We start from the raw sequence: 71,541 nt of genomic DNA, 5'->3' as shown, positions 1-71,541 counted from the left end.
CAGTAGTGCTCAGGAGTTACTCTGAGCTTAAAATTTGCTTCTGGCAGGCTCAGGAGACCATATGAGATGCCGGGAATCAGTCCCATGTCTGTTTCCAGTCAGCCATGTGCAAGACAAGTGCCCTAACACTTTGCTATCCCTCCACCCCCCATTTGATATTTTCTTTTTTTTTATTTTATTTAAACACCTTGATTACATACATGATTGTGTTTGGGTTTCAGTCATGTAAAGAACACCACCCATCACCAGTGCAACATTCCCATCACCAATGTCCCAAGTCTCCCTCCTCCCCACCCGACCCCCGCCTGTACTCTAAAAAGGCTCTCCATTTCCCTCATACATTCTCATTATTAGGACAGTTCAAAATGTAGTTATTTCTCTGACTAAATTCATCACTCTTTGTGGTGAGCTTCCTGAGGTAAGCTGGAAATTCCAGCTCTTTTCTCTTTTGTGTCTGAAAATTATTATTGCAAGAATGTCTTTTATTTTTCTTAAAACCCATAGATGAGTGAGACCATTCTGCGTTTTTCTCTCTCTCTCTGACTTATTTCACTCAGCATAATAGATTCCGTGTACATCCATGTATAGGAAAATTTCATGACTTCATCTTTCCTGACAGCTGCATAATATTCCATTGTGTATGTGTACCACAGTTTCTTTAGCCATTCGTCTGTTGAAGGGCATCTTGGTTGTTTCCATAGTCTTGCTATGGTAAATAGTGCTGCAATGAATATAGGTGTAAGGAAGGGGTTTTTGTATTGTATTTTTGTGTTCCTAGGGTATATTCCTAGGAGTGGTATAGCTGGATCGTATGGGAGCTCGATTTCCAGTTTTTGGAGGAATCTCCATATCGCTTTTCATAAAGGTTGAACTAGACAGCATTCCCTCCAGCAGTGGATAAGAGTTCCTTTCTCTCCACATCCCCGCCAACACTGTTTATTCTCATTCTTTGTGATGTGTGCCATTCTCTGTGCTGTGAGGTGGTATCTCATCGTTGTGTTGATTTGCATCTCCCTGATGACTAGTGATGTGGAGCATTTTTTCATGTGTCTTTTGGCCATTTGTATGTCTTCTTTGTCAAAGTGTCTGTCCATTTCTTCTCCCCATTTTTTGATGGGATTAGATGTTTTTTTCTTGTAAAGTTCTGTCAGTGCCTTGTATATGTTGGAGATTAGCCCTTATCTGATGGGTATTGGGTGAATAGTCTCTCCCACTCAGTGGGTGGCTCTTGTATCCTGGGCACTATTTTCTTTGAGGTGCAGAAGCTTCTCAGCTTAATATATTCCCATCTGTTAATCTCTGCTTTCACTTGCTTGGAGAGTACAGTTTCCTCCTTGAAGATGCCTGTAGTCTCAATGTCCTGGAGTGTTTTGCCTATGTGTTGTTCTATATATCTTATGGTTTTGGGTCTGATATCGAGGTCTTTAATCCATTTGGATTTTACCTTCGTACATGATTTTAGCTGGGGGTCTAAGTTCAATTTTTTGCAAGTGGCTATCCAGTTGTGCCAACACCACTTGTTTAAGTGGCTTTCCCTGCTCCATTTAGGATTTACTGCTCCTTTATCGAAAATTAGGTGATTGTATGTCTGGGGAACATTTTCTGAGTATTCAAGCCTATTCCACTGATCTGAGGGCCTGTCCTTATTCCAATAACATGCTGCTTTGATAACTATTGCTTTGTAGTAAATTTTAAAGTTGGGGAAAGTAATTCCTCCAATATTCTTTTTCCCAATGATTGCTTTAGCTATTCTAGGGTGTTTAATGTTCCAAATAAATTTCAAAAGTGCCTGATCCACTCCTTTGAAGAATGTCATGGGTATCTTTAGAGGGATAGCATTAAAGCTGTATAATGCCTTGGGGAGTATTGCCCATTCTGATTATTTAATCCTGCCAATCCATGAGCAGGGTATGTGTTTCCATTTCCACATGTCCTCTCTTATTTCTTGGAGCAGAGTTTTATAGTTTTCTTTGTATAGGTCATTCACATTGTTATTCAAGTTGATTCCAAGATATTTGAGTTTGTGTGGCACTATTGTGAATGGGGTTGTTTTCTTATGTCCATTTCTTCCTTATTACTATTGGTGTATAGAAAGGCCATTGATTTTTGTGTGTTAATTTTGTAGCCTGCCACCTTGCTATGAGTTTATTGTTTCTAGAAGCTTTTTGGTAGAGTCTTTAGGGTTTTCTAAATAGAATATCATGTCATCTGCAAACAGTGAGAGCTTGACTTCTTACTTTCCTATCTGGATTCCCTTGATATCTTTTCTTTGCCTAATCGCTATAGCAAGTACTTCCAGTGCTATGTTAAATAGGAGTGGTGAGAGAGGACAGCCTTGTCTTGTGCCAGAATTTAGAGGGAAGGCTTTTAGTTTTTCTCCATTGAGGATAATATTTGCCACTGGCTTGTGGTAGATGGCCTTAACTATATTGGGAAAGGTTCCTTCCATTCCCATCTTGCTGGAGTTTTGATCAAGAATGGGTGTTGGACCTTATCAAATGCTTTCTCTGCATCTATTGATATGATCATGTGGTTTTTGTTTTTCTTGTTGTTGATGTTGTGTATTATGTTGATAGATTTATGGATGTTAAACCATCCTTGCATTCCTGGGATGAAACCTACTTGGTCACAGTGGATGATCTTAATGAGGCATTGAATCCTATTTGCCAGGATTTTGTTGAGGATCTTTGCATCTGCATTCATCAGCGATATTGGTCTGTATTTTTTTTTTTGTAGCATCTCTGTCTGGTTTAGGTATCAAGGTGATGTTGGCTTCATAAAAGCTATTTGGAAGTGTTTCCGTTTGTTCAATTTCATGAAAGAATCTTGCCAGGATTGGTAGTAGTTCCTCTTGGAAAGTTTGAAAAAATTCATTAGTGAATCCATCTGGGACTGGGCTTTTGTTTTTGGGCAGACATTTGATTACCCTTTTAATTTCATCAATGGTGATAGGGGTGTTTAGATATACTACATCCTCTTCCTTAAATCATGGAAGATTATAAGAGTCTAAGAATGTATCCATTTCTTCCAGGTTCTCATTTTTAGTGGCGTAGAGTTTCTCAAAGTAGTTTCTGATTACCCTTTGAATCTCTGTCATATCAGTAGTGATCTCTCCTTTTTCATGCCTAATATGAGTTATCAAGTTTCTCTCTCTCTCTTTCTTTGTTAGGTTTGCCAGTGGTCTATCAATCTTGTAATCCAACTGCTTTCGTTGATCTTTCGGATTGTTTTTTGGGTTTCCACTTCATTGATGTCTGCTCTCAGCTTTGTTATTTCCTTCTGTCTCCCTATTTTTGGGTCCTTTTGTTGAGCACTTTCTAGTTCTATTAGCTGTCTCATTAATCTACTCAGGTAAGCTCCTTCTTCCTTCCTGCTGTGTACTTGCAAAGCTATAAATTTTCCTCTCAGTACTGCTTTTGCTGTGTCCCATAAGTTCTGAGAGTTTGTGTCTTTATTGTCATTTGTTTCCAGGAACCTTTTGATTTCCTCCTTGATTTCATCTCGGACCCACTAGTTATTGAGTATGAGGCTGTTTAACTTCCAGGTGTTAAAAGTTTTTCTTCTGAGTCACTTTGGAATTCACAAATAATTTCAGAGCCTTGTGGTCAGCGAAGGTAGTCTGCAAAGTTTCTATCCTCTTGATATTTGGAGGTATGTTTTATATTCTAGCATGTAGTCTATCCTAGAGAATGTCCCATGTACATTGGAGAAGAATGTGTATCCAAGTTTCTGGGGATGGAGTGTCCTATATATATCCACTAGGCCTCTTTCTTCCATTTTTCTCCTCAGGTCTAGTTTATTCTTGTTGGGTTTCAGTCTGGTTGACCTATCCAGTGTTGACAAAGCCATGTTGACGTCCCCCACAATTATTGTGTTGTTATTGATATTATTTTTCAGATTTGTCAACAGTTGTATTAAATATTTTGCTGGCCCCTCATTCGGTGCATATATGTTTAGGAGAGTGATTTCTTCCTGCTCTACATACCCCTTGATTAATATAAAATGTCCATCTTTGTCCCTTACAACCTTCCTGAGTATAAAGTTTGCATTATCTGATATTAGTATGGCCATTCCAGCTTTTTTATGGGTGTTGTTTACTTGGATAATTTTTCTCCAGCCTTTTACTTTGAGTCTATGTTTTTTCTGGCTATTCAGGTGCGTTTATTGTAGGCAGCAGAATGTTGGATTGAGTTTTTTGATCCATTTAGCCACTCTGTGTCTCTTAACTGGTGCATTTAATCCATTGACGTTGAGAGAAAGAATTGTCCTAGGATTTAATGCCATCTTTATATCAAAATTTGGTTTGTCTTTTGCTTAGTCTTGTCTTAAATTAGGTCTTTCAGTTTTTCTCTTAAGACTGGTTTTGAGTCTGTAAAGTTTCTGAGCTGTTTTTTGTCTGTGAAACCATGTATTCTTCCGTCTAACCGGAAAGTGAGTTTTGCTGGGTACAGTATTCTAGGTGAAGCATTCATTTCATTCAGTCTTGTCACAATATCCCACCACTGCTTTCTGGCATTGAGTGTTTCTGGTGACAGATCTGCTGTAAATCTCAAGGATGCTTGCTTGAACGTAATTTCCCCTTTTGATCTTGCTGTTTTCAGAATTCTGTCTCTATCTGTGGGATTTGTCATTGTGACTAGGATGTGTCTTGGGGTGGTTTTTCTGGGGTCTCTTTTGGATGGTACTCTTCAAGAATGCAGGATTTGATCACATATATTCTTTAGCTCTGGAAGTTTCTCTTTAATGAAGTTCTTGACTGTTGATTCTTCCTGGAAATTTTCTTCCTGGGTCTCTGGGACTCCAATGATTCTTAAGTTGTTTCTGTTGAACTTATCATAGACTTCTATTTTCATCTGTTCCCATTCTTTGACTAATTTTTCCATTGTCTGTTCATTTGCTTTAAGTTTTTTGTCCAATGTCTCCTGCTGTATGGAATTGTTATGTATCTCATCTTCCACAGCACCAAGTCTATTCTCAGCTTCTGATACCCTGTCCCAGAGCTTATCCATTTTGTCATTCACTTAGTTTACTGACTTTTTCAGGCCTGTTAGTTGACATGTTATTTCAGTTTGGAGTTTTGTGATTTCTGTCTTCATATTTTCTTGGTTCTTACTAGTGTTCTGTTCAACTCAATCCGTAGTTTCTTTGAGTTCGTTGAGTATCTTCCATATTGCTAGTCTAAAGTCCTTATCTGAGAGGTTGATTAGTTGATTGGTCATTATCTGGCCATCAGAATTGTCATCCTCATTCTCTGTGTCTGATGCTGGCCTGCATTGTTTCCCCATTGTCACACTTGTATTGTGGGTTTTTCTACGTGTTGTGGTGGTATTCCCTGGCTAAATGATGCAGGCAGCACACTCCTCTGGCTCCACCCTTTCTGGATGGGCCGACTTACCTCTAAGGGAAGGGAGTCCTCCATGAATGAAGCCTCATACAGGGTCAAATCTTAGGCCCAAGCACGCAGCAGTGAAGACAGTCCAGAGAGAAATGCTTGCTCCTCTGATCCAGCACAGTTCTTAGTGTGATTTTTTCTTCTTGTTGTGATGGTGTTCTTTTAGCAAACTGGAGCCAAAGTGCTCTGCTGGAGCCTCTTTTCGGCCCACTCCCAAGAGGTTCACGCAGCAGGATAGTAGACAGACACACACAGCTAGCACTCACAGTTTTTCACAGTCGGGCCCCACTGGGCAGGAGTAGTTTCGTGGATTTTCCCAGCGTAACATTACAAACAGGGGACCCGACAGCATTATTTAAACTAGCCAAGAAATGGAAACAACTCAAGTACCTAGTTAAAGCTGAGTGAATAAAGAAAATGTGCTGTATTAGTAAAGTAGCTGCAAAGGGCCAGAAGTAATACAACCAGAGAACTAATCCTACACAATTTAGTTGGCAGGGGGTGAGGAGGCTTTCCGAGGGAGAGACAGTATGCATAAAGGCATCATTAACAGTATTATAAATCACAGCACCTCAATCAAGAAAACATATTTTAAATAAGAAAAAATTGTGGTGTATACACACATGCATGCACACACATAATGAAATATTACTTAGCTATGAGAAAGGGTAGAATCCTGCTGTTCACAGCAAATTGGATGGATTAGGAGGTAACCATACTAAATAATGTGAGTCAGAAAGAAAATGCTAAATGCCAGATGATTTCATCCATTTGTGGAGCAGAAAGAAAGGGATTGGGCCCAGAGAAATAGGATTTATATGTAGGGCTCTTGCCTTGCACTTGGCTAACCCTGGTTTAATCTTGGAATGCCATCAGGTCCTCCAACCCCATTGGGCATAATCTTTGGGCTGCAGAGCCACGTATAAGCACTGAGCACAAGTGGGTATGATCAAAAGAGAGAGGGAAAAAGAGATAGAGAGAAGAAGAAAAGAACTAGACTATTCCCAGTAGAAATAACCTTGAGAAACAGTCAATAGGACTCTGAGAGCACTGGGCAAAAACGTGGGAACAGAGGAGATATTATATTAGCATTATGGCACTTTGATACATGTAGTAGCACTGGATGGAGCTGGAGAGATAGCTCATTGGGAAAGGTGCTTATGTTGTATGTGACTGGCCATGGTTTGAATCCCCAGCACCACATATGGTCCCTTGGGCCTCAACAGGATTGAACCCTTGGTACAGAGTAAGCCCTGAAGATGATTCAAAAAGTAAAATCAAGCTACTTTTAAAGACAATTAAGAAGGGCTAAGAGAACAGCTTGAAGGACTGGAGCATAAGATTAGCATGGAGGAGGCCCAGGTTCAATCTCCTATACCATATGGTCTACCAAAGTTGCACTAGAAGCAAACTCAAATACTGAGCTGGGAGTACCCCCTGGAAGTTCCCCATCACCGCCAAAACAAATAACAACACAACAAAGAATGTATAGTAAAGTGTAGGATGTCCCCCTTCGCTTTCTTTATATTTTTTTCTCCTGTTCCTCCCCTGCATTGTTGTTGCTGATATTGTTACTGAAGTAACCACACAAGCCTGGTGGTAATGTTTGCACATATTCTTCTAATTATAGTCCTCACTGAATACATCACTGTGGCTGCCTGCACACTTAGCTTCAGGGTTCACAATACTTGCAGCCCCAGAGCTTTGTCTCTTGCAGGCCAGCCAGGCAGTCTTGGTGTTCTTACTTGAGGCACACTCCCTTAATGTTAAAAAAAAAAAAAAAGCAAACAAACAGACAAGAACATTTATTAGTACTAGATAAGGGTCACTGTGAGTGACACAGTGTCACATTTCCTGGTCATGGTTTTCCATATCCTTTCAGTTGCTGACTGAAAGGGGTCACACCCCTTCCAGTGCGAGTTTCATACACCTGCCTGTGGTATACATACAGAGCTCACACCCTGATTTACCCAAAACAGAGATTTTTGCCCTAGTTTCCTTTTTCCTTCAACACCCTTTTTGAGATGTAAAAGACACATCTAGGCATGACTGGCATGAGATAGTTACTTTGGTCTGTTCAGTATGTAGGCCCTTCTCCCAAAAGTGCAATGAGTTTGTATGATAAAGATTGCAGGGGAAGAACAGTTGTCACTTTTTTGTTTTGTTGGGGCTACATCCGGTTACTCCTGGCTATGCATTCAGAAATTGCTCCTGGCTTGGGGAACCATATGGGACCCCTGGGGATCAAACCACTGTTTGTCCTAGGCTAGCACCAGCAAGGCAGACACCTTACCACTCCGTGCCACCACTCTGGGCCCTGTCTTGTTTTCTTAATACTTTCAGTACCCTTGCTTCAGACCCACTCACCCAGGGTTAGATTACAGCAAGTGGAGCCCTTACAGACACTGATCTGCCATGGCAGGGATAGTAAACAATAAGATCACCAGGCCTGGATGGCAGAACTGCAAGCTTGTGGCCACATAATCCCACATACCTCTAAGAACCTGCATCATTTTTCTGGTACCTACTACATTACTAGGCCCATATTCTATAAGTGCTACACTCAGGATTTGCTTTACTTTATCAGATAGATACAGAGCAAATATACTAATATCTAGTGATGATACGACTTGAAGAAAAATCTGATGCAAATTTCTGTGGTTGGATTTAAACATTGAGAATACATATTTCAAATTTTGTTTTGATTTGTTTTTGAGCCACACCTGGCAATGCTCAGGGGTTACTCCTGGCTATAGACTCAGAAATTATGCCTTACCGCTTACAGTGTTCAGGGGAATAATATGATTTGAACCCAGGTCTGCCTCATGCAAAGTAAGTGCCCTATCAGCTGTACCATCTCACCAGCTCCATATTTCAAAATTTTAAAAGAATTCTCAAATGAATTTATATAATTAAATAGCTACTACGTGTCAGCCATTGTGCTGAAGAACAAAACCCAACTTGTAAGATGTTTATAGTGTGATGAGAAAGATACTAAACAAACACATGCCTATGCACCAAACATGAAAATGTAAATAGACTTACCTAAAATAATATTAGGACTGGGATGTTGAGTGCAAAAAAAAATAGTCTGAGTAGAGACATTGAAGTTAAGAACCCCAAAATGACAAGAGTTGTAGAAAGACCATCGAAGAAAATAATAGGAAGACACAACAGACTGGAGTATTAATTGGTCTCTTTCCTCCACTCTCCTCTCCTCCCTTCCTCTTCCCTTCTCTCCTCTTCTTTCCCCTTCACTGCTCTTTTCTCCTCTCCCCTGCTCTCCTGCCTTCCCTTTCTTTTCTTTTCCTTTCCTTCTCTTCTCTTCTTCTCTTCTCTTCTCTTCTCTTCTCTTCTCTTCTCTTCTCTTCTCTTCTCTTCTCTTCTCTTCTCTTCTCTCCTCTCCTCTCCTCTCCTCTCCTCTCCTCTCCTCTCCTCTTCTCTCCTCTCCTCTCCTCTCCTCTCCTCTCCTCTCCTCTCCTCTTCTTTCCTCACCCTCCCCTCTTCGACTCTTTCATTTGTTTTTTCTTTTTATTATTTTTTATTTTTGGGGTCACTCACAGCTGTGCTCAAAACTTACTCTTTGTTCTTCATTCAGCAGTGCTCAAAGTACCATATGGAGTATTGGGGATTGAGCCAGATCAAGTGTTCACGTTAAGCACCCTACCCTTGGTACTATTGCTCCAGCCCCAACTAGTCTCTTCTTAAGAGAGTGTTTGCAAAACTGGATAGTCAAGTCACAGAAAAGAATGAAGACTATCTCTTACTCCATATACTAGGATATACTTGGTCTGTTAAAGACCTAGATGTGAGATTCCAATGAATATGCTTTATAGACAATAGCATAGGTGAAGCACTGCACTCCATGATATTAGCATTAGAAAAGCTTAAAGGCTCAACCACAACTACAAGGGAAGTATCAGAGTTATAGTAAAATGGATTAGATTGTTTATCTTACACAAAGGTTTGATTTCTGACAACTTATAAGGACATTCAGTAATTCCTGACTACAGAGCCAGAAGGAAGCCCTGAGCACTGCCAAGTATGACTACAAACTGAAAAAGAAAAAAAATAAGGGAAATAGAGGCAAAACTATTGAAATGATATTAAATTGGTAATTTTTGTATGGTAAAAAATAATATAAACAGTAGAACGGGAGCCAAAAAGATGGCACAATGAGAGGAGAGCTTGTCTTACATGTGGTGACATAGGTTTGATCCCTAGCAATTGGCATGGCATGGTCTCCCTAGCTCACAAGGAGTAAGCCCTGAACACTGCCAGGTGTGGCTCAAAAACCAAAACCAAAAGAGACTATTAAAAAATAGACAAAAAATCAGTACTGGTTAGAAGTATTTGTATATCAAGCTTTTGCTAAGGGACTTGGAATGATACATGAAGAACTCATACAACTTAACAACAAAATAGGACAGAAAAACACAGATATCAGATAGGCATATAAAAAAAAAAGAAATGCTCAGCATTACCCATCATTAGAGAATGCAAATTAAGATACAATGAGATACCACCTCACACAGGTGAGAATGTTTATATCAAAAGCAACAATAAGCACAAATGTCGGGAAGGGTGTGGAGGAAAAGGAATCCTAGAGCCCTATTAGTGGGAATGCAAAATAGTCCCATCATTTTGGAAAATGCTTCCTTAAGAAGCTAAAGATATAGGGGTTGTAGCTAAAGCACAGAGGATAGGGAGCTTGCCTTGCATAGATGATCTGGGTTTGATCTTCGTATTCTATGTCTTCTCCTAAGCACCATTAGAAGTAATCCCTGAACATCTCCAGGTGTGGCCCAGAAAAAAAAAATCCAAAGATATGTGTTGAGAAACTGACTGAAAATGCTAGAGTTCATGTTTTTCATAGGAGATCCCTGGCTTCGATCACCAGCACTGAACTGATCACCAGCACTGATCACCAGCACCTGGCTATAGACACCCCTTTAAAAAAATAAGAAGCTAAAAATAGAGATATCATATGATATAAATGCCAATCTTTAGGCATTTATCAGATATCTAAGAAACTTTTAACACAACACATCATATTTACTCCAATATTTACTGCAGCCGTCTTTATAATGGCCAAAATATAAAAGCAACCAAAATATAAAATCCCTTTGAATAAAGATGTGGTACATTTATACCAGTGCTGCTTCAACTACGAAAAAATGAAAATCAGTCATTTGTAACAAAATAGAGAGAGATGAAGAGAATTGTGTATAACAAAATAAGTCAGAAGGAAAAATACAAGTATTGGATAATTTCACCTCTATGTACAAAATAAGGATTCAAATCTAATAAGCAAATAGAACATATTTAAAAGACTGGGGCTGGAGAGATAGCATGGAGGTAAGGCATTTGCCTTTCATGCAGAAGGTCATTGGTTCGAATCCCGGCATCCCATATGGTCCCTTGAGCCTGCCAGGAGCGATTTCTGAGCCTCAAGCCAGGAGTCACCCCTGAGCGCTGCTGGGTGTGACCCAAAATTCAAAAAAAAAAAAAAAAAGAAAAGAAAAGAAAAGAAAAAGAAAGAGACAAACCAGTCATTATGGATAACGGAATGAAAGTTACCTGGAAAGAAGGGGTTATGGAAGGAAATCTGGGAGAAAATCCCATGTATAGGTTATTGAAGCTGAATGAGAGGTGAGAAGTCTTAAGATGACATTGAAGGTGCTTAAGGGGCAGATCATGGAGGGCCCAGTAGCAGAGTGAGGAGTTTAAGTTTACAGTAACAGGATTTAGAGAGAAATGACATGATTTACATGAGATTTTTTTTCTTTTCTCCTTACATAGAATTTTTTATTCCTCCTTTATCCCCTATTTTTGGTGTGGTTGCAACAACTGGACATTGATTAGTTCAGTTGCAATGATAACACACTTGATTGCAATCTGTCTGGAGATTTTTTTTTTTTTTGTGGTTTTTGGGTCACACCCGGCAGTGCTCAGGGGTTATTCCTGGCTCCAGGCTTAGAAATTGCTCCTGGCAGGCACGGGGGACCATATGGGGCGCCGGGATTCGAACCGATGACCTCCTGCATGAAAGGCAAACGCCTTACCTCCATGCTATCTCTCCGGCCCCCCTGTCTGGAGATTGTACTCCTGCAGAGGAGACAGGAAAAAAAAACAATAGCAGTCAAGTTTCTGGCTAAATTAATTAATATATGAAAGATTATTCAGTAAGAATTGAGATTAGAAGAAGAAAGATTTGAAGGCTAGACTCAAATATAAAGTTTACTTATATTATATACAAAAGAAGACACTGCTATTAATATTATTATGGTTATTATCATTTTGTTGTGGGAGCCACACCTAGCAGTGCTCAGAATTTATTCCTGGTTCTGTGCATTGAGATGACTCCTGGCAGGGTTTGGGGGAAGTTATAGCTATAGGATGTTAGCTTTTGAACCTGGATTGGCAGCATGATAGGCAAGTACCCACCATGCTTCACTGTTGTTCTGACCTCACAAAAGAAGTTAATAGTTAGGAACTTGAATGTATGATTTATTTAAACTCAAGGCCATTCTGGACTGAATGTCCCTCATGTGTATTGAATATAGAATCTCTCCATATTATCCTTAACTTTATCACATTTTTTATTTTCTTTGCTATGTAAAGTAACATGACCAAAGACTCCAGGAATTAAGTGATGGGAGTTTTTGGAAGAGTTGTGCCCTTTTCTGTCTACCACACCAAGCTGTAGGTTGGTTTGAGGCTCCTGGATCCTCAGCAAAGTCAATCCCAGGATTGCAACTAAGCACTTCCCTGCTAGGGCAGCAGCTTCTTGTAGTTGGTTTCTATCACCCAGGCTACACCACCAATAATGATCTCAAACATTTCTCTCTATGTCTAATATAATAACTAAGACCAGATCTCCAGGAAAAGAGGAGCCAGATTCATTCATTACACTAAATATTAATTGCAAATCTGGCACTCTCTTTTTCTGTTTGATGTTTTATCTTATTTTTAAAAATAAATTCTTTATTGAATCACTATGAGATACACAGTTACAAAGTTGCTCATGATTAAGTTTCAGTCAAACAATGTATAACATCCTTCACCAGTGTCCATTTCCTGCAACTAACGTCACTAATGTTCCCATTATTCCTCCTGCCCTCTACTCTGACCATTTTTCTTTTTTCTTTTTTCTTTTTTTTTTTTTTTTTTTTTTTTTTTTTTTTTTTTTTTTTTTTGGCTTTTGGGCCATACCCAGCGTTGCTCAGGGGTTACTCCTGGCTTTCTGCTCAGAAATAGCTCCAGGCAGGCACGGGGGACCATATGAGACACCGGGATTCGAACCAACCACCTTTGGTCCTGAATCGGCTGCTTGCAAGGCAAACACCGCTGTGCTATCTCTCCGGGCCCCTGACCTCTACATCCCCCCTTCTTTTTTATTCTTTTACACACTGTGGATTGCAACATTTATACTGTATATCACTTCATCCCCTTTCAGCACCCAGTTCTTGTCTGTCCAGAGTGATCATTTCCAACTGTCATTGTCATAGTGGTCTCTTCTCTAACTTAACTACCATAACTTCACCCTTTAACTGCACCCCCAACATCTTTGCGGCAAGGTTCCTAAAATGAACTATTCCTCCTGGACCTTGTCTCTAATGTCTATGGATGTTATTTTCATACTATCATTTGTTGTTTACCTTTGAGCCACACCCCATAATGCTCAGGGTCATTCCTGGCTTTGCTCTCAGTGATCATTTCTGGTGGTGCTCATGGAACCATATAGGATGTCGGAAATCAAAATGGGGTTGGCTGCATACAAGGCATGTGCCCTACCCACTCTACTATCACGTCAGCCCCATACAATTTTTTTTTTTTTTTGGTTTTTGTGTCACACCTGGCAGCGCTCAGGGGTTCCTCCTGGCTCTGCACTCAGAAATCGCTACTGGCAGTCTCGGGAGACCATCTGGGATGCTGGGACTTGAATCACCGTCCTTCTGCCTTACCTCCATGCTATCTCTCCGGCCCCCCCATACAATTTTTTTTTATTTCTCACAAATGAGTGCTATCATTCTATGTCTGTCCCTCTCCCTCTGACTCATTTCACTCAGCGACAATGCTCTCCAAATCTATCTATATATAAATGAATTTTATGACATCAGTTTTTTCTTAACAGCTACATAATGTGGATGTACCATAGTTTCTTTATACCCATCTATTATTGGGTCCTTAGGTTGTTTCCAGATTATGGCTATTGTGAATAGTGCTGCCATGAACATAGGTGTACAGAGAGCTTTATTACATTATGTTTCTGAACCCATAGGGTATATTCCTAGGAGTTGTATTTCTGGGTCTTATGGAAGCTCAAATTATTGTTTATTGAGAAATGTTCATGTTATATTTCAAAAAGGCTGGACCATTTGACATTCCCATCAGCAGTAAATGAAAGTTCCTTTCTCCCCACATCAGTACCTGCCACTTTTTCAACGGCACCAGACAATCAGGCAAGGGAGAAAGGAAAGAAGTATGGACAATCAAAGAATGGATGAGATGGACTGGAGTACATACTTTGTATACTGGAGCTTTGGGCTATTCTCCATCACCCCATGGTGTCCTGAGTCCTAAGGGGAATAATTTCTGAGCCCCAAGGTAGATGGAGCTCTTGGGCATTGAATACCTCTGGGTGTACCTCAAAGCCCATTCCAAAACTTCAAAAACAGTTTTAAAAAAAGAATGCTACTTTTTTTTCTGTGTGACTCACCCTATAGTGCTTAAGGATTACTTTTGATTCTATGCTCAGGGATAACTCCTAATGAACCACAAAGGACCACATGTGATACCTGGAAGATCAGCATCATGCCAGGCAAAATCTTTAATCTATATACTATCTTCAACTCTCTAGTTTGGTCATATTTAAAGAATGGTGAGAGGCAAAAGCCCCCAGAATTAGAAATCATTATAGAGGAATTGAATCCTAAGAATTGAGAGGTGATCAGGAAATGGAGGAAAGAGGAACCAGTTTAATCTTTATATAGGAGGACACATCTAAAGAGAAAGCAGGGGTTGGAGAGATAGCACATCGGTAGGGCATTTGCCTTGCATGCGGCCGATCTGGGAGAGACCCAGTTTGATTCCCTCTTTCATTATCTATTACAGAAATGAGGAATAAAAAACAAATTAGATGGCACCAAGGAGCAATTGTCATAGTTTCCAACTTTTTACAGGACAAATGGCAAAGTTTCTTCAGTGACATTTGTATAAAGAGAAGGAGCTATATTAAAAACATAAAATATAAGAGACTAACCAGGTGCAAACTTTTCCTCATAAAATGCATTCCAGGACTAGGAAAGTAATTCAGAAATCAGGAGCTCTCATGCAAGGATCTGAAGTTATCTCTTGGGGTCACCCCCAGGATAATTGATTATAGCTTCTGTGTTCCACAGAAGCCTGCCTTCCAGTGGCTATTTCTGAGTGCACAGCCTGGAGGAACCCCTGAGCACACTGGGTGTGGCCCAAAAACTAACCAATTAATAAATCAAAAGTTTAAAAAATAAAGAGAAAGCAGAGAATCTGTAGAAATAAGATTACCCAATATCATTTGTAAGGAATATTGTTTGCAATGCGAAGGATCAAGCTAGGGTCACATACATATGAGTTGTACACTGAGTCATATCCCAGAATCATAAAGTATTATTTTTGCAGAAGGGATTTGTTGGGCAACACTCAACAGTTCTCAGGAGTCACTCCACTGGTGTCAGGAAATCATGTATTGCTGGGAATCAAAACCTGGCCTCCCAAATGCACTCAGCTCATTGAGTTATCTTTCTGGACTGACTGGCAATGTTTTCTTAAAATTTTAATGTTTTAATATTATAATTTAACAATTCTAGTATTTAATATGGGAATAGTTTTAGCTTTATACATTGTGGAAAGAAAAGTTGTCCTAGGATAGCTCAATAGAAAAATATCTGCCTTGCTGGAAGGAGGTCTTGAGTTTGATTCCTAGAAGCACCCCACATGCACCTAGAGTAAGTCCTGTGGTACTGCCTTTTGGGATGCTTGGTGCCTCACTATAACAAAGTGAGTAATCTCCAGGGAACTGCAGTAAAATGTGGGCAAGCACCGAATCTAAAGTATGCAACCTTCGGTAAAAAGTATAACTAAAATATGTGAACACCCTGGCCAAGTGTGCAACTTCCATGGGGCACTGCAACAAAAAATGTATTGAGCACTGTCACTAAAGAGTGATGTAGTCCTGCAGGTCCAAGATCACTGCTGGAATAGCCCTGGAGGCCTGAACTACTGGGTCTGAGATGCATTACTCACCTGCACTATAAACTGCCTGGGTGGGTTAACTGATTAACACTGAGAATGGTCCCCTAGGCCCCTAAACACTACTGGGAGGTTTCCGAAAAAAAAAGAAAGAAACTTAAAAACAAATGACACTAATAGAAACAACAAAATATCATCAGATATTTGATAGTGAGGGCACTAAACTCACTAATCTGGAAATTGACTTTAAGAGGTAAAGGGTGTACAAAGAATCAACATTTAGTCTGGGTGACCCTATTAATTCAGGATGGTCAAATAACTGCTGTTACTGAAAGTCACTTAAAACAAAGTTTCATGTTTAAAAAAATGGCAAAATGGTGTGTGGGCTGGAGAGATAGTAGATTGGGTAACTTATTCATCTTACATGTGGCTAACCCAGGTTTTTTTTTTTTATATGGTCCTGCAAGCTCCACCAGAAGTAATCCCTGGACATAGATCTAGGAGTAAATCTGAGCACAGTTGAGTGTGACCCAAACACTGTCTCCCAGTGCAGAAAAGAACAAAATAAAAATACTGGCATTTCATAACCTAGGAAGAAATAATAACATTGTTTCCTATGATCTCTGGCTGCTAAAGTCACCACAGGAAAGAATTGCAGGGAACATGACCAGCTCCATCTCTATTCTTATCAAATTCAGTGCAATAACTGTGTATCATTAGTGACTCAAAAGCACAAACCCTGCCTGGAACTGATCCTGAACTCACTCCTCGACCTTGGCTCTCCCTATCTATTACAGAAATGAGGAATAGAAGACAAATTAGACGGCACCAAGAAGGAGCACTTGTCATAGTTTTCATCTTTTTACAGGACAAATGGCATAGTTTCTTCAGTGACTTTTGTATAAAGAGAAGGAGCTATAAAAAATATATATATATATATATAAAAAAATATATATATATAAGAGACTAACCAGGTGCAAACTTTTCCTCATTTCCTCATGGAAAAATAGATCAGAAATCAGGAGCTCCCATGAAAGGATCTGAATTTATCTCTTGGGAGTCACCCCCAGGATAATTGATTATAGCCCTGGTGTTCCACAGAAGCCCTGGATGTAAGCATCACTACATCACTGGGCTCTGGAATTGAACTGGGTGGAGTTTTCCTGGGAGTGAACATGAGATTCTCTGAGCACTTTTTGGGCTATCTCCAACCAACAAAGTCCTACCAACAAATGAAGTCCAAATGAGTGTTAGGTGAGGAGTCAAAGAAATGTGTACAGGTTGTTGTCTGTCTATTTTTCAACATTTTGCTGACGCATAAAAATAGAGTAAATTTTTAAGAGAAATGAACTTTAAACAAAGTTGTTTACATCAACTTTAAACAAAGGCCTAGCATGACCTTTTAAAGTAGTGATGGTAATGAATGAATCAGTAGAGAACATAGCAAGGGGGATTTTCTTTTGCCATTTTGGAGAAGAGGGGGAGGAGTTGGGCCATAACTGCCAGTGCACAGGGGCTATCCCTAGCTAATTCAGTGCTCAGGGATCACTCCTGATGATACTTGGAAGACCATGTAATGCTGGGAATTGAACTCAGTCACATGCAAGGAAAATATCCTAACTCCCGGACTATCTCTCCAGACTCCTTTTTGCCCAGTTTAAGAAAATATAATCTCTTTCTAAATCTTTCAAATCCTTTGAGATGAGACCACATGAAACTAGTAAGAACAAATGTCAGGTATTCACTGACAGTTGTTAAGGACATATGGGATTAAGTAAACAGGATCCAGAAACATATGGAACAGTCTTTGGCTAAGACAGTCTTAGATCATATACTACTAAGGGGCCAGAGAGATAGCACTGTGGTAGGGGATTTGCCTTTCACCCAGTACAGACCTGGGTTTGATCCCGGGCGTCCCATATGGTCCACCAAGCCAGGAGCAATTTATGAGCACATAGCCAGTAGTAACCCCTGTGTGTCACTGGGTGTAGCTTAAAAAAACCAAAAAAAAAAAAAAAAAAGATTATATACTACCTCAATTTTATTTATTTACTTAGTTTTAGTTGGGGGGGGTTGTCATAGTTCATAGTGCTCAGAGATTACTTCTGACTCTTCACTCAGGGATCACACCTAGTTCAAGTGACCATAAGGGAGTGCCAGGGGGCCAAATCTGGCTTGGCCACATGCAAGGCAAGTGACCTAAAAAACAAACATAAAACAGCAACCAACCAAAAAAAAAAAACCAAAACCAGAAAATGTAGAAAAAAATTTTTGGAGAGGTGGGTACAACACATCTTGGTCAAAGCCAATTTACTTAGTCAAATTTATATTACTATTCTGGTAGACCTCCCCTATATTTTCATCATTTCTCTTTTATTTTGTCTTTAGGGGCACACCTGATAATTCTAGGGATTCACTCCTTAGGAGAAACCAAGCCTTCTGCATGCCAAGCATACCCTCAGTCCATTAAGCTATCTTTTAGGTCCCTTCCCTATATTTTCATTAAGAATAATTTGGTGCTCTTTTTACATATTTTATAAACATGTGAACTTTCAAAGTCATTAGTATACTCTTTAACAACACCAGCCGCCTTCACTATCACCATTAAAATATTATGCAAAAGAATATATGGTTGCATATTCTCTACGGCATTCAAGGGTTGTAAATATTGTACTACTATCTTTCCATTTGGCCTGTAATCAGAAAAATAGCTCTGCTGAAAGCAGTAATTATCTTACAGCGTGTTCCAAGATCCTATTATTTTTTTTTTTTTTTTTTTTTTTTTTTTTTTTTTTTTTTTTTTTTTGGTTTTTGGGCCACACCCGTTTGACGCTCAGGGGTTACTCCTGGCTATGTGCTCAGAAATCGCCCCTGGCTTGGGGGGACCATATGGGACGCCGGGGGATCGAACCGCGGTCCTTCCTTGGCTAGCGCTTGCAAGGCAGACACCTTACCTCCAGCGCCACCTACCCGGCCCCCCAAGATCCTATTATTAACTACATTTAGACCATATGAATCGTGAAAGACGTCATTAGAATGCCAGCATGTTATGATCACATCAGTTGTTAATCTTGGTAGAATGAAGAAAAGCAAACACTTTTTTTAAATCTTTATCCTCATTTGCATTTCCTCCTGACAAGCTTTTCATCCCAAATACAGTGTTTGGAAAACTGAGGTATTGAGCCAGAGCCATAGCTTAATGAGTAGGGAATTTGCCTTGCACGTGGCCTACCCAGGTTTGATAGTCAGCATCCCATATAGTGTCCCAAGCCTGCCAGGAGTAGTTTCTCAGTACAGAAACACGAGTAACTACAGAGCACCACTGAGTTGTGACCTGCCCCCCAAAAAACAACAGAGATATTGCTAACATTTAACTACAAGATCTCTGAAAGCTATTACATTCTTTGATTTTTTTCTCAAATAAAATAATTTAGGAAATTAATCTCTTTAGATATTATCAGAGCTCATATAGAATTTTTATATAATATAGTATATAAATATAACAGGCATATACTTTGTGAAAAGGTAGGGTCATTTTAAAAACTTTTTGTTTTTTCGTTTATTTACTTTCTTTCCCAGTCTCTTCCCCAAATACAACATGGTGAAGATCTAGAAGCATTTTCTCCTTACTCCAATATTCTTTTTTGGAGAACCAGGCAGTGTTTAGAACTTACACCTAGTTCTACACTCAGGGATGATTCCTGGCAGTCTCAGAGCACTATATGGGATGCTAGAGCTCGAATTCAGGTAGGCCACATGCAAAAGCGAATGTCTGATGGCCACATGCAAAAATGAATGCCTGGGCCTTGCCATGCCAGAGGCCTTCTTAACCAGGCCTAGGGGGGGTGCGGGACTTGGGTAACCCCAGCACCCCTCTACCGCCTTGCTCCAGATCTCCAGGGCTTCCCCGGGCCACATGCCTGGGCAAGCCGGTGAGTTGGGCCCCTTGGCGGAGCCTGAAGGTACCCTAGGCTTTCCCCCATTATCCATTCGGCTCCTTAGGGAGGGTCTGGGTGGGGCTCTGAACTTCTGGCCTCCCAGCTTCTTGAAGTCACTGGTAATCTCTTTCCAGTCTATATTTTCAAAATCATGCGGGGGGCTAGTGCCCCTGCGCGCACAAGATACATTAATAGTACTCACTATCATTGAATTATGTTTTTATGTATGCAGAATGTCCATTTTGTACTCTGCCCTTTTGCACACCCCTACAAAAGATCATTTTTCTCTTTAACTTCCTTAACCCCTATCATCATTACTCCTCATTTACCCTTTCTAACTTAAGTACTGTAGAATCCTAAGTCACAGACCAAAGTGGTGCCCTGGAGTTAACACCCACTCAACTATTCCGAAAGGCATAAAAAGGACACGTATGTCTTTTCAACATTTTATGGGTATTTTCTTTGACGGCTATAACTTTTGCTGAATATTTTCTTATACAGTGACGATCCTCCCCGTTTTTATCTTCTCTTTGTGAACTTCTCAATATGGAATTTGGTGTGAAAGAATCCCTCAGTTTAATGCTTATGTTTGAACCAAGTCATGGGTATTGTTGGATGTGTTCTTACGCCCCCATATACTCTGATATTGCCACGTGGCTTTATTTCTTGTTTGCTTAGGCACACTAAAATGGGAAAATACTATACATACCAATAAGTTCTTATCTAATAGAGATGGGAACACACAAATCTTGTAGTGCAATGGGACCTTACACCCTGAACATTGGCATAAAGACCTGGCACAGGCCTCAGAAAAATAGGCATTCTTCATTCACCCCTGATATAGAGAAGACATTTACAAAACATCCAAGGTTGTCTATAACATCACCTGGAGGCAATCCTCTATCAGGGACGACCCTACCGCTGCTCTGACATCAATCTACTCAAAAGAGACTTCCCTTAACACTGAGAAGACTTAACAAGAACAATGACCCGCTTACTGGACAGGGCTTGCTGTATTGCCCCTTAATTGTGAGGTGAAACTAGAGGATACTCCACACCAGCCTGACTTCAATGTAGGATGTGCAGATTCCAAGATCTTTAATACAGAAACCTGATGCCAACAATAGGACTGCGTGAAAAATAAAACAGTATTGGCACTACAGACTTGGATTGAATAAACTAGTTTGCCTGGAGCCTAGAGTTGGTCTTATGCCAGGAAACTTCAGGGGTAGTTGTCTCCTTGTATTTAGACCAAGGCTATTCCTTTCTATAACCCCCATATTTTGGTGGGCCTATGCAAACAATATTTGCCACTCAAACACCATTTTTACTGTGCCCTTTTGACTAACCCTTAAAAAAAACCTCTTAAACTTTTGGTGTTAACTTAAACTAATACGTATGTGCATGAATATATAAAAATACTATGCCTTCAAAGTTAAGGAGTCACATAAATCTCATGGCTTTAGGTTTCTTTGTGTACTGCTAAGAAATTTTATAATGTACTACAATCTGGGGACTTGTGGACAAAGTAATTGTACATGGGTTCTGCCTTATTTTTCTTAATGTTTTTTTGACTGTAAGTTCAATATTTAGGCGTCAGCAAGGGGATTTCTTCTGAGAACTCTGTTTATGGGCAATTGTTCTTTCACTGTAACTTTACCTTGACCTCTTTGCATCATTGTTCTCATAATTAAAATTAAAAATAAAAAAATTAAAAAAAAGAAACAAAATAAATGCCTGATCAGCTGTGTTATAATGCCAGTTCCATCCTTATTTTAATATCCTTAGATGTATGTATGTATGTATGTATGTATGTATGTATGTATGTATGTATGTATATATGTATGTATGTCACTACATATATGGTATTCTTTTCAAAAACATAGTGTTATTTTTTTTTGATCATTTTTTTTCTGGAGGGAAGGGTTTGAGCCACCTGGTAGTATTCAGGGGTTTCTCCTGGCTCTATGCAAAAGGATCACTCTGGGTGATACTTGGGGGACCATGTGCTGGGGCCACTGCTAGAGAACTGGGGCCAGCCACATGTAAGGCAAGCACCGTAACCTCTCAACTATCTTTCTGGTTCCTCTCTGGTTTTTGTTTTGGCTTTAATTTCTGTTTGTTTATTTGTTTGTTTTATTTGGACTACACCCAGCGGTACTTATTCCTGGCTCTGTGCTCTGAGATCACACCTGGGAGGGCTTAGGGTGCCAGGGGCAAAACTAGGTTGGCCACTGAGCTCTCTCTTCCGTACTACTGTCTCCATTCTCCTCTCTCTATTTTTTAATTGAGGTCAAATTAACTTACAAAATATATAAATTAGGAGTGTCAGTTTCATACCAGTCCAAATGTGTACTGATATTACTCCAATCCAATAGCAAACAAAACTTCTCCAGCACAATCTCCTCCAGCGATTACCTTCTCCTCCTCCTCCTCTGATAACCTAAATTCTGCTGTCAGAATCCAAGCATTTGTTTTGATTTGGCTTTGTCTATTTCCTTGCTTTGTTTTCTTTATATCCAACACAGGAGGGAAATCATCCGGGTTTTGTCTTTCTCTTTCTGGATTTGTTTAATTAACATCAGTCCAGTTACATGGTAGTCAAAGAAAAGGTTTCATCTTCCTTACAGCTGAAAAGGAAGGTGTATAGAGGTACAACAACTGCTTTAATCACTCATCTGTAATTGGTACTTTATTTTTTTGTGTGTGGTGGTCACATCCGGCAGTGCTCAGGGGCCACTCCTGGCTCTACGCTCAGCACCCCCAGCAGGCTCAGCTATGGGATGCCTGGAATCAAACCACTGTCCTTCTGCATGAAAGGCAAACACCTTAACCTCCGTGCTATCTCTCCAGCCTCTAATTGGTACTTATATCCATATCTTGACCATTGTGAAATAGAACTACAATGAACCCAAGTGTGCCCATTTCCTTTTAAGTCAACTTTTTTGTGTTCTTCAAATCAATCCCTAAGCATGGAATTGCAAGATCATGGGATTTTTAAAGCTTTGCCAAAATCTCCACTATACTCTTTCAAATGAGCCAAGATCAGTTTGCATTTCAACCTGTAGAACCAGGTTTCTTCTCCACACTTTCACCATTCATGGAACCATATGAGATGCCAGGGATCAAAACCACATCAGCAAACATGCAAGGCAAATGCCCTAACCACTGTACTATTGCTCTGGTTCCAGCACTTGAATTTTTGATATGTGTTATTCTCCTAGGTGTGAAGTGGTATCTCATTGTACTTTGATTTTCCTGAGAAAAGTGATCACAAGTATCTTTTTTCCCCATTTTTCCCCATGTGCCATTTGTATTTGTTCAGTTGTTCTCATTTTGTTTGTTTTGTTTTGGGGCCACAAAAGGCAGAGATCAGTGCTTACTCCTGGTTCTGTGCTCAGGAATCACTTCAAATGGGACTTCCAGAAGTTCCAAAGAGACCACGTGGTACCAAAGATCAAATCTGGCCCTCCCTCATGCAAATAAAATGCTCATTCCCTTGAGCTCCCTTTCTTCAGCCTTATGGGTCAGAGTGATAGTACAGCAGGGAGGCCATTTGCCCTGATTGTGGCTGACCTGGTTCTATCCCCAGAACCACATATGCTTCCTGACTTGCACTAGGACAGATCCCTGAGCACAGAGCCAGGAGTAAACCCTGAGCACAATTGGATGTGGCCTTCAAACAAAAGAAATCTTGTATTATATGGATCGGCTTAGTTTGATTTGGGCTCACACCTGTTGCTCTCCAGAATGGCTTTCATTTATGTGTTATGTGCTCAAAACTCACTGCAAGGAGTTGTCAGAGAATCATGCAGTGTCAGGGACTGAAATGCAGTCAGCTCCATACAAGACAAATGCCTTAACCCCTGTACTATCTCTCCAACTGTCCCCTGCAAATTTTGTTTTAGTTGCTTCCACTGAGCAGAAGTATTTTAGCTCCACTTGTTTTTGTTCTTGCTTCCGTTGTTTTGAAATTTAGTTTCTAAAGATATCACTAAGGCTAATATTGTGTTCTGTCTTGCCTATGTTTTCTTGTATGGTTTTCATGGTTTCAGTTCTTGCATACAAATATGTGATACATTTTAATTAATTTTTGTGAATAATCTGAAATAGTGACCTAGCTTGTTTCAGGAAAGAGAATGTTCTTTTTTCTCAGCATAATTTTTTTTTTCTAATAGCAGTTCCCTGGGTATTCTCTGTAGTCCTTTGAGGGTTTTATTCATTTATTTTTATTTTTTTTGGTTTTTTGGGGCCACACCCGTTTGACGCTCAGGGGATACTCCTGGCTATGTTCTCAGAAATCGCTCCTGGCTTGCGGGGACCATATGGGACGCCAGGGGATCAAACCGTGGTCCATTAGCGCTTGCTTACCTCTAGCGCCACCTCTCCAGCCCCCCTTTAAGGATTTTAAAGAATCTATTAAGAGATTTGTCAGATCAAACTATTTTTATAATCACACTAATATGATAGTATTTTTCATTCACATTTTTAGGGAAATGTAAATGAAGTTTTCCAAAACAGACTGAATACAGTAATAGAACTGAATGTCAAAGTCTCCTACTAAACCAGATAGAGAGAACGTGCACTTGTTTTGCATGTGGTCAACCCAGGTTCTATCCCCGCCATCCTATATGATCCCCCTGAGCACCACCAAGAGTAATTCCTAAGTACAGAGCCAGAAGTAACCTCCAAGCACAGTTGGGTGTGGCCCCAAAACAAAGAGCAGATATGAACCCAGGTTGGCTGTGTGCAAGGCAAGTGTCCTACCAGCTCTACTATCTCTCTAGCATAAATTTTACAAATATTTACAAAAATGTACAAGAATGCCACTTTTCTCCAGTTTTATTCTCTTGAAGAGTACTGTTAGTTTTCCCAAAATATTCATTTTGGGGCCGGAGAGATAGCATGGAGGTAAGGCATTTGACTTTTATGCAGAAGGTCATTGGTTCAAATCCTGGCATCCCATTTGGCCCCCTGTGCCTGCAGGGAGTGATTTCTGAGTGTGGAGCCAGGAGTAACCCCTGAGTACTGCCGGGTGTGACCCCAAAAAATTTTATTGAAAAAAAAAGATTCATTTAATTTAATGTGTAGTAAATAGGTTTATTGTTGTTATTTTTAAAATAAATAGATGTTTATATTTTTTTATTTTGGTTTTGGCTTTTGGGATCCCACCCAACGAAACAAGGATTTGCTCCTGTCTCTGCACTCAGGAATCAGTCCTAGGAAGTTCTTGAGTGTACCATATAGGGATCAAACACAGGTTAACTTCATACAAGATAAGAGTCTTAAGCCTGCACTATTTCTCTGACCCTAAAATAAATAGATTTTTAACCTTTAAAAAAAATTAACAAAAAGTATACCTTAATGTCTCTATCTCATTTAAAGAAAAACTCCTTAGAAGTCCACAACTTTTGTGTTTATGTGCCAGGTAATTAATCCAGGATCTTACACATGAAAAATGCTTCACCACTCAGCTATATTCCTAGGCTACTCCTGAATACTTTTTTTTTTTTTTTTAAGGAGGGCACAGAATGTATGAGGGAAATGGAGAGCCTGTCTAGAGTACAGGCGGGGGTTGGGTGGGGAGGAGGGAGATTTGGGACATTGGTGATGGAAATGTTGCACTGGTGATGAGTGGTGTTCTTTACATGACTGAAACCCAAACACAATCATGTATGTAATCAAGGTGTTTAAATAAAATAAAATAAAAAGATAAAATAAAATAAAAAAGAATAAATATACCATTGCATTCACCGTTTTTCTGTTCTCCTTTTTTCTCATCCTTACTTCCTTTGTTCCTTCCTCCTTTCTTTTTACTTTTCATTCTTTCCCCCTTCCCTCCTTCCTTCCTTCCCTCCTTCTTTCCTTCTTTCTCTTCCTTCCTTCCTTTCTTTTTTCTTTCTCTCTCTCTCTTTCTTTCTTTCTTTCTCTCTCTTTCTTTCTTTCTTTCTTTCTCTCTTTCTTTCTTTCTCTCTCTTTCTTTTTTCTTTCTCTCTCTCTCTCTTTCTTTCTCTCTGTATGTCTTTCTTTCTTTCTTTCTTTCTTTCTTTCTTTCTTTCTTTCTTTCTTTCTTTCTTTCTTTCTTTCTTTCTTTCTTTCTTTCTTTCTTTCTTTCTTTCTCTTTCTTTCTTTCTTTCTTTCTTTCTCTCTTTCTCTTTCTTTCTCTCTCTCTTTCTTTCTCTCTCTCTCTTTCTTGATAGAACCAGCTGTGCTCAGGGTTTATTCCTGTTTCTGTACTCAAGAATCACTCAAACACTCAAGAATCACTGCCCAGCAAATCATGTACAGTGCAGGGGATTGACTAGGGTCAGCCAGATGCAAAGCAAGCATCTTACTCCTATGTATCTCTCTCTGGCCTCAATATTCACCATTTTAAACTATATAATTCAGTGTAGTCACAAGATTTGGAAACCATCAGCATTACCAAACACTCTTGTATGTTAATCTCCTGGATTGGTCAGCAATACTGTCGGTTCTTCTTTCCCTCCAACCCCTCCTTTGTTTTGTCTTTGTGGACTTATTCATTATGGAAATTACATTAAAAACATTTTGTGCCTGTCCAATTCCTCTAAGCAAAATATTTCTAAAATTCAACCATATTTTAGTATATATGAGAATCACAAACCTTTCAATAGTTGAGTAATATTCCATTGTACTTACTAATGTACCATGTTTCATTTATTTATTCATCATTGTATAGACCTATGGGTTGTCTTTACTTAATGAGTAATTATTCTGTATACATATTTGTCCAAGAGTTTATATAAAATATGTTTGTAATTCTCTTGTACAGAAACCTAAGAATATAATTGATGGGTTATAAGGTTAAGTCTTTTTTTAACTCCATAACTAAGTGTTTTTTGTTTTGTTTTTGCAGGACTCACAACCATTCGCTTACCGAATAATCACAATAAAAATCGCATTAGTAAGAAAAAAATTACATTAAATCACATTAAACATTCGCATACCCCGAGCAGTTTCGTTCGGGGTATGCAAATGTTTAATGCGATTTTTGCGATTTTTTCTTACTAATGTGATATTTTTTAAAGATTTTTTTAATTTTTATTTATTTAATTTTTATATATTTTATTTAAACTCCTTGATTATATACATGATTGTGTTTGGGTTTCAGGTCATGTAAAGAACCACCACCCATCACCAGTGCAACTGTCCCATCAACCAATGTACCATATCTCCCTCCTCCCCACCCGACCCCCGCCTTGGTTTTTTGTTTTTGTTTTGTTTTGTTTGTTTTGCTTTTTGGGTTACACACCCTGTGATGCTCAGGGGTTACTCCTGGCTATGCACTCAGAAATCACTCCTGGCTTGGGGGGACAGCCTGGGATGCCAGGGAGATTGAACCAAGGTCCATTCTAGATTGGCCACATGCAAGGCAAATGCCCTACCACTGTGCTATTGCTCCAGCCTTGACTCAAAATAGTTTAAAGTGCAAAGGGTTCTGGGATTAAAATGTTTGAGAATCAGTCTTTGAATAAATAATTTTAATAAATTTAATATATATTAAGTATATATATCTTTATTCCTAGCTCTGCTCAGGGCTTACCAAATTTAAAACGTGCTCAGCAGCTAATGTCCTCTAGTTCAAAATAAATTAAAATTGGAACTAAAAAGTATTAACAAACATCACAGAAATATTGTATGATATCAAGATATTCAGATTTGCAGAAGACAAACCCTAAAATTAAATTAGTTCAATAATCTTTGGTACTAGTATAAATTTACACTTATAATAGTACCCCCTTTAACTCACAATATGTCTTATAATAAATTATATAAATGTCCTTAGTAAAGAATCTATACTTGGATTTTCCCAATGGCCTTAAAATTTCATAATTAATTTATTGAAAACAAGATCTAACATTGCATTTTATTGTGTCGCAATAAGACCTAACATTGCATTGTATTGTGTTGCTTTCAAAACCCTTTTATCTATATCTGTTCCCTCCCTATGTTCCACTTTTTTCTGATAGTTGTTTATTGAAAGAACTGTGTAGTTTGTGGAATTTATAACATCCTTAGCTGAGCTGCTTTTACCATTGTGGCTTCTTTAATATGTTTTGTTTTGTTGCCTGTAGCTTTTATCATTTAGCAGTTAGATGTAGAAGTATGATTTGCTTTAGGGTCACTTTTAGTGCAAGAATATTTTGCAGATACTACATTCCTCTTACTGCATTGCCTCAGGAAGTGCCTGGCATCTAGTTGTCATACTGTTAGTAATGCTATTATATACCAATGAATTCAAATTCTGTTGGTTCAATATAGCTATTATAAAGTTTCCTATAAACTTACAGCTCATCATTTTAATAGCTGTGGATGCCTTGTCACTTAGTTTTATTAGAAGTTTTAATGACTATAGATAGCACTACAGCTATTGTTCTGCAGTTTATAGTGTTTTAACTCTATAAATTGTTTGGGTATTCTAAAATACACACAGAATACATACAAAAAGCAATTCAAATTAAAGGAATTCTTTAGGTGATCCCAAAATGAGCAATGAAAATTGGGTTTGGGGTTTTTTGTTTATTTGTTTTGTTTTGTTTTGTTTTGGGGCCACACTTGGTGACACTCAGGGTGTCCTGCTATGTGCTCAGAAATTGCTCCTGGCTTGGGGGATATGGGACTGGGAGGGATCACTGGGGGGGGGATCAAATCTCAATCCCTCCTAGGTTAGTGTGTGCAAGGCAAATGCTCCACCACTCTGGCCCCAGCAATGAAAGTTTAAAAAAAAATTTAGTGATAGTATAGGCGCTAGAGGTAAGGTGTCTGCCTTGCAAGCGCTAGCCAAGGAAAGATCATGAACGTGGTTCGATCCCCCGGCGTCCCATATGGTCCCCCCAAGCCAGGGGCAATTTCTGAGTGCTTAGCCAGGAGTCACCCCTGAGCATCAAATGGGTGTGGCCCGAAAAAAACAAAAACAAAAAAACAAACAAAACAAAACAAACAAAAAAAATTAGTGATAGTACACATGGTCCGTGACTTTTATATTGTGAATTTAGACAATATAAAATATAGACCAAGGCTTCTCATTGTTATTTTTATTGCCATTTATTTTAACTTTATTAGGACAGACCCAAGGTATATGTATTTTACAGAAAGATTAAAAATAATCAATTTACCCCTATTTATCCCAATATTTACTGTGCCTATGGAAGAAAAAAAAAGAGAGAAACACAAATTAATTTTTTTAGTTTCGTTATTGTTGTTTGTTGTTGTTTTTTTCTTTTTTGTGCTTTGTTTTGTTTTTATTTCAGGACCATAGTTATTATGTGGTTGTTGTCTTTATTGCTATGGTGCGTTTTGAAATTTTTTTTGTGTTGTTGTTATGTTTTTCTTTCTTTTCCCCTTTCTTCTCCTAAATTGATATTCATAGCCTCTAAAAGGACTCCTCCCATTTTTTGCTTGTTTGATCTTTGCCCCATTTTATTTTATAACTTGAACCATCTTGTTCTGCCTCACAAATGGAAGGGGAAATAATGGAGAGTACCAAGACCAAACAGTCATATGAACATTAAGTAGAAATAAAAAAAAAATGATCAGACTTAACACCAAATTCAAAGCCAATGACAACAGAATCAATACCCAATCAACAACATGCTAGACACAAAGGAGACCACTTATTCTAGCAGCCCGAGGGATAAAGAAGGGGGGATATGGGATGTATGCTGGGAACAAGGTGAAGGGAGGACAACATTGGTGGTGGGAATGCCTCTGATTCAATGTCGCTATATATCTAAAATATTACTATGAAAGATTCGTAATAACTTTGGTCAAAATAAAAATTTAAAACAAAATCCATTTTAGAGGCTGAGCAATAGCACAGCAGGTAGCACAATTGCCTTGCATGCAGCGTACCAGAGAATGACCTGGGTTCAATTCCAGGATCCTATATGGTCCACCTTATCATGAACAATTTCTAAGTATAGAGCCAGGAGTAATACCTGAGTGCCACCAGATGTGGCCCAAAAAACAAAAATAAAAAAATTAATTTATTCATTCATTGTCATAGTTGATATGAAGCTTCATTGACTTAATTATATTAATTTCAACTTTGATCAAAGACTAATAAATCTGTATGTTTTGAACCTCATACAGTGATTGTGGAGGGTTCAGTCCTAGTTATGCTTGGGGTAACATTGGTGTGGTCACCTGCAAACAAAAGATAGCCTCAACTCATTGAGCTATTTCTCTGGCTGTAAGACTTGTAATATGTAGATAATTACATATTTGCTATTATATGTGTATTTTGTGCACAATACATTCAACTGCATCTAAATAACATTTCTAGTATAATAACTAACAAATATTATTTCTAAATGTGTTTTTATTTCTTTGAGTGCCTCCATTTCTTTGATCATTAGAATTTACCACATAAAAATATAGTCAAAATAATAAGTTTTAAAATAGAGCCTTGTTTTTCCGTGTGGCTAGAGCAGCAATTCAAAATATACTTTGATTTTGGGGAGTGATAGCACAGCGAGCTGCAGTCTTGCATGCAGCTGACCTGAGTTTGATCCCCAACATCCAAAATGATCCCCAAGCCTGCCAGGATTGATTTCTGAGTGTAGAGCCAGGAAAAATCCCTGAGCTCCACTGGGTGTAGCCCAAAAACCCACCCCCACCCCAAAATATATATATATATTTTTTTTTTGATTAATGGCCTTTTAAAAGGAAATGCTTTGCAATTTTGTAAAAGCCATTACGTAAAACATTGACCTGATTCTAAAGTCAAAACTGTAAAACATAGTATATGAAAATAATTCTAGCTGTCATTCTTCACTTCTTTACCCCGTTCTTTCTTTACATGTAATTGCTTTATTAAGTTATAATTTGTTTTATTCCCACTACTTATTTAAAAATCTAAGCAAATGCACACATCTTTCTTAGAAGAAAGGCAATACAGTCTCCAGCTTGCATTTTTCACCTATTCCATCCTAGAGTTCCATGACCTTTCCACAGGGATGGTTTTCATTCCTTTGTACAACTGTACAGAACTGCATTGTATGGGGTACCATGGTTTATTCACTCAGCCCCGTATGGATGAACATGTGGGGGCAAGAAGCATTTGTTGCACGACTAAATAAATTGTGCCAGGCACCGGGGAGAAAGAGTCTTCAGCCTCAGGAAATTCTGAGAGCACAGAGGGTCATCTCTGCAATACAAGTAGTCTCCTCATAAGAGATCTTGGAACCACTTAACACAAGGGCCATAGAAGAGCAGAGAGGCTGACACACAGGAGGGCACAAAAACTGCAGATAACTCTGCTTCCACGTGAACTTTACTTAGTACAGACGAAATCCCTGTGAGGAAATGGTGGGGGTTTATTTAGAACCTCCCAAGAATTGCTGAAGGGTGTGGTGGGAGCACCCCTGCAAAACCTGGAGATTGGAGGTGATGGGACAAGCGGTGCCTATTGCAAACTACATACATACTTCTAGTCCTGCCTACTGGCCTAGAAAGGAAATGTTTTTTTTCACCAGTTTGGAATTACCTAGAAAATCATGAGTGCCACCACTTGGTCAGAGAAGGGAAGGGCAAATGAAAAAGGCGAGGAGGAAGTGGCTTAACCACAAAATTCTCCCAAAAAGAGGAAATGTTAATATAACTGTGGTTAAACAGTGGTTGAGCTCTATATAGAAACTAATAGTAACCAGATATTGCTCTCAGCAATCTATACACATTGAACTCCTTAAGATCTTAAAACGAAAACAGAAAACCCTGAGAAGTAGAGATCATTGTAATTCTCATGATAGAGACGAAGGCACAAAGTGGATACCTAACTTTTTCTCAAAGTCACACAGCAACAGAGAGGAAAGGGTTGGAAAAAGGAAGAAAGCAAACAGATGTATTTGCAAGCAGTGTTGTGACTCCAGGGTAGGATAAAGATTCTGGGGTCAGAGCGATAGCATAGCAGGCAGGGTGTTTGCCTTACACTGGGCTGACCCTGGTTCCATCACCTGCATCCCAGATGGTCCCAGGAGTGATTCCTGAGTGCAGAGCCAGGCTGAAACCCTGAGCACCGTACAGTGTAGCCGTCAAACAAACAAACCAAAGTACTGGGATCATTTTTCACCTTCTGATTGCCTATCCCCTCTGAAAAGTCTTTCTCTAGGTCGCATCTCCTAGAAGCAGAGCCCTCGCGAGGGTGTTCGATTCCTAGCGGTGCCCGAAGCCTATTTCTGTGCTCTGCGCTCTTTACACAAAGTTTGCTTCCTGTGTTTGCTTCAGATCCAAGCACCGTGGCCAGGTTCGTTTTCAGTTCCATTGGATGCAATAGCCTCTGCAAAGGTTTTGCCTTAGAGAAGGGGAACCTGCAACGGCCTAGCAGCATGAGCCGCTAAAACCCAAAGAAGATGCACAGGGAGGATAGAAATCAAACCAAATTTATATCCCTTAGAAATAAAGAATTTCTAAGGGATATAAATTATGCATTTATATTTAACATGCCCCAAGATAACTCTTTGAAACATACAACTTTATTTTAATGAATCTTTGTGTTTTAATGTTTAAGACGTGGGGATTTTATTATTTAAACATCACAATATATATTTGGCATATTATTTATGTTAATTATGGATCTATATTTATATGATATTCAGGATATATTTATGGATCTCAAGTCTTTCAAGGAAGGAAAAATAGTATGAGAAGCTGTTCTGCCAAGGGAAATTCTAGAGAAAAAAGAAATGGTGTTCAAAAATTTCTGAGTTTGTAATACGTTAAATATAAAATTTTTTCTTGTCTCTTAAGCATGAATATAGATATATTCATAGATATATAGATATATACAGAAAAAGAAAGACTACTGACATTTTATTTACTTATTTATTTTTGGTTTTGGGGTCACACCCAGCAGCGCCCAGGGAGTCCTTCTGGCTCTACGCTCAGAAATCGCTCCTGGCAGGCTCGGGGGACCTCGAACCACCGTGCTTCTGCATGGAAGGCAAACGCCTTACCTCCGTGCAATCTATCCGGGCCCAACTTTCCTATCTATTAACTTAAATTTATAAATTGTAGTTAGTTACTGAACAGCAAATCTAAACGTCTCTCCTCTGCAATAAACATAATTTGTAAGAAAGAAGAAATTGAACCAAGAATCCGAGTGACTTAAACCTTTATTATAACTGGATCACCCAAATCACAAGTCATGCTCATAAACCACCACAAACCTGATCAAAGCCGCAGGCCTAAAAAGAAAAACCAAAACTGCTGAATATCCTATTTCTCACCTAGTTAACGCCCATCTCGAGCTTGCTCAGACCTCAAACTCACAAAGCTAAAACGCTAAAGCGACCCTCCGGTTCACGTCAGAAGGGTAATGTGCCCACGTCGTAACAAGGTTGGAAGGGAGGCACATATCACACAGACGTGTGAAAACCCAATCATCATGCTTATGAACCGGAAAAGGATCGAGCTGCTACTCGGCTGCGGGGGTACCAAGCACGGGTCACTCCCTTTTCAGAGAGGGTGACATACATTGTCTCAATAAATTAATCTTATTTTATAGAATAATGCAGATCTATAGAGATTTTCCTGATTTTTGTGTGCGTTCTTCGGTTTCTAATAATAAATAAATGAAAACAGAAGCCAAAAACTCCTGCGTGCATGTCTTTATGCAAATTTTATCCCAGGCCCCGCCCCTTTGAAGGCGCACGCTGCTAGCTTTACGACACTCCGTCATGAAAGGACGAACGTGACCGTATTCCGTCGGCGGAAGTCAGCCTCCTGCTTTGCGGCAATGGTGGCCGCCGGGTTCGGATGCTAAAGAAGCCGGAGAGCTGTGGGGCGTACGCGTCGCTTTGGAATCCCGCTCTCGAGCTTTGCTGCTTAAATGTTTTCAGGCTGTTGTCGGTCTTCAGAAAGGCAAGGCTAATCTCTGCTCTCTTCGGCTGGGAACACACAAACACACACACACACACACACACACCCTCTCCTCTCCATCATACTCCCCTCCCCTTAAACACACACACTCTACACACACACACACACACACCCTTCCTTCTCCATCATACTCCCCTTCCCCTGTTGTGTGTGTGTATGTGTGTGTGTCTTTCTCTCACACACACACCCTTCTCTCTTCATCATACTCCTCTTCCCCTGTTGTGTGTGTCTCTCACACACACACATACACACCCTTCCCTCTCCATCATACTCCTCTTCCCCCGTTGTGTGTCTCTCTCACACTCACACACACCCTTCCCTCTCCATCATACTCCCTTCCCCTGTTGTCTCTGTCTCTCTGTCTCTCTCTCTCTCTGTCTTTCTCTCTCTCTGTCTTTCTCTCTCTCTCTCTCTCTCTCTCTCTCTCTCTCTCTCTCTCTCTCACACACACACACACACACACACACACACACACACACTTTCCTCTCCATCATACTCCCTTCACTTTCCTCTCCATCATACTCCCTTTCCCCAGTTGTCTCGCGGCTGGACTCGGGTTGAATCCTCTTCCTGTGTTCTTGAGAATTCCAACCTCTGTTTAGAAAGTCTTTCCTTTCCATCTTATATTTTGTTTATTTGCTTGTATTTTAGGGCCACAGCCAGTGACGTTCAGGGGTTCCTCCTGGCTCTGCGCTCAGAAATCGCTCCTGACTCGGGGGACCATATGGGACACCACCAGGGGATTGAACCCAGGTCCATCTTAGGCTAGCTCAGGCAAGCCTTACCGCTTGCACCACCGCTTCCTCCTTCTTTCCTTTCCATCTTGACCGTTTCCCTGAGGCTCCTCCAGCCTTGGGGCTGAGGGGTAAAGGCTTTTGGAAGAATGGAGACCCCCAGCTCTCTGGACTCCTCTTCGTGCGAAGACTCCTCCCTGCCTGGAGAGGAGCCTTCTTCCTCTGCCCTCAGTCAGGCCTTGTCTCGGATTTTGCACCAACTCGCCGTAGACCAGAACACCCGACGGACAAAGGCCAGCCAGGCAGCAGCACTGCAGGACCTCCGTGGGCTGATCGAAGCCGCGGACTGTGAGGGGTTGTTCGGGTGCGATGATACCCTTCCTGGAGGGATGCCCTCGTTGCTGGGGCGCTTGGCTAGAGCCCTGGAGAAGGCCGCGTCACCACCCAAGGAGCAAGAAGGCAGAGACGAGCATTCTGGGCACCCTGATGTGGCCGAGAGAGCTGTGGCCGTGGGGACAGTGTTTCTGCAGCTGCTGACGAAGGTGGAGGCTGCCAAGAACCACCCGACTTGCCCCATGTGGGGCCCTGGCCTCGGCCACGTGGCCAGCTCTGCCTATGTGTTCGCCGTCGCCCACTCTTCAGAGCACCCGTGGACCAGCCCTGGATCTCGGGACATGGCCCGGGAGGTGTTGGCACAGCTGCTGAGAGTGGCAGGCTGTGCTTCTGTGGCGGGGCTCCTCGTTGGAGAGAGGGAAGATGAGAATGGGAGGTTGAAGGCCATTCTGGCGCTTCTCCAACCCGAACTGAACAAGTGAGTTTACAACTACTGCCCACCTTGTGCGGGAACGTTAGACAACATGTCGAGTTGGTGCTGTTTCTGCCCAGGAGTTAAGGAGCTTTTGCTGCTTCTACAGTTCGATGGAGGCTGTCCTAGACAGCTCTTTAAAGACCCTTAAAGGGCTGATTGTAGAATCCAGGGATTCACGACTTCCTTTTCTACATGTTCTTTTCAGCCCTCGTGACAGCTGCCTTGGAAATGGGAGGTTATGGCCCTTGATTAATGTCTAGTTTTCAATATAGTTTTTGGGTGGCCACACCTGGTGGTACACAGGGCTTATTCCTGTGTAGGATCTCAGGGATTTGTCCTGGTGGGGCTTAGGGGACCATATGGGATACTGGAGATCCAACAGGCTCAGTCATGTGTTAAGGCAATCTCTACTCGCTGAGCTATATCACTCATCCCGATGCATAATTTCCTGTGAAATCAAGTGGGAATGGGACCTGTAGAGGATTTAAATTTAGTGAGCATATGAAACTCATTTCTAGTTATTAAATACAGAAGTAATGCGTGGGTTGAAAAAACATTATAAATCCCTTTTCTGTTACTATTAGCTAAACTTTTTGGTAAGTTCCCATATGTTACTTTGTATGTGCATGTTTGTAAGGAAAAAAATTACAAAATGCTACCATTTTGTCGGTCTCTTGAATTTAGTTTTCAGGCACAGGGGCTGGGTCTAGGTGAGCCTTCAGAGCTTTCTATGTTTCAGTTACGAAGTTGTTGTTCATAATTGCGTTTCGGTCATAAAATGTTCAACACCCATTCTTTCACCCTTGCACATTTCCCGCCACCAATGGCCCTGTCCCCCACGCCCCCATGACAGACATCTCTCTTTCTCACATCCCATCTCCCTTCTTTCTTCCCACCCCATCTCTCTTTTTCCTTATAAACACTGGTGTTTATTTGGTGTTAGCATGAGTATCACTATACCACCTTTCAGCAGTTCAGTTCTTATTTCTTTGTTTTGTTTTGTTTTGTTTGGGGGCCACACCCATCAGTGCTCAGGAGTTCTCCTGGTTTTGCTCTCAGAAATCTCTCCTGGAAGGCTCGGGGGACCACATGGGATGCCTGGAATGACCCAGGGCCATCCTGGGTCAGCTGCGTGCAAGGCAAACGCTCTAAGGCTGTGTTATCTCTCTGGCCCAGCACCCAGTTCTTGACCAGAATGAAAATTTTCAACTATCATCATCGTAGTGGTCCCTTCTCTGCCCTAACTGCGCCACCCCACTATTTGTAGCAAGGTTCTTCCTTAGACTGTTGTCTATTGCCCTGGAAATTGCCATACTATCTTTTTTTCTTTATATCCCACATATAAGACAGATTATTCTATATCTATCCCTCTTCCTCATTTATTTCACTCAGCATAAAACCCTTCATATCCATCCATATATAAGCAAATTTCATGACTTCATTTTCCTAACAACTGCATAGTATTCCATTATGTAGATGTATCACAGTTTCTCAAGTAACTCATCTGTTGTTGGACACCAGGGTTGTTTCTAGATTCTGGCAATTGTAAATAGTGCTGCGATGAACATAGGAGTGCAGAGGGCTTTTCTGCATTGTTTCTGGGCCCTTAAAGTATATTCTTAGGATATATTATTAGTACTGCTGGACCATATGGAAGCTCAATATCTAGTTTTTTATTTTTTAAAAAGGCTGGACCAGTGTACATTCCCACCAGCTGTGAGAAAGGAGTCCCTTTCTCCTCACATCTGCACCAGCACTAGTTGATCTTGTTGTTTGTGATGTGTGCCAGTTTCTGGTGTGTGATATCTCTTTGTTTTTTTCATTTGCATATCCCTGATGTGTGAAACATATTTTCATGTACTTTTGACCATCTATATTTCTTCTTTGGGGAAGTTTCTGTTCATTTCTTCTTCCCATTTTTGGAAGGGGTTAGGTTTTTTTTTCTTCTTAGTTCTATTCAGTGCCTTGTATATCTTAGATATTAATCTCTTATCAGTTAGGTGTTGAATAAATATTTCCTCACATTCTGTGGGCAGTCCTTGTATACTGATCACCATTTTCTTTAAGAATCAGGCACTTCCATTACCCCTCTCTCCTTAACCACAATCTACTTTCAGATCATAGAACCTTGAGTACCTGGCTACAAATAACTACTTACCATACCTATTAGATCAGTTTTAGACCCACAGACTGAGTGATTGGAAAGTATATTTAATACATTTCAGAAGTTTTTTTTTTAATATAAAAATGTGCTTTAACACTTAAGTTAGCTTATGTGAGATGTATGTTATTTTACAAGGAAGTACGTACTTTGTTTAGTTAGAACTGGGTAATTTTCTTTGCTAGTCAGTGCTTGTCACTTAGGTTTTAAATTTCCATATAGGGAAACCTGGAAGAATAACCCTGCCACCAAGCACGTTTTCTCATGGACTTTGCAGCAGGTCACTCGACCCTGGCTGAATCAGTATCTGGAAAAGGTTCTTCCTCCATCCTTGCTCATCTCAGATGACTATCGGACTGAGAACAAAATCCTGGGAGTACAATGCCTCCATCATATTCTGCTTAATGTGGTAAGCAGATGTTGGTTGTATTTTTTTTCCCCTGCCTGTTATTTTTGGGTCATATCTGGTAGTAAGCAGGGCTTATTCCTGGCTCTGTATTCAGGAATCAGCCCTGACTATCTTAAGGGACTGTATGTGGTGCCAGAAATCGAACCCAGGTCAGCCATACACAAGGCCAGCACCCAGCCTGCTGTACTATCCCCCTGGCCATGTTGTTTGTGTTTATTGGATAAACTGAGACATCTTGACTGTTACTGATTCACAGTATCAGTTTTATTGTTGACTGTTTATGGTTTTAATTGCCTGTTAATGCCCTTTTTTGCTGTTGTTGTTGTTGTTGTTGTATTTGGGCCACATCTGGTGGTGCTTAGAAGTTACTCCTGGCAGACGTAACTCTGTTTACTTGTATTTTCCCTCTGCCAACTTAAAAGTGGTTTTATCTCAGAGTATATATGTATATTTAACAGAATTATTGTGCCCATAACGTATGACTGATTAACCAGTCAGAGGGCTTACTGGAACTTATAGGATTCTATGGATCAAACCCTGGTTAATTAGTCCTGTGCAAGGCAAGCTCCCTACCAGCTGTACTATCTCTCTAGTTCTAAGTTTGTTTTGTTTTGTTTTGTTTGTTTTAACATTGTGCATCATGAATCTTTAAAAATGTAATCAGAAAAAGGGAGCCTGACATAATAGATGCCTCTGTCCATAATTCAGTTTCAAAAAATTTCAGAAGTTAGGTTTTTTGCCAACCTCAGAAGATTTTTTAATTGGGTAATCTATCTGATTGCAGCCAGCAGCTGATTTGCTCCAGTATAATAGGGCTCAGGTGGTATACCATGCCCTTTTCAATCATCTGTATACTCCAGAGCACCAACTTATTGAGGTAATTTTAACATTTCTTTATAACTGAGAGTCGAGTTCTGAAGTTTGAATAGGTGAAATTATATAAATGAAGTTATGGAAGATTTTCTGTTCTTAGAAAGCAATAGTGATAATTAAATGCTTTGGCCAAGTTGAGAATATGTAAGTAGTAAGTGATTGATAACATTCTCAATATGAAGTGGACAGTCCCATTTCTGAATCTTCAGATTCTGCTCATTCCTGTGGGGTGGTATGGGAAATACGGCAGTATCTCTCCAGTCCCAGTAGAAATATATTTTTAATGTATAGCTTCTTCCCTGCCCCCACAGGGAAGTTTCACTTTATTTTTGGGCCACACCCGGCAATGCTTAAGGGTTACTCCTGGCTCTATGCTCAGAAATTACTCCTGGGGGTAGTAGGCTCGGGGGAATCATATGGGATACCAAGGATTGAATCCAGGGAAGCCATGTGAAAGGCAAATGTACTATCACTCTAGTCCTTTCCCTTTGCCTTTAAAAGTGGTGTAATCTCAGAGTATGTATGTATTTTCAACAGAGTATTATGCACATAAAGTATGACTGGTTAACTAGTCTGGGGGCTTGGTGAATCATATAGGATGCCATGGATTAAACCCTGGTTGGCCATTTTTCTTTTAAAATTATTTGAGTTAGGTACTAACAGCCCAGAAAGTTGGGTTTCTTATGATTTAAAAATATAATATGAAAAACCAAAAACTAAGATAAATCAGTAACCAAAGAGCTCAAAGACCTCAACACTGAAACTTCAGATAGAATGATTAAATTGTACTAAAATGGTTCTATTTTTAGCAATTTTAAAGTACATGTAAATATCACTTGTTCAGTGACAGTAGACTTATACAAGACTTTATACTTTACTTACACCGTAAAATTGAATTGAGTTTCCAAATTTGCCATTCTTTCCTCTTATAATTAGGAAAGAAAAATTCTGAGAAGAGGGGCAGGAGTGATTGTACAGTGGGCAGGGTATTTGCCTTGCACATGGCCTACGTGGGTTCAATCCCTGACATCCCATATACTTCCCTGAGCCTGCCAGGAGTGATTTCTGAATGCAGAGACAGAAGTAATCCCTGAGCACTGCTAGATGTGGCCCAAAACCAAAAAAATAGAATAAATTCTGAGAAGTTAATTTGAGACTGAGACTGTCTGGTGGTGACAAAAAATGTAACAAGTTAAAAAATAAAAATCAGGGATTGAATTCTAACACAAACTCTAAGGATAGCAGATTAATAGAGATCCTAGAAAAATTAGTGCTGTAAATAGAATTGGTACCTTCTCCTTACTTCCTGTAGGCCGTGCTTCTTTGTCTGCTGGATATATTTCCCATCCTGGAGAAAGGCCAGCATTGGAAAGGAGGTACAGCTCGCCCCACCACACACTGTGATGAGGTGCTACAGCTGGTCCTAACCCACATGCAGCCAGAGCATCGCCTACTTTTACGTAGGATTTATGCAAGAAGCCTACCAGCTTTCGTGAAGAGGTGAATACTTGTGAAAACTGAGGCTATGAACTCCCAACTTCAAATCCTTTAGGTCACATTCTCTCTTTTGGTAGAATGAAGAGAAGCAAACACTTTTATTTTTTAATTTATCTTTTGTTTTTAGATTGGGCATCCTAACTGTCCGGCACTTGAAGAGGCTGGAGCAAGTTATTATTGGTTATCTGGAAATTTATGATGGACCAGAGGAGGAGGCTAGATTGAAGATACTGGAAACCCTAAAACTGCTTATGCAGTATACATGGCCCAGGTACAACCAAGCAGACAGGTGTGCTAAAAGCATACCTCAAAACATTTTTCTCTTCAGAACTTTGTCCAGACCATTTAGTATAAAGTATAAAGGTCATGCTACGTATTTGAGGAACACTCATTTTCACATATCTGTTGAACTGAGAAAATGGTATTAACAAGATAAAAGACACCATTATTTCAGGTATACATCTCTAATTTATAGTCATTTGTAACTTTATCATCCTAAAGTGAAAGTAGATATGGGGTGACTGCAGAGCATTCTGTAGCTGCAGCAGTGATTGTAGTGCTAGTTCTAAGGTTGCTTAGAAAACATTCCAACATGGCCAGAGGGAATTAGAGATAAGGCACTTGCCTTGCATGCATGCAGCCAATGCCATTTCAGTTTGCAGCCCTGTATGATCTCCCAAGCATAATGAGTTACTCACCCCAAACATCATTCCAACCCCTTCAAATAAAGAGTTCAAACTTTGACTTGAGAGTAAGTTTGAGGAATAAGAAGAAATTAGAGACAGCTAAATTAGCAAAAGGCTTTCTTTTGTAGATAGCTCTTCTGAACCTTAATTTCCTTTGAATCCTTTGAATAACCTTGATTTTTTTTTTTTTTTTTTTTTTTGGTTTTATTTTGGGACCACACTCCATTGTGCTTAGGACATATTCCGATGCATATTCCCTGCTTAGGGTTCCTGGCAGTGCTCAGGGCACCATTTGTTCCCAGGATAGAATTGGACTCTGATACGTGCAAGGCAAGTGCCTTAGCCCCTTTCTGCAGCCCTGTTTTCATGTTTGTAATTTAATTTATTGCCCGTTTAGTATTTCCTCCCTGTTAACTCTAATGGAAATCATTTTGATGTCAGAATCTAGTATATGCATACAAATATTTGGACTGGAATAAAATGAATATAGTCAAGATGGTCAAATCATGAAAAGCAGAGACCAAGTATGTAAAAGCTAAGTAGAAAAGCAAGCATATACAAAAATATGTATGAAGAGGGCAAGTAAATCAATTATATGTTAAATGAGAATGCTGAGCAGCACAGTTTACAGGAAACACTTTTAGGATCAAAATAATACTGTATTCTACATGTGTGTCCAGAACTATGGTGTATTGTTATTTTTCTACAGTTAAGTTTTACTGCTTCATTATGGAAAAAAAACAATTATTAACTATTAAGTGCACATGTAAATTAGACACAATTTTGTACAACTTTCACGATTATTCACTTCATTAAGATAAAAACACTTGGGGCCGGTGAGGTGGCGCTAGAGGTAAGGTGTCTGCTTTGCAAGCCCTAGCCAAGGAAGGACCTCGGTTCCATCCCCCAGCGTCCCATATAGTCCCCCCAAGCCAGGGGCAATTTCTGAGTGCTTAGCCAGGCGTAATACCTGAGCATCAAACGGGTGTGCCCCCCCACAAAAAAAGATAAAGCACTTATTAACTCATAGAAAGATATGAAATCAAGTAACAGGAAACTCAGACTTACTTCTAAATCCCAGAAATCAAATTTATTTCCTTTGTTTTTGACTTTCAGTGCAAAGAGTGCATAAAAGTTAATGAACTAGGCCATCTCCTGTTTACTGAAACACACACACACACATCCTGTGTGAAAGGGCTGGAATGATAGAAGTACAGCAGGTAGTGTTTGCTTTGCAAGCAGCCTATCTGGATTTAATCCCCAGCACCTTATATGATCCATTGAGCACTGCCAGGAATGATTCTTGACTGCAGAGCAAGGAGTAATCCCTAGGCATTGTGGTGCACAAACTAAACAGAACCGAGGACTGGAGCTAGTATAGTAGGTAGGATGCTTGCTTTGTGCCTGGCCAGACCGTGTTCGATACCTAGCACTACTTATGTTCCCACCAATGCCATCAGGAGTAAGCCCTGAAAACTGCCAGGTGTGCCTCCCCCAAGTCCTCCAAAAAAGCCCTTGGTGAGGGATGATCTCAGCTCTTCAATTTCAATGCTATAAGCTTCTAGAAGGAAATTGTGTATTCTCAGGCAGGCCAGAGTATACATCTGGGCAGTGTGCTATAGAAAAAAATAAAAACAGGGTTTGGAGGAAGACAGTTGGAGCTGGTCTTTAGTTCTTTGTCGTCTTTGACATAAAACTTTAGAAATGAAGATTTAACACTTAGATTTGTCATCTTTTTGTTTTAACATCTTCATGTAGAATTTCCTGTAGAACTGTGACTTTATTGAAGGCTCTCTTGAAACTGATATGTGATGTAGCAAAGGACCCTAACCTCACGCCTGAGCCTGTGAAAAGCACCTTACTAGAGGCAGCCACAGATTGTCTGGTTATTCTGGACCACTGTTCTCAGGGACAAGTGAAGGTAAGAACAGTTTGCAACCTGACTTCAATTAGGTTTCATTATCCTTAGGTAATGACCCTATTAGAGTATAATTAGTATTAATATGCCTGACCAAGTCTGTAAATTACCTGGAAGGTTTGAGTCTCCACTTCTGAGACTTCCAAGGGTTTGACCAAATACCTTTAAAACTATTTAGAACCTTTAACCAAAAGCTAAAAACAGATGTTCCCTGAGGGAGGACAGATTATGGGCGTAGGATTATGTGGCCTACTCATCTGATTTTTTTAACAAAATAATGGGCTTGGAGGCCAGCCTAGAATAAAGTGTAGATAAAAATAATTCAGCTCTCAGTAATGTGCCTCGTTTGTCTTTTTACTCATTAAATAGTATAGAACAGCATGAACAAGATATTTATATCCTAAAAACTTTATTTCATCCAGGCTTTCATCTCAGGCAATTTTCTTTTTTTGTTTGTTTGTTTTTTTGGGTCACACCCGGCGGTGCTCAGGGGTTACTCCTGGTTGTCTGCTCAGAAATAGCTCCTGGCAGGCACGGGGAACCATATGGGACACCAGGATTCGAACCAACCACCCTTGGTCCTGGGTCGGCTGCTTGCAAGGCAAACACCGCTGTGCTATCTCTCCGGGCCCCATCTCAGGCAATTTTCAAGTCTTAGATTCTTGACTGGTACTAACCTGCTAGTTCAAGATAAAGTAAGACATTTTCAAGGTTTCAAACAGTTGTTTTGGAATGAGGGTGTTGGAAATTGCCTCACAATGTAAGGCAAGTGTGTATACCACTACTGGGCTTGTAAACTTTGTCTCAGTGTCATCTCTTTGTTCCTTTGGTTATGTCATGAAAGGAACAATACTAAAGTAAAAGGTAAATAATTAAATCAAAGCTTATTTGATTTCTTGTTTCAGGGTCTCCTGGCTAAAATTCCTCAAAGCTGTGATGATGGCAAGATCATGAGCTGTATCAGAATTGTTTTTGAAGATACTCCCTACACTGGAACTTAAGATTTGTATTATTTTTCTGAAGAGGACTTTCCTATTCCAGTTGTATAAATAAAATATTTACAGTTATTTTTATAGCTATGATTTAGGCCTTTTTCCTTTCCTAGAAATACAAAAAAGAACAAGAAAAAAATTGAAGTTTCAACCTTTCTAAAGTTGGGGGTGGTGACAAGGGAATGCAAGGAAGCAAGTGGGTAGCATTTATAATTCAGAAATATTTATATCCACAAATGTATCTTTAAGCTGCTCAAGCTGTTACTTTAACACATATGCCAATATTACAAAAATAACTTTGCTTGCAGTATTAAGTCATTCTTTGTTCGGCCACAAACCAGAAACCCACATTATGTTAAATGCAACATGAAGAGCAAAATCTGAAGGTGTTAATGTGTTTGATTCCTGTTAAAATATAAAGGGAAATCACGTGGCTTTGGACTTGGCCGCTGGCTCTGTTTCCTGCTCATACTCAATCTCTACAAAGGCACGTTTTTTCTGTAAAGGTCCTTTAAGAGGTGTTTTGCCTTTGTGTTTGCCTTTGTGCTTGATTTTTTCTTCTTCCTCAATGGAGGATTTGTCGTCATCACTGCTGACATCCAATTTATCCATATCCTAAAATGGGAAGAGAAGAAACTAATCATACAACTACAGAATTAAACCTTTTTGTGTCTAAAAAGTACCCTAAAAGTACTTTTTGTTGATGGACAAAGGATGATTTAAATCATAAATCTCACCTCAAAATCACTTATATCGCTTTCATCCACCTCATCATCTTCTACAAACTCTCTTTTCCCTACATCCTAAAATAGAACATGATAGGTTACATGTGCATAAAACCAAATAGAATCAGAGCTACTGAACCCTTAATCATTTGAGATAAATCAGCCTCGTTTTTACTGGTCAGTATCAAGGAAAATTTACAAATAGATTTGGTATGTTCGGCTAGATTATCGATCCCAAAAAGCGCACTAATAAGACAGTTGTATGCCCTTTATGCGAGCATAAATTGTTACTAAAGGCTGAGTAAAGAGCCTAAAGGGCTGAAATTTATGCTTGTGGATTCCTGGCACTACATAACCCCCTCACCAGTGGCCCCCAGCACCACTGAGCTAGAGATATTATCAAGAGTGCCCCTGAACACATCTGGAAGCACTTTGCCCCCGAATGTTACATTCTACTTGCTGAATCTTCCCTTTTTCAAGTATCTCCTTCATTACACATTTTACTAAATCTCGTTCAATCAGCTGATTAATCAATGCATAACTAATTTACTAAGTCTGAAGAATCAAAATAGGGAAAATAAGTCCAAATTTTTGTTTTGCTAGGGACCTGAGAATGATATTCTGGATCTTATTTAATATAGATCTAGTCCAGGAGATTACTGCTTGACACAAGAAACAAAGTCTTACTTCTTCATCTTCATCATCATTTTCCTCAGCATCTGAAGAGTCACTGTCTGCCTCCTGCTGTTCTAGAGCATTATCGAAGGCATGAATGGGGAAGTTGTAGATGTCTCCATACTGGAAAAAAAAAACCCAAAGACTGGTTTCAACTACATTTGAGTCATAAACAGAGTCTACAGTCTGATAAGCATATTATCCTCAGTGACTGAGAATTCTCAATAATATGTCTGTATTATCAAGCAGAAAACAAACCCACTTCTGACATTTAAATAATAGTTAATATCAAACAGATAACTTCTGTGAAAGGGATAAGATCAGATTATTTAGAATTGAGTTAGTTCACAGTGACAGATCAAAACAACTAATTTTTGCTAAAAAAAAAATAATACAGTCCATGTCTCTGTAAATGACACTGAATTTTTAGAAAAATTCAAAAAGGATTTTAAACTTGGGGCTGGAGAGGTGGCGCAAGTGGTAGGGCATTTGTCTTGTACGCAATAACCTAGGATGGATAGCGGTTGGATCCCTGGTGTTCCATATGATCTCCCAAGCCAGGAGTGATTTCTAAGTGCATAGCCAGAAGTAACCCCTGAGCGGTATGTCTCTGGCCCCCCCCTCAAAAAAAAAGAAACGGATTTTCAACTTAAAAGACCAAAGAGATCAGGATAGTATACAGAAGGATCAAATATGTATAACATGCAGAGATCTGAAATTATTGCATCAGGGAATGGGAACTGACAAAAAAGTGAAAAAGACTCTTGTTCTGAATAGAATATCAAGGTGTGAAAGCATTTTTATACTTGCATCAATAAACTGGAAAGGCCAGGGGCTCTAGATTCCAGAATAAGATCAAGGTGAATATCATTCTAGTATCTTTAAAAATAAGCTTTCTAATTTTCCAAATATATTGCTGCTTAAAATATAAATTGTATTCCAGAGTACCAGGCTTTCTCACCGTATCTTGTTTGAGTCTCTCCAGCAATTCCTTTTCGATAGCATTGTCCAATTGAGCAGCTATCAATGCCTTTTCCTATAAAAGAAAAAACAAACATTTTTTATTGGCATTATTATCTTGCAGTGAAAGTAGAAGTGAACCAATTTAGTTTTATAAAAAAAGATGTAATAATTTCCCTTACTACAGTTTTAGGGGCTTGCCAAATCAGGTAAATTCCTTTAGAAACTGGCCTGCCCTGCCAGGAGCTATTTCTGAGCAGAAAGCCAGGAGTAACCCCTGAGCACCGCCGGGTGTGGCCCAAAAAACAAACAAACAAAAAAAGAAACTGGGAAACTTAAAACACTTATTTTATATAAATAGCTGTCTAGATTAAAATCAACAAAGCCACTGATAGATATACAAAACACTTACTACATGTATTTCAGGATCTCAAAAAAGTAGCAATCCTGAAAATGAGAAATGAGAAAAGGCGGGGACCGGAGAGATAGCACAGTGGCGTTTGCTTTGCAAGCAGCTGATCCAGGACCAAAGGTGGTTGGTTCGAATTCTGATGTCCCATATGGTCCCCTGTGCCTGCCAGGAGCTGTTTCTGAGCAGACAGCCAGGAGTAACCCCTGAGCAACGCCTGGTGTGGCCCAAAAACAAACAAACAAAAAAAAAAGGGAACACGTATACCAGACTATGTAACAGGTAAGGAAGGAATCTGTGTTCTCAGGAATGATACATGGCCTATACCAGTGGTCGGCAACCTGCGGCTCGCAAGCCACATGTGGATCTTTACACTTTTAATTTGGCTCTTCTGTGTGCCGGGTGGCCGCTCTAGGAGTCAGGACTCTGCTCCTAGCCTCTGTCAGTGTATGCACTGTGTGGCTCTCAAAATAAATTTCAATCATGGTTTTGTCAAGATTTGGCTCAGTTGAAAAAAAAGGTTGCCGACCACTGGCCTATACTATGAGCCACCTTCTGTGCCACCTTAAAAAAACAATCTAAACATGTATGTACTTTTATAGCCTAAGTCTGCATTTGTTTGACAGTGAAAATCAAGTGGAAGTGAAACTTTTTCTTTGGTTTTTAGGTCTCACCTGGCAGTACTCAGGGGTTACTCCTGGCTCCATGCTCAGAAATCACTCCTGGCATGCTAGGGGGACCATCTGGGATGCCAGGATTCGAACCACAGACCTTCTGCATGAAAGGCAAACACCTTACCTCCATGCTATCTCTCCAGTCCATGAAATATTTTTTAAAGTTGTCAGAACACATCCTTATTTCAATTTTTGTTTCATTTAAATATTAATTTAATAATTTGTTTCATTTAAAATCTTTTCTATGCCTTTATTTTTGTAAACTGTAACAATTACAATAGTACTAGTGCATGAAAGTGTACTGGGGCCAGAGCTGTAGCGCAGCGGGTAGGGCATCTGCCTTGCACGCGACTGACCTAGGACGGATCAGGGTTCAATCCCCAGCATCGCATATGGTCCCCCAAGTCAAGCGATTTGTGAGGGCCTAGCCAGGAGTAATTCCTGAGCGTTACCGGGTATGGCTCAAAAAACCAAAAACAAAAGTATCCATTACTGCACCTCCACTAAAAACCAAAGTGCCAGAGACCTTCCACCACAGTCCTAATGTCACGTTTAATTTGCCACTTTCTTCCCTAACCCACCTTGGTAACCTGAATTCTTTTTCTCAGAGTCTAAGTGTTTGTTTTCAAACAAACTGTCTATTCCTTTGCTTGCTTGCCTGCCTTTATTTGGGGGGATTTGGAGCAAACTGGCAGTCCCCAGAACCTATTCCAATCTTAATAGTGGTGGTAGGTGGACCCCTGCTCCCAAACAAGAGATTGCACCCAGGACTCCTACATGCCAAGCATGCATTTGAGACTTTGAACCACCTTCTTGGCTCCTCTTACTTTACACTTTATCATCTACCACTTCTGTGTAAGAACATAACATCTGTTTATTAGGATTCAAGTTACACACACACACACACACACACACACACACACACACACACTCAATCAATAAATAGCATGTTGAATAAGTAAAGCAGGAATTGTTTTACAGGGTCATCCACTGAGATGCAGGGAGAAAACAGCCAAAAGTTCTGTGCAAATTTTTCTTACACTTGTTTCATATATTTTGACACTGATTGTCTTAAATTTATCCAGAGAGCAAATAATTGTGTTATCGGGGCTGGAGCGATAGCACAGCATTTAGGGAATTTGCTTTGCATGTGGCCTACCCAGGTTCGATCCCCAGCATCCCACTGAGCCAGCCAAGAGTGATTTCTGAGCACAGTCAGGAGTGACCTCTGAGAGCTGCTGCGTGTGGCCCAAACAAACAAAAAATATTGCATTTATAAAAAAAAAAAAAGTTATGTTATCATATGCAGCAATCTTGAGAGAAAGATAAGAGCACAAACAGTTTGACAATGCTTCTGGTTCCTTTTCTCGGTTAATACATGTGTAGCTGTTTGGTGAAGTGATAAAATGATATTGAATAATTTGCAGCAGACAAGAAACTATAAAGATAGGCTGGTTATTTAATAATTTGATGCTTAAACTATTCTTTAAAGAGAAAAAAAAGTATTTGCAAACTTTTTTTTTTGGTTTTTGGGACACAACTGGGTGACGTTCAGGGGTTGCTCCTGGCTATGCGTTCAGAAATTACTCCTGGTTTCGGGGACCACATGGGATGCTGGGGGATCGAACTGCGATCCTTCGTTGCGCCACCACTCAGGAACCTAAAAAAACATTTTTTAAAAAGATTCTTTCAAGAGTGGAGCAGATAGGCCAATGGGCTGGTATCTATCAAAGCAAGCAGGAGGCTGGGGTTACTGATGTCCTAGTCTGCAGCATCCTGCAAGCCTGGCACTGAGCCAGGCACAGCCTTAGGATGTTAACAGTGGCGCAAAATTGCACAACTGCTAATACTATGGATAAAACATTTAAAATAATGGCTACAACTATATGTGACATTTTTGGAAATGTGTCTTCCATTAAACTGCAATCACTTACACCTTCCATATTTATGTTTTTCATAGGCTTCAAACATTAAAATAACATTTTTTTCTGAAAGCTTTATAAAACACCTATTGACAATCAAGAAAGAAAACTTATGAGGCAGATGTGCACAAAAGTTGCATAATTATCGCAGAGCATAAAAAAGAGCAATGTTGATTTAATGCAAATCATCAACAATGCACTTTATGTATCAGAAATATCAATTGTGATAACCCTTAAAGACAAATCAAGCTCAGCTAAAAATCAGACCATCATTGCCCCAGATTACAATTAAAATTTACCTATTAGTGCATAAGTTATAAATAGGAGCAAGGCAGGAAAAAAGATATGTCGTATTTTTCGGCATATAAGACGACTGGGCGTATAAAATGACCCCCTAATTTTGCAGTTAAAACATAGGTTTAGGCCTATATTCACTGTATCAGACAGAACGTTCCTGTGCTGCAACTGTATGTACCACAGTGAGCCAATCACAACAAGCAAAGGTTCAAAGGTTATACTGTAATAGACTTCCTCTCTGACTCTGGCCAATCTGAGCAGGCTTTTGACAGTGTAGATTCTGGTCCAGATCACTGTCTAATTTGCATGCATAAAAAGCCTGCTTGGATTGGCTGAGTTAGAGAGGCGGTCCGAGCAGGTCGAGTTGGAAAATTCGTTTTGTAGCAATATTCAGACAATTTTCATTTAGCGGCATATTGAAACATTTTTCGGGATATACTCGGCATATAAAACGACCCCGTTTTTCGATTGACTTTTTTTTTTGTGTCAAAAGTCGTCTTATACGCCGGAAAATATGGTATATCAGGGAGAGTATATTAAAACAATTTTTGGGGGCATATCTGGCTGTCCTCAAGAATCAGGAAATGGAGGATCCTTTGTGATGCTGTCAATCAAATCCAGGTGGCTAAATGCAAGGTGCTTTCACTCATATATAATCTCTGGTCCCATGGTCAAAACTTTTGATGGGGAAAGTACACAAGCAAAGTACACATGTAAAACGACTGATTTTTTTTTTTTTTTTTGGAGTTTTGGACCACACCTGGTGGCATTCAGGGGTTATTCTTCGCTTTGTGCACAGAAATTACTTCTTTTTTTTTTTTGGTTTTTAGTTTTTGGTTTTTGGGTCACACCCGGTGGTGCTCAGGGGTTACTCCTGGCTGTCTGCTCAGAAATAGCTCCTGGCAGGCACGGGGGACCATATGGGACACCGGGATTTGAACCAACCACCTTTGGTCCTGGATCGGCTGCTTGCAAGGCAAACACCACTGTGCTATCTCTCCCGGCCCCAGAAATTACTTCTGGCAAACTCAGGGGACCATATGGGATGCCGGGGATTGAAGCTGGGTCAGCCACAAGCAAGGCAAATACCCACTGTGCTATATTGCTCTAGTCCCGAATAACTTAACTTTTCAGGAAAAGATAATTCCTGGGTCTTAAAAAGCTCTAAAGAAAATTCAGGGGCCGGAGAGATAGCATGGAGGTAAGACGTTTGCCTTGTACGCAGAAGGTCGGTGGTTCGAATCCTGGCATCCCACATGGTTCCCGAGTCTGCCAAGAGCAATTTCTGAATGTAGAGCCAGGAGTAACCCCTGAGCGCTGCTGGGTGGGACCCAAAAAACTGAAAACCAAAAAAAAAAAAAAAGAAAGAAAAGAAAGAAAATTCAGCATGAGTAAGGCCAATAACCAGATAACAAAGGTGGTTGTTTTCCTGACTTTTTTCAATGATAGTACAATATTACCATTACTATTCATATCAAGTAAAATACCCAGTTTACTTAAACCAAAACCAAAATAATAATCCTTTTGTTTTGAGCCATGCTGATAGTGCTTAAGGACTACTAGCAGTGACGGACTGGGGTTGCCCTTAGAGATACTAAGGAGATGAAACCCTGCTACAGATCATCAAACCAGGAGTTTTCTGCATGCACCTCCCTATCTCTCGTTCCTTAACACATACTTCAAACTTCAGAAAACTCAACTGAATGGGCAAATATGACTTGAACGGACATAAGCTACTTAAAGTCTAGGACAGGGAATGTAACTCAGTGATAGAACATTTGCAAGGTCCTGAGTTCAATTCCTGACAAGCCCCTCCAAAAAAAAAAAAAGTCTTTAAAAATTCTGTCTAGTGTGAATATTCTTATATTCCACTGCAGAATGGCAAGTTTTGACTAAAATGCTCAAACCCTTCTGATAGGAATATGTATGCTGTTGCGCCCCACTAAGGAAGGGCACACATCAAAAAAGTGTTGCACTCCTGAAAAAGAATTATTTGCCAAAAAGGCCCGCTTAGAACAGTCAAAATCAGTTGACCCTTTGCGTGGAGTGTTTGGCCATAATTCTAAAGTGGCTGTAACTATCTCTCTCTTTATTTTTAACCATTATTAAAAATCAGGCCTTAGTAATTCTTTCTAACAAAGGAGGACAGTACAAATCCCGCCACAAGTCTCCCACTAACCAGCTCTTGTGATCTTTGCTACTTTGGCGCCAAGATCATGTTTTTTCCCAAAACTTAGCTCATAGTAAACCAATTTTCAGTTTTCCCCAAAAACTCTAAAACATTTCTCTCTCTTCCCACTTCTCTGAAAATTACCTGGTTTGCCCTACTTACCCAAAACAAAGCTAACCCAAAACAAAATTTCTTTTCAACTTCAGTATCGGTTCTTTAATGTGCAAATTTTAGCCACCTCTTTCATTCTGTTTCCCTAACCATCTCCCACTTTCTTTGATGTCAAAAATTACACCCTGCATTCGAAACCTCAACCCTTAAAAGCTACCCAGCTCAAAAAATAATTTTGTCTTGTCTTTCTAGACGCAAGTCCCCATGCATTCTGTGTGGTCTCATTCATTTCATATTCCATAATTCATATTTCATATTCGCCTCTTCATGCTCCCGCTTGACTTCCAGTGGGAAAATGAACTCACTAAGGTTTTGCTTAGGAATTTTTTTTTTTTTTTTTTTGGTTTTTTGGGCCACACCCGGTAACACTCAGGGGTTACTCCTGGCTATGAGCTCAGAAGTTGCTCCTGGCTTGGGGGACCATATGGGACGCCGGGGGATCGAACCGCGGTCCGTTCAAGGCTAGCACAGGTAAGGCAGGCACCTTACCTCTTGCGCCACCGCCCGGCCCCTGCTTAGGAACTTTTTATCTTATCAGGATAAAACAGTCCGCAGCAGTACACAACATTTCAAAATTTAGAAAACACCTTACCTCAAAAAACTGAGTCCAGAAATTGCAAATCTTGGGCCCAGAGAGCTAGCACAGCAGTGTTTGCCTTGCAAGCAGCCGATCCAGGACCAAACATGGTTGGTTCAAATCCCGGTGTCCCATATGGTCCCTCATGCCTGCCAGGAGCTATTTCTGAGCAGACAGCCAGGAGTAACCCCTGAGCACCGCTGGGTGTGGCCCCAAAACCAGAAATTGCAAATCTTTATCTCTATTTGTGCATTTTTCTGTTTTCAATACATATATCACTAGAGTACTCATTTTAACTACTCCGTGAGTCATAATATTATTTGATGTGAAACCAGGTATTTTAGACAACTATTATACATTAATAAAACATTATCCAGGGCCCAAACAGTTCTTAGAAGTGACTATTAAATCTTTTTTTATATTTTGTTAGTAGGCCAGGCTGACTGATGCTCATGGATTACTCGTGACTATACTCAGGAATTATTCTTGGCAGACTTGGGTAATCTGATGCCAGAGATTGAACCTGGGTTGGCTGTAAGTAAAGCAAGCATCCTACCTAGTGTTCTATCACTCCATCCCCACTACATTGTCTAAGCAGCCCTAACCACAATAAAATAAGTGTCTATGAATATAAAACAATATGTCACCTCTCTCCTTTTTTCTCTCCGCTCCACCTTCTTACTCAAAGGAACAAGTTTTCTCCTATAGGAAATAAAAACACATTATCAACATACCAGAATTATATCAGAATGTGCTAGGTGTTCCTCTTTAAAAAAAAAAAAAAAGAGAGAGAGAAAGAAAGAAAAAGAACCTGAATTAATTTTTTAGGGCTCAGTGAAATAGAGCAAGATTACTTAAAAATATTTTCAGACAGGCCAGAGTAATAATACAGCATGTAGGGTGCTTTTGCTGAACACAACCAACCTGGGTTCTATCCCAGGCATTCTACTACATGATGCCTGAGATCCACCACTTGATCCCTCAGCACAAAGTGAAGAGTAAGCCCTGAGCAACATTAGGTGCATAACCACTCCCTCAAAACACTCACTCTCTCTCTCTCTCTCTCTCTCTCTCTCTCTCTCTCTCTCTCTCTCTCTCTCTCTCTCTCTCTTCACACACACTCTCTCTCTCTCTCTCTCTCTCTCTCTCTCTCTTCCATTTAATGACATGAACAATGTTGCTTTTCAAATACCTGAAGGAATTCACAAATATGAACTAAGGAAAAGGAACTTTCTGATAAAAAAAATTCAAAGCATCTGAAATCTTCTGCAGGTCACAATGACAAAATACTGGAGCCCTAAAGATGGTCAGTAGGTTTTAAGAAAATTCGTTTCCAAAAAACCCAGAGTAGATTCTTTTGTTTTGTTTTGTTTTTTGGGCCACACCCGGTGATGCTCAGGGGTTACTCTGGCTGTCCTGCTCAGAAATAGCTCCTGGCAGGCACGGGGGGGACCTTATGGGACACCGGGATTTGAACCAACCACCTTAGGTCCTGGATTGGCTGCTTGCAAGGCAAACACCACTGTGCTATCTCTCTGGGCCCCAGAGTAGATTCTTTCTTAAACTCTTTTTTTTGCTTTTTGGGCCACACCCTGTGACGCTCAGGGGTTACTCTACTGGCTTTTTCGCTCAGAAAATCGCTCCTGTTCAGGGAACCATATTGGGAGCTGGGAATCAAATCAAGGTCTGTCCTGATTGGCCATGTACAAGGCAAATGTCCCCTACTGCTGTGCTATCAACTCTGGCCTCCCAAAGTAAATTCTTACATTCACATTATTTAGTCATATTTCCTAGGTCATTTTCAAATTCTAATTTTAAATTCCATCAGGGAGACTATAAAGAAGATTTTCTGAAGCTGTGTCCAGGCAAGGAAGGGGATGATACAAATGGTTTTACATTGTCTTAAATTCTGCAAAATCTGGGGCAAGAGATATAGAAGATAAGGTGATTGTATGCAGCCAATCTGGATTTGACCCCTGGAACTGAATTGCCAGATGTAAACCCCATTGCCTCCACCAAGAAGCCCAAATCAATAAAAATCCTGTCACATCAAGAGATATAACTTTAACCGAAGGTAGCTTCCTTTTAACGTATCAAAACAGGTAATCCAAAGCTTAATAGAATGGAATACTAGAGGTGTCATCTCTCATCTTCAAAAAAGAATGGAATGACATTTAAACATAGGAAATGAATTATCTAAATACTTACTGCCGCTTAAGTGTCAATTTTCTAATTCGAATCAAGTACTGGGTAATCTTGGTGAATCTCTGCTTACATTTGTGTCGAATAAAACGTGGCCAATAAATTAAATTTTCATCTATTTGCTCCAGTGCTTTCTCATAATTTTTATTAAGTCGCACCTATAACAGAAAAAGAAAATTGAGCAGAATAAACAGAAAATCAGAAAGGGAATTTACACAAGTAAATTATTAGGTCTGGACTATTAATTGCCTTAGGGCTTAATGAGAGCACTTTAACACAGATTGTTCAAGGAGAGAAAAAATCATGTGGCATTTTGCTTTCCAATTAATGGTCATTGTAGTGTATCAAAAACTTACCCGGTTCCCAGAGGCGTCTGGGAAAAGCTGCTCGTTCTATAACTTTCATATATAAGAAGCATTGTCCTGAAAGAAAAATGATGTTATTTAGTATCATTTATGGAGACTAAAGGGGGCCAGAGTAATAGCACTGGGTATAGGGCATTTTGTCTTGCACACGGCTGACATGAGTTTGATTTCCCAGCTTCCCAGGATTAATTTCTGAGCACAGAGCTAGGAGTAACTTGAGTGCTGTCAGGTGGTGCCCGCCAAAACCAAAAAAAAAGAGACTAAAAAAAAAATCATTTCACTTTGGGGCCATACCCGGCAGTGCTCAGAAAATCAACTCCTGGCAGGTTCAGAGGACCATAGGGAATACTGGGGAATAAACCTGGGTCAGCTGCATGCAAGGTAAATGCCCCACTAGCTGTGCTATTGCTCTGGACCCATTATTTCTTTGTTTCTAAAATACAACCCAGTTGTGCTCAGGGATCACTCCTAGTAATGCGTGGGGAACCTAACTGGTTCCAAGGATTAAACCTGGTTTGGCAGCATGCATGTCTTTCCCATGTACTATCTCTCTGATCCCTCTAGAAAATCCCTTTAAAAGCTGTTGGGAGTTCTCCGGGGCCGGGAGAGATACCACAGCGGTGTTTGCCTTGCAAGCAGCCGATCCAGGACCAAAGGTGGTTGGTTCGAATCCCGGAGTACCATATGGTCCCCCGTGCCTGCCAGGAGCTATTTCTGAGCAGACAGCCAGGAGTAACCCCTGAGTACCACCGGGTGTAGCCCAAAAACAAACAAACAAAAAAGCTGTTGGGGGCCGGGCGGTGGCGCTAGAGGTAAGGTGCCTGCCTTGCCTGCGCTAGCCTTGGATGGACCACGGTTCGATACCCAGGTTTCCCATATGGTCCCCCAAGCCAGGAGCGACTTCTGAGCGCATAGCCAGGAGTAACCCCTGAGAGTCACCGGGTGTGGCCCAAAAACCAAAAAAAAAAAAAAAAAAAAAAAGCTGTTGGGAGTTCTCCTGGAAATTAAAACTTGAGCATTACCTTTCTCTTCTTTGATAGTGGCATACTGACTGTTGGCCAGTGGACAAGAGGAACGATTACACAGCCCTGTGAGGCTATATTCATTTCTGCAAAAAGCCTGAGTCTTGGTTCTAGAATAGGAGGAAATAAATAAGTACTGAGATGGGTAACCAAGAAGGCAATAAAGGCATCCTTGTCTATATTGTAGATGTAGACTCACCTGATTTTGAAGGAACAAAATTGCTTATTTCCTAGAGTATCCCAGATAACCTGCAAGAAAGATAAAAACTTGTTTCATTTGTTCTCACTTAATAGATGGCATATTAATCCCAGAGAAGACAAGGCCTATGGGACTGGAAAAACAGTACAGAGAGAGGGTCTTGCCTTGCACACAGCTGACCCAGTTTCGGTCTCCAGCATCTCACCACGGCCACCAGGAGAGACTCTTCTAGTGCAGAGGCAAAAGTAAGCCCTGGGCAAAGGGGGATCTAGCACCCCATCAACCAACCAAAACCTCCTGACAAAACACATAAAAAGCCCGAGAGCAGTATGTAACTAAGGTAAGGCATCTTTGAGGAGAGAAATACTTTGTCAGTCTAGCTGGCTTTCCTTACTAGACACAAATTACAGATTGTAGGAAAAAAAATACAGATGATACAAACCATAACACTAAGGCCCACAAAGAAAATGCCATTAGCGTTTTCATTTTCATTTATAATATCTAAATTCTACTAACTTGTATGGCTATTTTAGTTATATCCAAAATGAAACTATCAAACTTCCCTTTCTTAGTATATTTTTCTTTCTCCCCCTTCCTCTCATCCCTTCCCCTTTCCATACAATTTGTTTTGGGGTTTGGTTTTTGGGCCACATCTTGTGGTGTTCAGGGTTTACTTCTGGCAGGCTCAGGAGACATATGGAATGTCGGGGATCCAACCGGGTCCAGTTGGCCTCATGCAAGGCAAACACCCTACTGCTGAGCTATCACTCTGGCCCCAGTTTGTTTTTGTTACCACACCCGGAGGTACTCAGGACTTACTCCTGACTCTACACCAGAAATCACTCATAGCAGTGCTAGGGGATCATAAGGGATGGTGAAGACAAAGTCCAGGTCATCTGTGTGCAAGGCAAGCACCCTATATGTATACATCTCTTAGGCCCCTGAACTGCTATATTTTTTAACATACATAGCATCATTTTAGTTCATTGTAGATAATAAACAAAACCACATACATATGTATTTCCATAAATACAGGCTTGAGTCTGGCATCAATATATCCCAACACAGCCATGATCAAGCAAAAGGGTGTGTATAATCCTGTGCAAGTCCCAGCTGAAAGATGCCATGGTCAGGAGAAGGGGCCAATTAAGGATATTGTGTGAGCACAGAAGCAGTGAACTCAATGAAAGTATATGAACCTGGTGGTGAGCACCATAAAAGGAGTACATACTTCAATAAGCACTGCAGCTATGTATAGCAGCACTGCAACCTGTGATGCCGCAAGCAGCTTGGCAATACCAATGAAGGGAAGGAACACGGAAAAAAAAAAATAAGACAAGAGAGCATCACAAAGTAGCTTCTAAATGCTACAAGAAAAAAAAATAAGACAAGAAAGTATTACAAAATAGCCTTCTAAATGCTACAAGAAAAAAAAATAAGACAAGAAAGTATTAAAAAATAGCCTTCTAAATGCTACAACAGAGACAAAAGAAAGTTTCTGAACTGCCTTGAGAAATAAAAAGCTCTTTAAAATAGTCAAGAGGCCGGAAAGATAGCTCAGCCTTAGGGCACTTGCTTACACAGTTGATCCAGGTAAGTCATAGTTCAAATCCTGACATCCCAAACGGTCTCCCATGCCTGCAAGGAGCCAGGAGTAACCCCTGAGCACCGCCAGGTGTGACCCAAAAACCAAAAAAATAAAATAAAAGGAAAACCATAAGGACAGTAAAAGAACAGGACATTTGGGGAACCGTATAGAATGTGTTTGTTGTTGTCAGAGGCAGGAAACAAAAGGTGGGAAAAAAAACCTGGGAAAACTAGGAAAGTTCCAATTTAGTTTCAAGGCCTTAAAGATCATCTCTAAGTTGAAAACACCCAATTTGTCAATTCTTTCCTTTTTTTGGTTTTTGGTTTTTGGGTCACAGGGCTCACTTCTGGCTCCATGCTCAGAAATCGCTCCTGGAAGGCTCGGGGCACCATATTGGATGCCTGGATTCGAACCACCGTCCTTCTGCGTCCAAGGCAAATAAATGTCTTACCGCTGTGCTATCTCTCTGATCCTCAATTTGTCAACTCTTAGCTCTTAGGCAGGCTTCACTCTGAGCAAAAAACTGAAACCCATTGATAACTGTGATACCCTCTCCAAACAACATGCGTTTCTTCCTTAGTCTCCATTATTTAAAAAAAAAAAAATTTTAAAGATGCATTCAAATCCTAAGATCCCTTTCCTCTTTTTATTCCTTAATTATCAACAAGTTTTACTGATTATACAAAGATTTCAAATTCATCCACTTCTTTTCATCTCCAGAATTACCTTAGTGGAATCTACTTTCATCACAGTAGTCTTCTTGCTTTTAGTCCCTCTTTCTCACACAATTAAGAGTTTTCAAAAAGTGTAATGTGATTTCTTTCCATTAAAGTACTAAAAACAGCTTCCTTTAAAACAATACATGATTTTGCTCTAGCAAGCTTATCCAATGCTAGTACCTCTTTTTCTTCTTTATCAGAGTCACAATAACATTCTTTCCTGTATTCTTTCTCTCTCGTCTCCAAGTCTTGATCCTTTGCTGTTGCAAAACAATTGTTACTCCCCTAGTACCTTAAATTCTGGTTGATTCTCACGTTTGGCCACAGAGTCCTTTCTCAATTGCCCTATTTAAGTGATCTCTACTTTTCTAATTGTGCCTGACTTTTTCACCCACTCTTTTGTCATTTTCTTCATTGGTATGGCAATTAAGATGGGATATCACTTTTACTAGCCTATTTGTCTATAGCCTGGGTCACCACTCGTAGGTGTTCCAGGAAAAGCAGGTGTTTTTTCCCAAACTGGTAGTGATCGCTATGAGGGGACACCTAAGCTATGTCTCCAACCAATAAATGAATCTAGGATGCTCCATAATTAGGGCTCCGTACAATGAGTCCGGGGAGGAAAAGTATCCTGGAATTTGATGACGTCCCCACCTCCCTGCATCACCCCTTCGCCCCTGCTTGGGTCCCAAACACTGGACTTTTAGGCCGCAAGCCTGACTCTGGGGATCAGACCCTACGGGGGCGTGGAGGCTAAACTGCACCACGCAGGCAGACACGTGGCCCCAGGAAACAGGGCCTCGGGAAGTCTCCCCAGGGCAGGCGAACGACACGAGGCAAATAGGCCAGGATCAAACTGGGAGGGTTGTCGCCCTATTGGCAGGACAAAAAAAAAAAAAAAAGGAGGAGACTTACATCGTCCGACTGCATGGTGCCGGCGACTCGATGCGTACAGGGAGCTCAGACACAGGGGGCGGCCATGTTTCTTTCCCGGGAACCACTTCCGCCAAGCCAGTCTCGCGTCTCGCGAGAGATCCGAGACTTCCGAGAGTTTCGGGTTGGCACAGCGCCCCCTGGCGACCGGGCTTCCGAACTCCAGAAGGTTTCCTGCGCTGCTTCTGCGTCTGCGCTTATGCTTCCCGCCGGGCTCAACCAGGGAATGTAAAATTCATAACGGTTCTGGGCGACCCGCGCAAAAGTGGGCTGAGTCTCGGAACCCCCAAACAACTTTTTTCTTTCCTACTTTTTATTTTGGCAGGATGAAGAGAAGTTTCATTGGCCTAACTTCTTTTGGGGGAAAAAATAAAAGAATAAGGATGGACTTGTAGACTTGATCTGCTTATCACATTATGAAAGAATTCTGCTTATGGCAAATAATGTCATTTCATTGCCGCAGTTGAAAACTACGAATTAGGACCCACCCTCCACATCCATTGATTTTTGTTATTTTTTTGAGTCATGCTTGGAAAAAATAATCATCTGTCATTTATTAATTATTTTGGGCAAGTCACTTGACCTGTATCAGTCTGTTTTGCATTTGGAAATGAGGATATGTGAATTATGAAGTGTGTTTAAATGTATAGTTTATAATACAATCTAAAATAATTAGAGGAGGGCTGTTCTCACTATTCACAGGGAAATGTAAAATGGTTTAGACAAGGTTTAGAGACTTAAAGGAAATTTGTGTTATCATACATGCACATTCCTTATGTTAGGAAAACTAAGTGTAAACCAATAGAAGAAACCAAAAACTGAACCTTACCTCAAGGAGGGGAAGTGGGGATTTTATTCGCTTTGTTTTAGTATTGGCTCAACACTCCTTGGGAAGCCTTGGGAGCAATCTTTATTTTATTAATTATTTATTTTTGGTTTGGTGGGTACACCCTGTAGGGCTCCCTGTTCACTCCTGGCTCTGAGCTCAGAAATCACTCCCAGTGGGGAGCAGAGGACTATATGGGATGCTGGGGAATCAAACTAACTGCATGCAAGGCTAGTGCCTTACCTGCTGTACATTGTTCCAGCTCCATTTAATAAAATTTGATAAATAAATATTATAATGTTTTTATAAATTATAAACTCTATTTTTATGCTTTGATTTTTGGTCTTTTTGTTTTTGTCTTTACTTAGCTTTTATTAGCAATTACTGTTATCAATTTGGGGGCCACATTCAGTGCTGGCTCTACACTCATAGATCACTTCTGACAGACTCAGTGGACCATATAGGGTGGCAGGGATCAAACCCTAGTCAGCCGAAAGCAAGACAAGTATCTTACCTCCTCTAGTATCTCTCCTGCCCCTTGATTTTATTTTAATCACCATGACTTACAATTTTATAATACTTTTAATAAAAAGATTTCATTCACATTGTATTTTTTTTTTTTTTGGCTTTTGGGTCACACCCAGCACACTCAGGGGTTACTCCTGACTCTACGCTCAGAAATCACTCCTAGTAGGCTCAGGGGACCATATGGGCTGCCAGGATTTGAACCACCGACCTTCTGCATGCAAAGCATGCTATCTCTACAGCCCCATTCACACCTTATTTCAACCCACATCCCTCTATCTGCTTCTTTGATCTCAGGGACCCTTCCAGAGCTCACCTTCACTTCTGGAAACCAGCTAAATTCTGGAAACCAGTTTTCAGGTTCTGCTGGGTTTTTGTTTTTTTGGTTATTATTTTTTTTTTACCATTTATTATTCCCATACTATGTTTCTTTATATTCTGCATATAGGAGATATTATTATATACCTATTATTTTCCTTTTGGATAAACACAGCATGATATTCTCCAATTTTATCCATATTATATAACATTGCATGATTTCACTTTTTTTGTGTTAGTTTTGTTTTGGGGTCATAATCTATGGCGCACAAGGGTCACTCCTGGCTCTACATTCAGGACTCACTCCTGGCAGTGCTTGAAGGACTATATGGAATTCGGGAGATTAAATCCATGTTGGCCACATGCAAGGCAAATGCCCTAGCTTCTGTGCTATGACTCCAGCCATTCTCTCTCTTTTTTTTTAAGCTGAAAATGTCATTGTATACATGGCCATAGTTTTTAAGGGGGTGGAGGGGGCCATTGGACACAGTCACATTGACTGTGCTCAGGAATTACTCTTGGCTCTGCATTCAGGAATTACTCCTGTCAGTGCTCTGGGAACCATATGGGATCCTGGTTATCAAATCTGAGTAGACTCTGTGCAAAGCAATCACCCTACTTGCTGTACTGTCATATTGCTCCAGCAACTGTAGGAGAGGGACTAGTAGATATTGAGGGAGGAAAAACATGTAGAGAAAAGGCTTTCAAATTTAGCTATGTTCAACATCAGAATCAACTCATTAAAATGCAGATAATTAGGCCCGACAAATTATTTAGAGATTAAGACTTTTCTGTTGCATGCAGCCAGCCTGGGTTCTTTACCTGACCCTAGATATAATCTCCTGAACACTGCCCAGAGTAAGTTCAGAACACTGACAGTGTAGCTAACAATAACAACAAATACAAATTACCTTTACAACATCAGAATTATATGATTAAAAGTCAGGGAGTAGGACTCCAAGACAATCTTGGAACAGGTAGTGACAAAATTATAAAAATGCTCAGAAGCAATTGAAACCCAACTAGAAATTAGAGAGTATAAAATTGAAGCTGTGTGAAGAAGGCCAGCATACCTGCCTATCTGCCTCTGGTAGTTTTTCTCTTCTTAGTCTTTATCACTTCAAAGACTTCCACAGTTCCTTCCATTCCCATCTTGATGAGATTTTTTTTTTAAATCAAGAATGGATGTTCAGGGCAGAGAGTTAGCATGGAGGTGGGGTGTTTGCCTTACATCCAGAGGGACAGTGGTTCGAATCCTGGCATCTCTCGTGCCTGCCAGGGGCGATTTCTGAGCGCAGAGCCAGGAGTAACCCCTGAGCACTGAAGTGTGTGACCCAAAAATAAAATAAAAGAAAGAAAGAAAGAAAGAAAGAAAGAAAGAAAGAAAGAAAGAAAGAAAGAAAGAAAGAAAGAAAGAAAGAAAGAAAGAAAGAAAGAAAGAAAGAAAGAAAGAAAGAAGGAAGGAAGGAAGGAAGGAAGGAAGGAAGGAAGGGAGAGAGAGAGAGAGAGAGAAAGAAAGAAAGAAAGAAAAGAAAAAAGAAAGAAAGAAAGAAAGAAAGAAAGAAAGAAAGAAAGAAAGAAAGAAAGAAAGAAAGAAAAGAAAGAAAGAATGAAAGAAAGAAAGAAAGAAAGAAGAAAGAAAGAAAGAAAGAAAGAAAGAAGAAAGAAAAAAGAAAGAAAGAAAGAAAGAAAGAAAGAAAGAAAGAAAGAAAGAAAGAAAGAAAGAGAATGGATGTTCATCGCTCCTCAGCCTTTTGACTAAGATCAAGTGAAGAATGGATGTTGGACCTTATTGAACACTTTCTCTTCATCTATTGATTTGATCATGTTTTTTTATTTTTCTCTTTTTTGGCATGGTGTATTATGTTGATTTATTTATGTATGTTAAACCATCTTTGCATTTCTGGGATGAAACCTTCTTGGTCATGGTGAATGACTTTTTTTTTTTTTTACTTTTTTGTTTGTTTGTTTTTGTTTTGGGGTCACACCCGGCAGCGCTCAGGGATTACTCCTGGCTTTATGCTCAGAAGTCATTCCTGGCAGGCTTGGAAGACCATATGCAGGGATTCCAACCACTATCCTTCTGCATGCAAGGCAAACGTCTTACCTCCATGCAATCTCTCCGGACCCTGAATGACCTTTTTGATGAGGCAATGATCCTATTTGCCAGGAATTTGTTGAGGATCTTTGCATCTCTGTTCATCAGGAATATTGGTCTGTAGTTTTCTTTTTTTGCAGCATCTCTGTCAGCTATCAGGGTAATGTTTGCTCATAAAAACTAATTGGAAGTGTTTCTATTTCTTCAATTTCATGGAAGAACCTAAAAAGGCTTGGTAGTACTACCTCTTAAAAGGTTTGAAAGAATTTGTTAGAAAATCTATCTGGGCCTGGGCTTTTGATTTTTGGAAGACTTTTGATTAACATTTTAATATCATCAATAGTGAAGGGTCTGTTTAGATATGCTAGATCATCCTTGTTTAACAGTAGAAGATTATAAGAGTCCAAGAGTTTATCCATTTCTTCCTGATTCTCATGTTTCATGGCACAGTTTCTCAAAGTAGTTTCTGATTATCCTATGAATCTCTGCAATAGCTGTAGTGATCTCCCCCGTTTCATTTCTAATCCAGTTTATTAAGTTCCCTCTCTTTGTGAGTTTTGCTAGTATAGTCAAGACCATCTACCACAAGCCAATGGCAAATATTATTTTTAATGGAGATAAACTAAAAGTCTTTTCCTATAAAATCTGGTACAAGACAGGCTATCATCTTTCACCTTTCCTATTCAACATATTGCTGGAAGTTCTTGCCATAGTGATTAGGCAAGAAAAAGATATCAAGGGCATCCAGATAGGAAAGAAAGAAGTTAAGCTCTCACTGTTTGCAGATGACATGATACTATATTTAGAAAGCCCTAAAATTTCTACCAAAAAGCTTCTAGAAACAATAGATTCATATAGCAAAGTGGCATGCTACAAAATCAATGGCCTTCTTATACACCAATAATGATAGAGAATAATGCACATAAAAAAACCAATTTTATTCACATTAGTGTCACACAAACTCAAATGCCTTGGAGTCAACTTAACTAAACAAAGAAAACAACAAAACCCTGCTTTAAGAAATAAAAGAGGACACACACACACAAATGAAGACACATACCCTGCTCATGGATTGCCAGTATTAACATCAATAAAATGGCAATACTTCCCAAAGCATTGTACAGATTTAATGCAATTCCTCTAAAGATACTGATAACATTCTTTAAAGAAGTGGATCAAACACTCCTGAAATTCATTTGTAGCAATATTTATTCATGAATAGCTAAAGGAACACTTGGGAAAAGGAATTTGGGAGGCATCACTTTCCCCAATTTTAAATTGTATTACAAAGCAATAGTTAGGGGGCAGAGAAGTGGCACTAGAGGTAAGCGCCTTGCAAGCGCTAGCCAAGGAAGGACCGCAGTTCGATCCCCAGCGTCCCATATGGTCCCCCCAAGCCAGGGGCAATTTCTGAGCACTTAGCCAGGAGTAACCCCTGAGCATCAAATGTGTGTGGGCCCCAAAAAAACAAACAAACAAAAAAACAAACAAAGCAATAGCTATTAATACAGCATGGTATTGGAATAAATACAAACCCTCAGGTCAGTGGAATAGACTTGAGTATTAGAGAATCTTCCCCAGACATACAGTCTATTAATCTTTGAAAAAGGGGCAAGAAAGGCAAAATGGAGCAAGGAAAATCTCTTCTATAAGTGGTGTTGGGACAACTGGTCAGCCACCTTCACTAAAGAGAACTCAGACCTCCATTTCACACCCTGCACAAAGGTCAAATCTAAATGGATTAAAGACCTTGATATCAGACCCCAAACCATAAGGTATATAGAAAAATACATAGGAAAAACACTGCATGACATTCAGACTAAAGCCTTCTTCATGGAGGACAATCACTCTCCAAAGAATTGAAAGTAGAGATAAACAGATGTGACTATATTAAGCTGAGAAGCTTCTTCACCTCAAAGGAAATATGTCAAGGATACAAAAAGCCTCCCAGAGAATAGGAGAAACTATTCACCCAACACATACCAGATAAGAGGCTAATATCTAATATATACAAGGTAATGACAGAACTTAACAAGAAAAAAAAACTAACCCCATCAAAAAATGGGGAGAAAAAAATGAACAGATAATTTCTCAAAGAAGAAATACAAATGGCAAAATGGCACATGAAAAAATACTCCACATCATTAATCATTAGGGAGTTGAAAATCAAAACAACAATGAGGTACCATCTCACACCACAGAGACTGGCACACATCACTAAGAACAAAATCAGTGCTGGCAAGGATGTGGGGAGAAAGGGACTCTCATCAATGCTGCTGGAAATGCCATCTAGTCCAGCTTTTATGGAAAATAATATGGAGATTCTTAAAAAAAAAAACTGGAAATTGAGTTCCCTAGAATCCAGCTATATCACTCCTAAAAATATACCCTAGGAACAAAATGCACAATACAAAAATGCCTTCTCACATCAATATTCATTGCAGCACTATTTACAATAGCCAGAAGCTGAAAGCAACCAAGATGCCCTTCAACAGATGAATGGCTAAAGAAACTGTGGTACATATACACAATGGAATATTATGCAGCCATCAGGAGAGATGAAGTCATAAAATTTTCCTTTACATGGATGCACATGGAAACTATTATGCTGAGTGAAATAAGTCAGAGAGAGACATAGATAGACACAGAATAGTTTTATTCATCTGTGGGTTTTAAGAAACATAAAAGACGAGAAGCAGATTCGACGCGGAGTGAAGGAGGTGCAGAAGTTTCTCAACAAAGGCGAGAAAGGGATCATGGTGCTGGCTGGGGACACGCTGCCTATTGAGGTGTACTGCCACCTGCCGGTCATGTGCGAGGACCGCAGCCTGCCCTATGTCTATATCCCCTCCAAAATGGACCTGGGCGCTGCAGCAGGCTCGAAGCGGCTCACTTGCGTGATCATGATCAAGCCGCATGAGGAATATCAGGATGTCTACGATGAGTGTCTGGAGGAGGTGCAGGCCCTGCTCTTTTCCCTGTGACCCAAAGAATTGAGGGGAGGATGCAGCACTGCAGGTTGGCACAAGCTTGGGGCTTAACTCAAGGCAGCCTCCAGTCTAGGAGATGGAGGACAGTAAATGCTAAGAAATGAAAAAAAAGAAAAAAAGAAACATAAAATACTTTTTTTTTCTTTTTGGGCCACATATGTGACTCTCTGGAATTACTCCTGGCTCAGAAATTGCTCCTGGCTTGGGGTACCATATGGTATACCAGGGATCAAACCGAGGTCTGTCCTGGGTCAGCCGCATGCAAAGCAAATGCCCTACTGTTGTGCCATTGCTCAGGCCCCAATAAAAGACAGTATTGTGATAATGTTCAGAGACAATAGAGATGAAGGCTGGAAAAACTGGCTCACAATATGAAGCTTATCACAGAGTGCTGAGTGCAGTTAGAGAAATAACTACACTAATAACTATCATGACAATGTTAATGTTAATGAGTGAGAGATGTAGAATGCCTATCTGGAATACACGGCAGGCAGGTGTCAGGGAGGAGGGAGATTGGGAACATTGGTGGTGGGAATGTTGCACTGGTGAAGGGGTATTCTGTTTATGATTGGAGCACAACTACAATCATGCTTATAATCATGGTGCTTAAATAAAGATATTATTATTATTATTATTATTATTATTATTTTGGTTTTTGGGTCACACCCGGCAGCGCTCAGGGGTTACTCCTGGCACTACACTCAGAAATCGCTCGGGGATGGCAAGATTCGAACCACTGACCTTCTGCATGCAAGGCAAATGCCCTACCTCCATGCTATCTCTTCTGCTACAGTATATTATTTTTTTATAAAAAGATTTCCACGGATGTGTGTCAGAAGCGAACAAAGGCAGAGTTTCAGTTTCTTTGAAGTTAGCAAAGGTTTAGTTGACTCTGCTTATAAAGGCCACTTCCAAGGTCACTTACTTTTTTTGAAGAATGTCATGGGTATCTTTAGAGGAATCACGTTAAATCTGTACAATGCTTTTGGAAGTATTGCTATTTTTATGATGTTGATCCTGCCAATCCATGAGCAGTGTATGTGTTTCCATTTCCATGTGTCCTCTCTTGTTTCTTGGAGCAGTGTTTTATAGTTTTCTTTGTATATATATATATCCTTCACATCTTTAGTCAGGTTGACTCCAAGATATTTGAGTTTGTGTGGCACTAATGTGAATGGGGTTGTTTTCTTTTTTTCTTTTTTTTGGTTTTTTTTTTTTGGGGGGGGGGCCAAACCCGGCAGTGCTCAGGGGTTACTCCTGGCTGTCTGCTCAGAAATAGCTCCTGGCAGGCAAGGGGGACCATATGGAACACCGGGATTCAAACCAACCACCTTTGGTCCTGGATTGGCTGCTTGCAAGGCAAACGCCGCTGTGCTATCTCTCTGGGCCCTGGGGTTGTTTTCTTAATGTCCATTTCTTCCCTATCATTATTGGTGTATAAAAAGGCCATTGATTTTTGTGTGTTAATTTTGTAGCCTGCCACTTAGCTATATGAATCAATTATTTCTAGGGTTCTCTAAGTAGAGTATCATGTCATCTGCAAACAGTGAGAGCTTGACTTCTTCCTTTCCTATTTGGATGCCCTTGATATCTTTTTCTTGCCTAATGGCTATCGCAAGGACTTCCAGTTCTATGTTGAATAGGAGTGGTGAGAGAGGACAGCCTTGCCTTGTCCCAGAATTTAGAGGGAAGGCTTTTAGTTTTTCTCCATTGAGGATAATATTTGCCATTGACTTGTGGTAGATGGCCTTAACTATATTGAGAAAGGTTCCTTTCATTCCCATCTTGCTGAGAGTTTTCATCAAGAATGGGTGTTGGACCTTATCAAGCACCTTTTCTGCGTCTATTGATATGACCATGTGATTTTTATTTTTCTTGTTGTTGATGTTGTCTATTATGTTGATAGATTTATGGATGTTAAACCATCCTTGCATTCCTGGGATGAAACCTACTTGATCATAGTGAATGATCTTCTTGATGAGGCATTGGATCCTGCTTGCCAGGATTTTGTTGAGGATCTTTGCATCTGTGTTCATCAGGGATATTGGTCTGTAATTTTCTTTTTTGGCAGCATCTCTATCTGGTTCTGGTATTAAAGTGATGTTGGCTTCACAAAAGCTATTTGGAAGTGTTCCTGTTTTTTCAATTTCATAAAAGAGCCTGGCCAAGATTGGTAGTAGCTCCTCTTAAAAGGTTTGAAAGAATTAATTCTTGAACCCATCAGGGACTGGGCTTTTGTTTTGGGGTAAATTTTTGATTATGGTTTTAATTTCCTCAATAGTGATGGGTGTGTTTAGATATGCTACATCTTCTTTATTCAACCATGGAAGGTTATATGAGTTCAAAAATTTATCCATTTCTTCCAGGTTCTCTTATTTAGTGGCAAAGAGTTTCTCCAAGTATTCTATGAGTTCCCTTTGAATCTCTGCAGTATCCTTAGTGATCTCCCCCTTTTCATTTCTAATACGCATTATCAAGTTTCTCTCCCTCTTTTTCTTTGTGAGTTTTGTCAATCTTGTTTATTTTTTCAAAGAACCAACTTCTGCTTTCATTGATCTTTCGGAAGGGGTTATTTTTGAAATCATACCTGTTAGGCTCTGAGGACCATATGGAATGACTGGAATTTAACCACTGTCCATCCTGGGGTGGCCGCGTGCAAGGCAAATGCCCTTCCACTGTGCTATTTTTCTGGTCCCTGAAAAAAATTTTTAATAAAGATTCTTTATGGTTTCTACTGGTTCTTTGGTTTGGTTCGAAAGATCTACAAGTGTCCAATGTAATTTGTTCAGTTTTTTTTTTTTTTATTTTTGGGCCACACCCGGTGACGCTCAGGGGTTACTCCTGGCTATGTGCTCAGAAGTCGCTCCTGGCTTGGGGGACCATATGGGACGCCGGGGGATCAAACTGCGGTCCGCCCTAGGCTAGCGCAGGCAAGGCAGGCACCTTACCTCTAGCGCCACCGCCCGGCCCCAATTTGTTCAGTTTTAACTAAAGATCTTCCAGTCTTAGCTTGAGCTGAGATGGGAGCCAGTATTAATTTTCAATTAGCTTATTTTGATTTTTATATATTCTCCTAAGTTCTACCAGTAAGGTATTTTATTTCTTATTTTTTAATATTAGCTAAAATCTGTAAAACAATACCTTTAGCATTCTGATTGGGAATTATGTTTTGTAGGCAAACACGTTTATTGGGTATGTTTTATGTCTTCCAACTTTCTGTAAAAGATATTTAATCAACTATTCACTATCTCAGAGCATGTGCCTTTGTTTTTCCAATTTGCTACAGTTTATTTTTCTTATTTGTTCACCAGACTTTGCCTACCATCTGGTCCCAAGGACAATGTTACATATTTTAGACTTTATTTTTCCACAAAAGTATCTCATTTTTAGATAATATTTTGGTATCAGTTGTCGCTATGTAAAACTCCAAGGTTTAAACCAGGGGTCTCAAATTCAATTTACCTGAAGGCCAAGGAGGCAAAGTCGGGGTGATCCTTGAGTGCAAAGTCAGTAGTAAGTCTTGAACTTTGGGGGGTGTGACCCAAACAACTAAAACAAAACAAAAACAAAAAAAGATTCCTCTAGGGCAGGGCCACAAAATGTTGTACAGAGGGCTGCAAATGGCCATGAGTTTGAGACCCCTGGACTCACTTTAAACATTCAGTAAGCATTTATTATTAATCATTTTCTTTTTCTTTTCTTTTCTTTTCTTTTCTTTTCTTTTCTTTTCTTTCCTTTTCTTTTCTTTTTTTTTTTTTTTTTTTAGGGATTTAGGCCACACAGCACTCGGGGGTTACTCCTGGCTCTGTGCTTAGAAATCGCCCCTGGCAGGCTGTAGGGACAATATGGGATACCAGGGATCAAACCTGGGTTAGTCCTGTACAAGGCAAACACCATACCTGCTGTATTATCACTCTGGCTAAATATTATTAAATAGCTAGTTAAAAAGTTATATTTGGTTTTCTCTAAGTAATTTGATAATTGACAACAGAAATAATAAAGACTATGCAAATTTATTCCTGCCAAATAAAAATTTTTTATTATCTTTTCTTGGGAGTGGGAGGGATGGGCTATATCTGAAAGTGCTCAGGCCTTCTGACAATGTGCTCAGGGGTCACTTCAAGCAGTGCTTAGGGGAGCATATGCAGTGCTAAAAATTGAATTGGGGTCACTTGTATGCAAGGAAAGTGCATTGATCCCTGTACTTGCACTGTTGCCCTTAATTTTGTCTTTAATATAAATGAGGTAACATGGTTACAATAATTTATGTTTTTGGTGTACAAGGTTTACTGCATCTCCTTCACAGTCCTGTCACTTCTAATCCAATCTATCTTAATTCTGAATGTGTATATTAATGTAGTACAGACTTGGAATTGATAATACCATGTGGTGACACAGAAAAAAAAAGAATAATTCTCTTTAAAAATGCTAATACATAGGGCCGGAGAGATAGCACAGCAGTAAGGCGTTTGCCTTGGAAGCAGTTGATTCAGGACTGATGGTGCTTCAAATCCCGGCATCCCATATGATCCCCTGAGCTTGTCAGGAGCGATTTCTGAACAGAGCCAGGCGTAACCCCTGAGCACTGCCGGGTTTGACCCAAAAACAAACAAACAAACAAAAAAAACCAAAATACTAATACATAATAACCAAGATGGAATCTAGACTCCAGAATTTCCCTGCTCTTTCCAATTATACTACAACACATTGTTCAATTCCTTCTTGAAACACATGGTTCCTACATGTCATATAATAAATAAATATCCACATTAAAAGAGATGAAAAGATTAAGACATATCTCTCTTCCTCTATCATTTTCTAGCATAGCACCAGTCTCTCCTAAATTTTCCCTGAGAAATTAAAGATTTCCATCATACCTTGCATTCCAACTATTATTTTTTTTTGCATTCCAACTTTTAAGTCTGTACTGGGGCACTGTCCCCAACCCCCAAGTTAGTTCTAAAAATCAACATGACTGTATCCTCAAGAGCCACAGATAAATAAAGAAAAAGTAGTGAAGGAGTTCATGAACTCCATTGATATCCCTCACAGATGTAGCACAGAGGGAACAGGAAAAATGTCCCCATTTTTCTGTTATTTTTACAAAAGATTTCTGGAATGACACACTTTCCCAGGTGCTGCTTGAGGGCCTAGTTTCTAATTAACTTATAAATATTTTAGAACTTACTGGGATACATTGAATGTCTGAAATAATACGGTGGATATTTTCTCTGCTTTTTATCTCTATCTAGCTCTAATAATAAAAACCAAGTTGCAAGTGTCTACCAGGAAAGAGCTTGTCCACACACCAAGTGAAGCTTCCAAGCTTTGTGGCTGTCACCTGAAGGCCTGAATCACAAATATTTTAGTATTGACAATGAATAAACCTTGGTATTTAGGGTGTCCTGAGGCCAATCAAAAAAGATGACTGCACACCAAAATCTCTATATACAGAGGTCTGATTTTACCATCCATGATAAAGCAGAAGTCTTCCATATACCACAAAAGCACCGAGGAAAGAGTAAATGATCATGCAAGGAGTCTATAGTTAATCCCATGATTAACTATAGAAACCCTGTATCTCCTAGGCCAAGGGAATTCCCTCTATAATAGCCCCAATAGTTACTGTGCCTATG

The 71,541-nt window shown here is 40.0% G+C and overlaps 3 protein-coding genes and 1 non-coding gene across 5 annotated transcripts; 2 read left to right on the top strand and 2 right to left on the bottom strand.

The window, feature by feature from the left end:
• Nucleotides 1-32,886: 32,886 nt before the first annotated feature.
• On the bottom strand, nt 32,887-32,991 carry LOC126008060 (small nucleolar RNA U13). The gene has a single exon (XR_007495479.1). It is a non-coding gene; the product is annotated as a small nucleolar RNA U13 (small nucleolar RNA).
• Nucleotides 32,992-34,117: 1,126 nt separating this feature from the next.
• On the top strand, nt 34,118-43,615 carry TTI2 (TELO2 interacting protein 2). 2 transcript variants are annotated; one of them, XM_049772360.1, is made up of 7 exons: nt 34,118-35,007; nt 37,388-37,574; nt 38,359-38,451; nt 39,760-39,947; nt 40,072-40,215; nt 42,389-42,551; nt 43,454-43,615. In XM_049772360.1, the coding sequence occupies exons 1-7, from the start codon at nt 34,346-34,348 to the stop codon at nt 43,547-43,549; spliced, it is 1,533 nt and encodes a 510-aa protein (XP_049628317.1). In that variant the 5' UTR covers nt 34,118-34,345; the 3' UTR covers nt 43,550-43,615. The 2 variants fall into 2 exon arrangements, with proteins under 2 accessions (XP_049628317.1, XP_049628318.1); XM_049772361.1 differs by lacking the exon at nt 38,359-38,451.
• A 126-nt stretch (nt 43,616-43,741) lies between these two features.
• Nucleotides 43,742-59,207, bottom strand: MAK16 (MAK16 homolog). Its single transcript, XM_049772437.1, has 10 exons — nt 59,131-59,207; nt 55,909-55,958; nt 55,710-55,819; nt 54,682-54,744; nt 54,329-54,482; nt 52,768-52,822; nt 45,902-45,976; nt 44,953-45,063; nt 44,278-44,343; nt 43,742-44,155 (listed from the first exon to the last, which is right to left on the bottom strand). The coding sequence occupies exons 1-10, from the start codon at nt 59,143-59,145 to the stop codon at nt 43,967-43,969; spliced, it is 888 nt and encodes a 295-aa protein (XP_049628394.1). The 5' UTR covers nt 59,146-59,207; the 3' UTR covers nt 43,742-43,966.
• LOC126007240 (H/ACA ribonucleoprotein complex subunit 2-like) lies at nt 59,144-66,026 on the top strand. Its single transcript, XM_049772703.1, has 2 exons — nt 59,144-59,376; nt 65,593-66,026. The coding sequence occupies exons 1-2, from the start codon at nt 59,144-59,146 to the stop codon at nt 65,897-65,899; spliced, it is 540 nt and encodes a 179-aa protein (XP_049628660.1). The 3' UTR covers nt 65,900-66,026.
• Nucleotides 66,027-71,541: the final 5,515 nt, after the last annotated feature.

The sequence above is a fragment of the Suncus etruscus genome, chromosome 4 (genome assembly GCF_024139225.1).
Source record: "Suncus etruscus isolate mSunEtr1 chromosome 4, mSunEtr1.pri.cur, whole genome shotgun sequence".
In the NCBI taxonomy this organism is placed as follows: domain Eukaryota; kingdom Metazoa; phylum Chordata; class Mammalia; order Eulipotyphla; family Soricidae; genus Suncus; species Suncus etruscus.
This window is presented reverse-complemented; position numbering and strand designations above follow the sequence as displayed.

Excerpts from the sequence above, each read along its gene's own strand:
- TTI2 (XM_049772360.1), top strand. The coding sequence starts at position 34,346 with ATGGAGACCCCCAGCTCTCTGGACTCCTCTTCGTGCGAAGACTCCTCC. Across the intron at positions 38,452-39,759 it reads CAGAGCACCAACTTATTGAG|GCCGTGCTTCTTTGTCTGCT; the intron begins GTAATTTTAACA and ends TACTTCCTGTAG. Across the intron at positions 42,552-43,453 it reads GTTCTCAGGGACAAGTGAAG|GGTCTCCTGGCTAAAATTCC; the intron begins GTAAGAACAGTT and ends TTCTTGTTTCAG.
- LOC126007240 (XM_049772703.1), top strand. The coding sequence starts at position 59,144 with ATGGTGCCGGCGACTCGATGCGTACAGGGAGCTCAGACACAGGGGGCG. Across the intron at positions 59,377-65,592 it reads GCCGGGCTCAACCAGGGAAT|AAACATAAAAGACGAGAAGC; the intron begins GTAAAATTCATA and ends GTGGGTTTTAAG.
- MAK16 (XM_049772437.1), bottom strand. Across the intron at positions 52,823-54,328 it reads AAATTGACACTTAAGCGGCA|GAGAAAACTTGTTCCTTTGA; the intron begins GTAAGTATTTAG and ends TATTTCCTATAG. Across the intron at positions 44,156-44,277 it reads GCGATATAAGTGATTTTGAG|GATATGGATAAATTGGATGT; the intron begins GTGAGATTTATG and ends TTCCCATTTTAG.